Genomic DNA, 72,089 nt, shown 5'->3' with positions numbered 1-72,089 from the left:
GGTGTGGTCAATGCAAAGACACATGGAAGAAGAGTAGGTGTGTTCCATTAACTGAGATTCAGTGCAGTTCTACAGAGGATTATGTGGGTTTATGGTGTCCAACGCAGGTGAACCGTAATCCCTCTCAAAGTCAGGCTAAACCCAGAGATCACTGTAAATGGCATTTATTAGGGTGGTTAGCAGTGGCTTTAAGTCTGGTGGTGCTCGCTGGGTTTAGCTATGTTTTGTTCAAATCAGATACAGACACACATTGTGAAAAGGATAATGTTTGCTTGTTTTAGCGCATCTTATCTTGCCCATTATTCAAAAGGGCAGTGAATAGGCTCATGGAGATCAGCCGTGCTGAAGCAGCACTGCAACTTTTTGCATACTAAAACAGTAGAGAAGCCAAGCATGACGCTAATCTGCGGTGCACGAGCACAGAAGCCCTCTTCCAGCATGTTCAAAAAAGCCAATGCTTTGGGGTAAACATCAAAAACAAGATTCGTGGTTGAGGCAGACTTAAGAGTTCTTAAAGGTTTTATAGTCTGATAGGCTAATCAACCACTAGAACTGTTTGCTGTTCTAGTACTGCGATGGTATTAGTGGTTTGGCTTCTTAATGTTTATTAAACTGTGAGCAAGCAATTCATAATGACCCCATAATATAACCACATCATTGGTGAATAAGCTTATTATGTGTTATAAATATATTTATAAGATGTCTTATTAAGATCTTTTGAAAATTAGATCCAATGTGCTAGCAAATGCAAGTCACATTTCAGTTGCAAGTGATATTAATGTTTGTATGTCCTGTAAATCACTATTCCTAAACCAACTGACCACTAATTTTCCAATGATTTGTAGACCATTGTGTTGGAGAGCATACAAGATGAATAAAGAGTCAAAGTCTATATTGTGGCTGTCAGTTAAAAATGTCATATCTCCAGAAAAGTAACTTCACAGGAGAAGGAAAAACACTTAAGCTTCCTATCCTGTTCTGGTTTTTAGGTTTCAGTGTCTCTAAAAAGCCATTACACTTCATAATCTTTTCATGAAAAAAACAGAGATGACATGAACATGTAAAAATGTGCTTTTAGAAAGTCTCTACACCATTTGGGTGCAAAGATACTGTTCAGAGGCAAATTTGACCCTGTACTTCAAAATGGCAGTCAAGAATTCACCTGATTGGGGAAACACAGAGCAGATAAAGTTTACTACAATTTGAGTTTCTCGCAGGAAAGTATAATCCAGACCTATCTGAGGAGGGGCGATATAGACTGCAGATTAAGTTTGTGGCAATAACGTGTAATATTTTCCACACAGTGAGGGGCAAAACTGATAGAAGGGTCCTGGTAGGACAGAGCCCACATTTCCTTTCTGCATGTTTCATTCTGCTGCCACTATAATGGTTTAAAGGAAGTTCACAGTCTGCGAAATCCATGAATTCGTTGATCAAGAAGATAGCCATGATTTAAAGATGCAGTGTAAAAAAAGAAGAAGAGGCAGTAACAATTTATTTGGATAATCCACTTTAGATGCTTTGTGGATACTTAGTTTACTTTTGACGAAATATCTACTTAATAATTTTCTTTAACTCTAATCCTGGCTCTAATTCTAACCCTAACCTTAACCTCAACCCAAAACCTCAACCCAAACTTCACCCTTGTCCTAACCCTGGTCTAAATCCTAACTCTAACCCCACCAAGTTTAGAGTTTCAACAGATAGTTTCCTAACAAATTTGAACATCTGTAGATAATCTATAGTGGACTATCCAAATAAAGTGAGGCATCTGAAACAGAGGACAATGATGTAATCAGTTCAGAGTGTTAGAAATGATCCTCTGATGAGGAAAGTCATATGCAGCCATATGTTGAAAGGAAAGCATTCATGTTAGAAAAAATGCCCAAATAGCCTCAACCCCCTCTGAAACTTGGGGTAGAATGGATCCTTAAATATATAATCAGGTTTACCCCAGGGCCCAAAAAAGTTGCTCCTACAACCAAAATAGCAATTTAAACCCATAAAATCCTTTCATAATGAAAACAAATCCTATTTGAAGGTAATTATGAGTTCATCTAAAAGTTGTTGATGGGTAAGTAGTTGGTAAGTAGAGTCAAATAAATTATAAAATTAGACTGTTTTGAGCTGATTTAGCCATATAGAGTCAAAAGAGACCCGCAAACGATGTAACCGTACAATGATGTAACCAATTTGCCAACAAAATTGGAGGGTTAACCTTCAGTGTAAGCTAATATAACAGGCCTTTATTTTAAGTCACTTTGATCTATTTACGTTGGTCCGTTTGTCATGAAATGTTGACGTGTAAAGGGCAGCTGGTGTTGTCAAATAAATAAAAAAACAAATAAATAAAAACTTTTTTTTGTTCCGACAACAACAGTATAACTAATTTAGTGGTAGTCTGTGTAGTATAAGCCATATGGTGGTTGGAAGAGGAGCTTATGCGCATTCACAGATTACTTAAGAATAGTGTGCAAATGATCAACACATGCAAAAGATCTTTACCAACGAATTTGCACGACCATAACTAAAGTGGGACTTGCCTTTAGTTAAGTGTCCACAGGTCATGACCCATTACACATTGAAAGTAGCTTCCACAAAGTACTGTAATTTAAGAAAGCATTGTTGTTGTAAATTATATTGGGAAACTGCAATGTGTCCACAATGAAACAAAACCATTTACTGGCACGTTTGGTCATTGTGAATTCAGAGAGTTATTACCTGTTCACATTCCTAAAGACATTTCAAATATGTTTGTGACTGAAACATTTCAGTGAATTAAATTTAACAAATTCTTCAACAGCAACACACACTAACACACCACCACCACATCAGTGTTACTGCAGTGCTGAGAATGATCCACCACCCAAATAGTACTTGCTCTGTGAGGGTCCATGGGGGTCCTGACTACTGAAGAACAGGGTAAAAGGGGGCTAACAAAGTATGCAGAGAAACAGATGGACCACAGTCTGTAACTGTAGAACTACAAAGTGCACCTATATAGTAAGTGGTGCTGATAAAATGGGCAGTGAGTGTAGAAACAATGTTATGGTCATAATGTTATGCCTGATTGGTGTATATGTATGCCACATTTCTAAGCTCATTCACAAATGATAGGTTTCTACTAACTAGGGCATTTTTCATTGATCTGCTAACAGTTAATTAGTCATTAAGAAGCAGATCTTAAAAAAATAGCAAATTAGCTTTACATTGGGAGAAGGGGAACATTTACCACAAAACGTCTAATGTTTCTGAACATTTCACATGGGAAAAGAAATCCGAGTATAAATAGCAGAGATGGGAGTGGCTACTCGAGTTACACCAAATCACCGTCACACCAAAAACGTTTTGCGTGTAATATGCTTGTGGGAAACATGTCCAAACTTTTAATTTAGTCACAGTTTCATAATTTCTTCATTATTCATAATCTACTCAACTGTCTTAAGTGGAATGTGTCATTAACGTTGTCATAAGCTTGGGAATTTACAGCCAACAGTCAACATCGCTGCATAAAATCACACTTTTTTTTTAGTCACTTCATGTTTTCAGGTAGTAACTGTAGTAGAACTGTATAATAGAACTATAATAGATAAGGCAGTGCCCCTCTTGTTACTGGGGTGGGACCCTCAAGGGTACAACTCAGTACCTTTAGTCAGGGGACATAACTGTGTCACCCCAGTCACTGGGGTGGTACCTCTCTTGTCACTGGAGTGGTACCCTCAAGGTTTGTCTTCAGTGCCTTGAGTTAGGGAATATAATTGCATCATAATTCATTGCAATTATATGTTTTAAAATGGAAAAATAACGGTAACAAACTGTGATTACCTGTAACTAAACGTTCATTTTCCAGTTGATACAAAATAGTAAATCAGTTATTGTTATTATTATTATTATTATTATTATTATTATTATGGCTAGATGCAGAATTTATACTTGGCTGCTCAAACTAACAGGTCAAATATATGAAGTCACAAATGTGGAATGCTTATTTCTTCCAGTGAAGTCCATGTTTATGATTATTTTCATGGTTTATTCCATTGTTTATAAAAGTGAAAGCAAGTGAGACTTTGGCTATAAGGGTCATTCTACAGAAATGTCCACTTTTCTGTCTGTCCATAGGAGTCACATAATAAAGGAAACACCAGAGACATTTTTAATGAACAATGCATTTTACAAAATGGCTGCTACAGAGCATCAAACCACATGTTGCCAATCATGGAATATCCACTAAAATATGGAATTTAATCCATTTGTATGCTATTTTTTCACAGTTACCTCAGAATAAAGTCGGTCACACCAGTGACCAGCTAAAAGCTTCATATGAAATCATGAGCTAAATGAGAAAATCTCTGATAACTGAAAGACACAGTGGACTCCGCATGTGCTTTTCTTCATAGATCCTCAGAAAACAGGTAAAAGGAAGTCGAGTGATGTCATCAGTGTGATTTTTATTTCAAAATAAGATTTTTTTTTGTTACACGGTAACACCAGTGACACGACTCCTGGGGACAACAACTTTCATTATATATTTTATAATAAAATAGCAGAAAAACAAGTTTTTTTTCTTCAAAATATGGCATCAGCCTTTACACGACTGTGAGGACGAGCACTTCTGTGGTGTTTGGAATTCTAGATAATTGATTTAAAAAACAATATTGCTAAATTGATGGTTCAAGAAGGTGTAATTCTTAAAATAATATTGTTTTATTTTAAAATATAAATAAATTGTAACCCAAACATGTTTTTAAGTGTAATGTATCTGTTTCTGTAGAAAGATCCATAATGACAATTTTACAGATCCAGTAGGAATTAACATTTATATTGGTCAACTTGTTGATTTTGAAACTGCTTCACAGCTTCATCTGATCACAAGTTCTTCGGGAAGTGTTGTTGCTTTACCCTCTTTGGCACTGTGGAACTTTGGAAATCAGTGCTGTTTTTATTTTCTCACAAAACAGCTTATGTTTTATTACGTCCTTATTACAGGATGCTCAAACCCAATTGGGTTGCATGCGGCAGACATCGGCTGACTGTTTATAATTAGGCTGTAAAGGCAACTCTTCAACTTTATGATGATGTACTGTAAACTGTGGCTGGCAGTTACAGAACATTACGAGGTGTTGCCTTACTCCATGCGGGGGGGGAAAAAATCCCTCCCTAAACATTTTAATGATCTTAATTGCATTAATTGCAGGGAAAGACAAACATTTATTTCAGAAATGGTAGGCTGTAGATGAAAAGAGCATTTGGCGTAAAGTACTCCGTGCGGGTCGTATCCCCAGAGAACCTCTCCCTCTCTTTCCCTCTCTCTCTCTCTCTCTCTGGAGCAGCTGTGGAGGAACAGGTGCAGCCCCAGCGTCGCTGCGTCGGGCCTCAGTGTTCTCAGCGGCCGCGGACCCTGCGGATAATCTCGTTAAAGCTCCCTGTAATTCAGGGAGGATTGGGTTGTTCTTCAGATGAGCGAGTGGAAACCTCCTCGGGTGCGTGGGAGTTAACAGGGACGGACTGCCTGTGCTTGAAAAGCAGACGCGCAGGCCGGCTCCTTTCTTCTTGTTTTCCTTTTTCGTTTCCTAGTTCCTTCGGGTGCTCTTGCCCAGTGTGTTTTACTGTTTCTCCTGCTTCGACACCAAGGCTGCAATGATTAGACAACAATGTTACTTATTAAAGCTTTTAAAAGGTTCTACTGTTATGATATGATGCATGCAGTCACTCTGATACATTGCAGTACTCTACAGCAGGGGTTGCCAACCTTAACGCACTGGACAATGTTCTTGTGGACTGGTTGACCAGCAGTAGTGGGGGGATGGGGGGTTTGGTGGTTTGGAGCATGGATATCAATATACTCAAAGCTGAATATGATCATTAATCTTTAGATACTAGAAAAATAATATTATAAGACATATTTACCTCAGTGGTCAGGTGATGGAAGACAGTAACACCCAAAAAGTGGTGTTCATGTCCATTATATTCAGCAATTTAGTCTTTGTTGTGGCCACTGCAGAAAGGAATAGGTCATCAGAAATGGAGGCAATGTTGTCTGTGGTTTTGTGGCTATCTTGGAATATTCAGCCCTTATTGTGATCCGGAAGGCCGGCAGAGATGTTACCTCGAACATATTATACAGGCCACCATTTTTTGCGAGCTCAAGGAGTTGTTGTACCTGCACTGACAGGGACGATTCTCTAGAGGACATTCACAAATGGGTCACAGATCCATTCATTTGCACTTGGGTCTTATGAGATATGACTAGTCACATTTTGTCACTGTTGTGCATAGTTTTTCTTCTTTTTGTTGTTTTTTTTTTTACTTTTTTACATATTTTGAAAACTTTTTTTTCTTTACATTGTGTAAATATTCCATGATGAATGGACCAATAGAAATAGTCCAAGAAAATCTTGTTACATTACATTACATTACATTGTTACATTAACCACAATACTATGATAAGATGTAAAGAAACTCTGAATAGTCTTGCTTTCTTTTGGCCTGGTATCAAGTTTTCTGTGGCCTGGTACCGGACTGAGGTCCAATGTGTGGGGACCTCTGCACTATAGGAAGCCTCATTGTATCTTAAAAGAAAAAATCACTTGTTGCACAGACGGAGCGTTGATGATGGTGGTACTATGAGGAAACCAAATACAGCCCCATTTCCAAAAAAAGTTGGGATGCTGTGAAAAATGTAAATAAAAATAAAACGCAATTTAAAATGCTTCAAAGACAACATAGCAAATGTTGAAACTGAGAAATTTTATTGGTTTTTGAAAAATATATGCCCATTTTGAGTTTGATGCCAGCAACACGTTTTAAAAAAGGCTGGTAAAATTGTGTAATGCTTAAAAAACACCTGGTGGTTAATTGGCAACAGGTCAACAACATGACTGGGTATAAAATGAGCATCTCAGAGAGGCTGATTCACGTACTGTTGTCTCAGGGGATCGAGCAGGCAACCTTCCGGTCACAGGGTTAGTTCCCTAACCTCCAGCCCTTGACTGCCCCATGCGTTACTTCCATTACGCAAAACCTAACCTTACCAAAACCTAACCCTCACCCTGGCCCTAATCCTAACCCTAACCTTAACCTCAACCCAAAACCTAATCCTAACCCTCACCCTGGCCCTAATCCTAAACCTAATTTTAACCAAAACTTAATTCAGTTAAACCCACTTACAGAATGGTGTCAGCAGTGTGTCTATAACAGCCTGTTGAGGATGTTGAGATGGTCTGTATTAAACCTGTTACATGTTATTGACCTCTCAGGTCAACATCTACAGATATGAATTTGGACACTCCAAATAACGCAGAACTCAGAAGATTATAAACAAATTTTATTTACGCAGTTAATTACAAGTCTTTTGATAATCTACTGACTGTATTCGCTGCTGCTACATCATTGATATGTTTTTCATGTGTTACTTAGAGTCTTTTGGGTGTGTCTTTGATCTAAAAAGGACCACTCAAAATAAAGTGTCACCAAACAAAAAATAAATAAATAAATAAATAAAAAACATAGCAAGAAAAAGTAAGTTTTGAATAAAGAGTTAACCTTAGAAAAGCTGTGTAAAGCTGGATTTTGAGTTTGGACCCCAGTGATCCCACAGCCATCCGTAACTGAGAGCCCGAGAGGACACAACGTGCGATAGTGTGGAAAATTGAGTACAAAAACAAATTCTCTATTATTTGTCTCACTGAAAAATGTGAGTTTGGACTAAACGAAGAAAGTAAATTCCCAAGTGTCCTGAAGTTGAATTACCACTAGGAAAGCTGTGTAATCATTAATAAGTTTAAGCTGACCTGACTTTTCATTTTGGTTTATACAGTCGTTTGTGATGGATTACATTTTTGAGTAACTCAGTGAGGCAGTAATTGTACCATGGTGTTCATTTTATCTCAACTAGACTGTCCTGTAACGCAAGTATCTGCAAAAACTCCCAAGTACTCAACTCTGAGGAGGATTAAGCTGATGTGTTCCTGTTTTTTGACAAGTTTCTGTGTGTATGTGTGTGTGTGCTTGCATGAACCCATCAAGCCAGCCTTTGTGAACGCATAGGGGTGTAGTACGCCTGCCACACTGTGTGTCACAAAGTGACAGTGACTTTCTCCCCAAGCATACGCACACACTGACAGCTCAGCTGGGATTACTGTCACAACAGTGAGTGCTGCACATAACTACTCATACAACAGCCAGAATACAAGCAGTGACAGCGTACACCCTGCAGACGCACACACGAAGGGGAAAAAAGTAATTACGGGGCATAAGAGGAGACGAAACCAGTTGTTTATTATATGACGTGTGCCAAAAAAGGATACAAATTCAGTGTGTGGTGGAGCTGAGAGATTTATTACCCCAATAAAGTGAAGAATTTGTAACACAGAAACAAGAACAAATGAGGAAACCTCTCTCTCTCTCTCTCTCACTCTCTTTTCTCATCGCTCTTTCTCTGCATGCGGGAGGTCCTGTGCCTTTGAAATTAATTAAATGAGCTAAAATTCATCTGGCCTTGGACCGTGCCAATCAGTTTATGCAAAGATCTAAGAGGGAGCCCTAAAAAAACACAAATAAGGATTAAATCAATGTTCAACCCCTTCAGTGTTGTTTCAAATGTAATTTATTTCCTTGCCCCACTTGGTTGCTTGTTGTGATCTCCTAGTCTTGCTCATGTCTGTGGCTAAAGGCCTTAATGAATACCTTTACCCTCTATTCCACGATGTTGCCTCAGGGCAACAAACTCATTTTCCTCACTTTACAATAACATTATGCATATTTAAAGACAATAATAGGGTTAACAGCAAAGGGAAGAGTTTGCGTAAGTCAGTAAAAAGCATGTGCTTGGTCATACTATCACTTAGTGGGTACATTTAAACCTCTTTTTAAACATTGAGAATCATGTTATAAGAATTTGCAGAATTATGTTTGTTGCCTAGAAGCAACATTGTGCGGCAGTAGATGGATTTAGCCAGTCACAAGCCAGGTCTCACCAATTCAAGGAGCATGGCTCTATATAATTTCTTCCCATTGTTGCACAACGTTGCCTCAAGGCAACATAATCCAAAAGGACCCCCGCACACTTTAATGTTTTTGAATTTAATAATCGGGTTAAAAAAAAATAAATCAAGGACCATTTTATGCAAGAAAAGTGAATCAGTTTTTTTTTAATTGCTCTTATAATGTATACAATAGAGGGCTAAGTTTCCTGATTTGTTGGATTCAGCCTTCATAATGTCAGAGCTTATTATGTAAAATCACTTTAAGCTGATCAATTAGGCCTCGCGACTCATAATAGGCTTTTAATTGCTCGTTTTCTGGAAGGGAAAGTGAAATGTGACAGCATCTCCGGTGAACCTGGCTCACGGTTAGCTATTTACCGTCATGTAACAATAAACGTCCCAGTTGCAGCTTGTTGCTTTAATTAGCCTGGCATCTGACCAAACTTGAGAGCGCAGTTTAGCTTAAGACCTGGGAGAGGATGGGAAGCAGATTGAGGCAGATCTGTCAACTATGGAAGCTCATTCCCGCCAAGAAAAAAAAAAATTCTTCTTCTAATCTTTTTGTGGCAGCAGTATGTCAAATGTTTTTTTTCTCAAATAATTCACATGTTTGTCTCAAATAATTCAATGTTTTGAGAAGAAAGTGACATCATTTTAGCTTTTTTAAAACACATTTCTCTAAATTGTTCCCAAAATAGTTAAAATAACAACTTAGACTTCGGAGTTTGCATGTCGAAATACTTGAAATAATATTAAATAACTTTCTCTATTTTTAATGGATATTTTTTAACACACACTTACACACCACCACCACGTCAGTGTCACTGCAGTGCTGAGAATGATCCACCACCCAAATAGTACCTGCTCTGTGAGGGTCCATGGGGGTCCTGAGCACTGAAGAACAGGGTAAAAAGGGGGCTAACAAAGTATGCAGAGAAACAGATGGACTACAGTCTGTAATTGTAGAACTATACAGTGCTCCTATATGGTCAGTGGAGCTGATAAAATGGACAATGAGTGTAGAAACAAGGAGGTGGTTTTAATATTAAGGCTGATATTTGGTGTTTATTCAATTCAAGTGAGTATTTGTAATATTCATTAATGTAATATAACCTTTATTTCATTTTGTACTTACTGGAAGGCCACTGGTTGCTTATTATATCATATAGTTACAGTGTGCAAAAGTTTTGGTCAATTGACGTTTTGTTGGTTTTCTAAGTGAAATTAAGTTAACAATACATTAAGTACACACTTCTGCTTTTAATGCATATTTTCTGTAGAAAAAAAAACAAGCTTAAAATGTGTCCTGTGCAAAGGTTATGGCACAATTTGCCATATTTGCCAATTTCATGTTGTTGTTGTTGTTGTTGTTTTAATTTTTTTTTCACTATGTTAAACTGATCAAATAAAGAGAAATTGTGGACTACAAACACCATGAGGCCATGATAATTTCATTTAGAAAATCAGCTGAACATATCATTTGACCTGAGGTGTTCAAACTTTTTCATATATCTATATATCTCATCGCTAGGCATCCAAAACATCTTGGCATATATGAGTCATTGCAGTATACTTTAATATGACTTATGAATACAAATTAAAAATAAAAAAGAAGTAGATTAATCACCCCTGGATGGAAAGAATGGACACTTATGTTGGCAATGAGCGCATCATTATTAGACTTTTTATATTTGTTATTTGGGTGTCATAGTAACAAACCCTTGATAAATCAACTGTGAATTCACTGCTGATGATCCACCACTCACTCATTCTGAGAGTGTGTGTGTGTGGGCTTTGGGTGTGTGAACTCTTGTGTATTTAGCCCTTCGTAGGGACTGGATGTCCCCAGGAAGACAGAAAAACAAGAACATGTTGACACTGTGGGGGATCTCTGGCTGGTCCCCACAAAAAAAGGGATTTATTAATGTAAAAATGGTCTTTTTGTTATCTGAGGTTAAGGTTCAGGTTGGGTTGAGTTAGCTACAGTCATATAGAAGACGATGTAAATACCCTAGAAAGGCAAGAATACCAACTGTCATGTGTGGAAATGTTCAAAAAGGGTGTCCATAAAGGTATGCACACAAATTAGAATTCCTCAGGGCTCTCTGTACACTCCGCAGGTTACTCAGCCTTAGCAACAGCATCATTGAAATCATTTGTTTTCGTTTCTGTACGGGACTTTGGCAGTGATAGATAACAGAGGCAGCTTTGTGTGGGGCCTGAGTTATGACAGAAATCTGCCATTGTCTCTTATTTGACTTTAATCAGGCATGTCTGCCATTATCCTGCCTTCAAGGCCATCAGTGAACAATTAGTCTTTGTGTTTACTCAGTGACTCACCCTCACAGAGAGGTAACTTGGTAAATGCTGCTCAAATCATTTTTGTTTTGTCTTCCCAAAAAGAATATTTAAAAAAAAATGTTCCAGAAAAAAAATCATTCACTTTAAATGGATGATGATTAAACGTGTTTTTATTTTACTGAAATGTGAAATAAAATATTTATTTCCATTTAATAAGGAGTGCATTATAGAATGAGTAGAAAAATAAGCATGTAGGCAGAATGCATTTTTGTTTTGTATTTATTACTATAAATAATTCAAGAATATAACATTTCCACAGAATTAATGCAGTTTCCAGTTTCTAGTTTCCGTCACTGACATCCAGTGAGAGTATATAAGCCATATATATCATATAGTTGAATGCAACAGCTCCTGGTCAAATTACACTATAGAAGTTTCTACCACTTTTTGGAAAGTTTTTTTTTAAGTGATATACATACAACCCTGTTTTCAAAAAAGTTGGGACACTGTGCAAAATGTGAATATAAACAGAATTCATATACATACATACATCCATCATCTAAACCGCTTATCCTTCTGGGTCGCGGTGGGGTGCTGGAGCCTATCCCAGCTGTCATTGGGCAGAAGGCAGGATACACCCTGGACAGGTCGCCAGCCCATCGCAGGGCAGACAGACAGACATACACAGTCACACACACATTCACACCTAGGGGCAATTTTAGCATGTCCAATCAGCCTGACGGCATGTTTTTGGACTGTGGGAGGAAACCGGAGTACCCGGAGGAAACCCACGCAGACACAGGGAGAACAGGCAAACTCCACACAGAAATGACCCTGGTCACCCGGCCGGGAATCGAACCCAGGCCATTCTTGCTGTGAGGTGACAGCGCTGCCCACTGCACCACCGTGCCGCCCTAAACAGAATTCAGTGATCTGCAAATCATTTAAACCACATGTTTAATTGAGAATAGTCCAAATACAATTTATCAAATGTTTAAACTGAGGAATTTTATTGTTTTTTGAAAAATATATGCCCATTTTGACTTTGATGCCAGCAACACATTCCAAAAAAGTTGTGACATGTGAGTCATGTTTGCCACTGTGTTTCATCACCTCTTCTTTTAACAACACTCTGTAAGTGTTTGGGAACTGAGGAGACACTGCTGTAGTTTAGAAAGTGAAATGTTTTCCCATTCTGGCTTGTTAGAATTTCAGCTGATCAACAGTTTGGGGGCTTATTTGTCATATTTTTCATTTCATAATGTGCCAAATTATTTCAGTGGGTGACAGGTCTGGACTGCAGACAGGTCAGTTTAGCACCCGGATTGTTTTACTACAGAGCCATGCTGCTGTAAAATGTGCAGAATGTGGTTTGACATTGTCTGGCTGAAATAATCAAGGCTTTCCCTGAAAAAGCAGCATATGTTGCTCCAATATCTGTATATATCGTTCAGCCTTAATGGTGCCTTCACAGATGTGCACGTCACCCATACCATGTGCACTAGTGCACCTCCATACCATCACAGATGCTGGCTTTTGAACTGTGAGCTGATAACAAGCCAAGTGGTTCCCCTCCTCTTTAGCCCAGAGCTCCATGATTTCCAATAAATTTCAAATTCTGATTTGTTGGACCACAGGACACTTTTCCACTTCGCCTCAGTCCATCTCAGTCCATGAGCTCGGGCCCAGAGAAGGTGGCAGCATTTCTGGATCCTGTTTATATATGTTTTTTTTCTTTGCATGGTACAGATTTCCATCTTGCATTTGTGGATGCAGCAATGAACTGTGTTTATAGAGTTGTTTTCGGAGGCGTTCCTAAGCCCTTACAGTGATTTCAACTACAGAATCTTACTAAAAAAATTTTAATCTGTTACAATTTGCTAATTGCTTTTCTTGAACTGCAATAACATTACTTTACTGTTTAATTCTTGGAAAAAGTAATCTCACTACTCATTACGTCTAAGTTATTCACACAGTTCTGTGTACAATGACTTTCCCAGTAGTTCTTCCAGTGATTTATTTAGAAAGAGATAACCAATCACAGTAAAATACATAGTTTCCCTTCTTTTTAACAAGATGTTGCCAGTTATGCTATTATGAATGGCTAATGCTGTTTAAAAAGTAAAAAAAAAACTAGCCACTATGAATGGTCAAAAATTGGTGCTAATGTCTTGTAATGAATTGTCAGAATCAGCTGTGTTTTGCTTCACATAGATACTACAGACTAGATGTACTTCAGTGATAAACAAATTCACCATGCTCGAAATAACTTTGGTTTTATCAAGAGATCCATCAATGCCAGAGTCATAATAAGTTACAGCGTACAAACATCAGCTTACACTAATCCAGAGGGCTTGAATTAATCATTTATTACATTAACATATTGCAGTTTTGTCATTGCTTTCGTACATTTTTATCAGTTTAAAATTTGGTGGACTGAAATTTGGTGACACAAGGTTATGCCTTCTTATCACAAAAAAGTGAGAAGTCAAAACTCTCCGATTTCTAGCTCTTCTGCTGACTAAGATTCAGGTAGCCTGAAATCAGACCCTGCGCGAGGTGTTAAAGGTCCAGGGTCAAGCTAAAGAGGGATAATCTGGGTCTTTAACAGCTGTAACTGGGCATGTGGCTAAAGTAACTACACAAACACAGCCTCCACACCTGATTCACTCCACTCTCACCTCCGCAACCCACCATGAAATCTCTAAATCCAGGGGCAGGGGGTGTGAGAGACCTCCGGGTAGGCCGAGCTGCCCATGAGTGGGTGAAGTTTCTGTTTACTTTTCAGAGCTAATTAGGATATTTTTAGTAATTGTTAACTACATGAACTTTTCTGTAAATGTCAAAAACACATGACAAACATGTTTTATAAAATATATGGGGTTTAATAAAGCTTTTTGCTGAACCCCCCGAGTCATAGATTTATTTATCAGTTATTAATCTTAAACCTTACACACTTACAAAAAAAGCACTAAAGCTCTGTACAGCACTAAAACACGTTCTACTATTGTTACAGTGTCAAGCATGTTAACAATAGCAGAGCCCTTTTTGGTGCTATATAGAACTCTTTTCAAAAAGACTCTATCTAGAACCATATACAACACATTCTCCTTTAATCTGAAGGAAAATTTCACCATGCTAAGAACTGTTTAAGCATGCACATGGTTCTATATTTTGTTGTCCTGTCTTGTATTCATTGTCTTGTGTATTTGGTGCTCTGTATGTTTATCACTTAGTGTATTTATTGTATATTCTGCTCTCTTTCCCACTGTCATGAACTGATTGACCACTTGACCACTTTTTGGACAAAATACATCAAGAGCAAAGCTTACCAGAGCCAAAGTCTTATCTTTTTCTCAGTTTTTCTCCCACTGTAATATCACCTTCAGTGTCCCTTCTCATGGAAAATTAAGCCAGTTTAGCCATAATTCCTCTCTGCCTGTGTAGGCGATATTAAATGTAAATGTCCGTGCATGCAGACTTGGTCATAACACGCCGGCTTCTCTTTTCATCGAGGCCTAATCAGGAAGCATCTTGTCTGACAATATTAGGGAAATCAAATCATTACCACCCACTCTGTAGGAAAGATAAATTTGGCCACACGCTAATGTGTTTAGGAGATGCAGTCTGGGGCATTTGTTCCGCACTGCCCTGGATTCAGTGCACATCCACTGAAGATCTCACAGCCAGGGAAACTTGAGTGGTATGTGTGCAGGTATCAAGACTGTGCAGCTTAATGGAACCGTTTGGTGAAAAAAATCAAACTTATGTTTTCAAATTTAAGTTTCCTTTTTCTGCAATGCATGTACTGTTTTTCTCTAGCCCTAAAGAACAGTATGTCATACAGTGTTTGAACCACATTAGCCAGTCTATTCCCAGCAGGTAGAAGAGTTTTGTTGAAAGTATCTTGAAATAATTACTTTTTTTTCTCACTTTACTTACTAAGTCAAAAAATGTCTCATGATACATATATAGATACATAGTGTCATGAAACAATTACTTACTATGTCAAAATTATGACTTGGTATCCCAAATGAATGACATTTTTTCACATTTTCACCAAAATATTGACACTTCATGTCAGCGGTAAAATATTTTCATCAAAATATTGACACGCTAAGTCAAAATAATGACTTAGTAACTCAAAATAATGACATTTTTATCAAAATTTTGTGTTAATGTCTCAAAAACAATGACTTACTATGCTCAAATAAAAACGGAACTCAGATTGATGCCTTATTTAAAATTTTGACTTAGTGTCTAGAAATATGTCTAATACAATGTCTAAATAAAGATTTTATATCTCAAATTAATGACATTAAATAAATAGTTTAGTAGCCTGAAATGATAACTTATTTTCTTGAAATTTTTGACTTACTTATCAAACTAATGACTTATTTTTACAAAAGAATTTCTTTACTTATAACTTGTATTTTTTAAATAATTGCTCATTTTCTTAAAACAATGACATATTAAGTCAAATTACTTATTTTCTAAACTACTGACATTTTAATTTGAAATGATAGAGAAGTAAGTATTATATTTATATTACTTACTTATGGCTCAACATTTTAGATAGTATCTTGAAGTCAGTATTTCAAGGAAAAAAAGTAATGTCAAGATTTAAAGTCCAAATTTTAGCCCACTGCTATCAGAAAAAGGAGAAAATAGGTGATCTTTTCACCGTTACCTGGCAGGAATGGGCTTTGCTAGTAATAATAAAGGATATCCATTTGCTTTCATTCATTTTAGCGATGTGATGATCGACGTCTAGTTTATTTTTCTTGTTGAGATTTATGTTGCATTAAAGCAGAGCTGTCGTGAAGTCTGATCCCATTAATAAATGACCAGTCTCGTTGCATTCAACACTTGATTAATGATTTATTTTCGCAGTGTTCTTCACCCTCATCACTCAAATAGGGAAAAAAAAGCTAAAAAATCAGAGCACAGCACTTCTTTTACACACACACCCCCCCACACAAACATATACAGACCAAAACACACACCTGTGCATCTCTCTCATTCCTCCTCATGCCTTTTGGTTTCATCACAGTTAAGTGCTTATGAAATCACGCTTGCTGTTGGTTGGCAGGAGCGCCCGTCCTCCTGCCTGCGGGTTTTAAAGCACTCACCTTTTCAAGGGCACGGCCACATGAGATCTGTGAATGCGCGGCACGCTGCCAGAGGCCCAGCAGATAAGATCTCGAAGGAAATATTACAGTATTGCATAGTCGATGCAAATTGCTCTGAATGTTTATAGCAACCGGCAGCAACACGAGGCCGTGGGGTAGGGTGGAGGTGGGGGGCTGGTGGCTCTGTTCCTCATGGGACTGTGGTTTCTGATGGTTTTGACAGCCACTCAACTGAATGTGACTCACCTGAGTCAACTGAGCGCTCTGTCTCTGCACATATATGTGCATGTAAGTGCCTATGAGTGACGCATAATGGGCTTTTTGTCTTATGCTAGATGGTGGATGTGACTTCTGCCTGGCTCACGGAGATCCACAGGTACACACGTATTCTCTTTCGGTGTGTTGTGAGAGAGAGTGTATGCGAGCGAGCAAAACATAATGGGCTTTTTGTCTCACCCTCGAGCTCATGTAGATGTAACTTAGCTCATGCATAACCCCAACCATTCATAGCCCACACTGATTCGCTAATCCTTTCTCGGCCTGTCAATTCAGACTCAAAACAATTTTGCTTCCCCTTAATTTTAGAGGGGGAAAAAAGAATAATAAAATAAAAATGTTGGCGAAGGCCTCGCGACTCGTCCCTGCAGAACAGCTGCAGTTTAATAAAGCTCGCAATAACTTTCCAATCGAAGCTAAAGCTTGTAAAACCAAATAGCGTTTTAACGTCCCCCCCTTCCGCAGTTCACCCCAAGCCCCGTCATACTGGAAAGAAACGTCAGGCTGAGTTACTTCTACCTGTAGGCTTATGAACATGATTGTGGCTTTCTATTTTCCAGCCCTGTTGCTGGAGCCCTGGGCGCCCTAAAAATATATGAGGCGGTTAATACTGTTGATCAGGAGGATGGTCGTGTGCAGACTATGACATAGTAAAAAGCAACCTGTGTTTTTCTTTCAAACCATATTTTTATACAGACTTCTGCGGCCACTAATCCAGACGTCGTTTGAGGTTGTGCTGTTTGAGTCCGTTACTTTTAAACGTCCCTGTAAATCTTGGATAAATTGGATGTATGTAAAACTGCAGGCATATGTAACGAGGGAGATTTAATGCATTAACTTGGACTCTTGCGGGGGGGTGTTGTTTTAGGCAGTTTTTGGATTTTCCAAAACAAAGTTCAAAGTAGTGACATGAGAAATAATGATGGTTTTGTGAAAAATGGGTAGGCCAACTCGGTAGATACAGTTTTCAAATGCACTAATGTCCTGCCATGTCATCAGGCATAACATTATGACCTTGTTTCTATGCTCATTGTCCATTTTATCAGCTCCACTTACTATATAGGTGCACTTTGTAGTTCTACAGTTACAGACTGTAGTCCATCTGTTTCTCTGCATACTTTGTTAGCCCCCTTTTACCCTGTTCTTCAGTGGTCAGGACCCCCATGGTCCCTCACAGAGCAGGTACTATTTGGATGGTGGATCATTCTCAGCACTGCAGTAACACTGACGTGGTGGTGGTGTGTTAGTGTGTGTTGTGCTGGTACGAGTGGATCAGACACAGCAGTGCTGCTGTCATTACTAATACAAAGGCTACAACTACTAGATCCATTTAAGAAATAGTACAAAATAGCACATAATTATGCAAGTTTAAATAGCATGATGTTACTAGGAACACCAAGTGTAGATAGTAAAATCATACTATTTGCACTAAGTGTACATAGCAACCTCATTCTGTTTACACTTGGTGCAAACAGTCAGGCTGTATGGTTAAAGCTAATTGTTTACATTGAATGTCAGCACAATTAGCACTTTTACTTTGCTAATTCTACAGTCTATGGTCATTCTGTTTACACATAGTGAAAATAGCATCTGCTATAAAACTATTGCCAAGCAAATGCCAGACAGGGTGAGGCCAAAAAAAAAAAAAATTCCTTGTTCCCAGGGAGCTGCCTCTTGCACTCTCATTGGCTGTTGATGAACACATTTCAAAACACTTGTTGTATCACATTCCAAGATATGTTGCCGATAAAACACTCCAAAAAATGTTGTAGTGCTTTTGCCAACTGAAGAAACAGCATCTAATGTGGTTCTAATGGGCACTAGCAGTGATTAGTTGCTAATCTGCTGGGGTTCAATACACGTTCGATCTTCGTCCAGAAAGCTGGGGTTAAAATCATCTTGGGATATATCTCTATCATCCAGTTTGTGCATCAGAAAATTTCAGGTGATATATTTTCAAATGTAGTATCATTAAGTATTTGTATTTTAATATTTGCAGTATGTTTCTTGCCTAAGAAGTTCTTCTGCTCACTGATCTGTAATAGTCAGCATACTAGGACCCTGTTCTACTGGCTTTAGGCCCTGCCAGTCAACCACAGTAATCCTGCCCACCGGCTATTCTGTGACCCCGCGCCAACCTCTGACATCAGTGTGGTTGGAGCGGAGCGGTTGCCCGCGGAAACGCCTCCAACATCCGTCTCTGTCGGCATATTCAACAGAAGGGAAACGGTAAAAGTTCTAAGAAAAAGAGAAGGTCCTCAACACCTGCCACTCAAACCTGCCTCCTCCCCCTCCAACTTGTGAGAAGATCAGGCAAAGACAAATCGGCTGATGGGAATAGTCAACGATGGAAATGTCAGAGGCGGAAAAATGTAGGTAGAAAAGAAAACCAGGCAGCTTGACATCGACGCTTCTGAATCTTTCCACTCGTTTTGGGCCGAGTGCCCTCAGACTCGGTCCGCTGGCACGAGGGAACGCGTGAGCGGAGGATTAGTGTTGAGAGAACGTTGAAGCTGTTTGCACAAGCAGGACATAATATGGGGAGTTTTCTTAGCATTCTCAACCAACGGGACAGAACAGATCCAATCAGCGGAGATTAAGCTCCGTTGGGAGAGTCAAATATTTTATGAAATCTGCGAGTGCCGAGCATGCCGAGATTAAGTCTATTTACCGCTGACGTGAAGTTTGCTTGAAAAGAAAAAGGGGGAAACTGTTCTGCGGCAAACATCGGAATGTCTTCCAGGCTGGATTTACTCACTTACGGTGGGAGCCCATTGCCTTTGTGAGGCGGTCTCTCTATTGAAACAGCCTGTCAACAAATACGTAATTGCGCAGTCATTTCCAAAGGCACTTGATCCTACTTTACACAGTGTAGCTCTCTTCCTCTCTCACTCTCTCTCTCTGGGGTGCTTTCTTTCTTGGCTCGGGCCGCTGCTTCCCGGCGTGAAATGAAGAAAGCGTGTTTCATTTCGCTTAAATGAAGTGCATTAAGAGTTCTTTAATCGTTAGGGGGGAAACCGCAGGGAAAGAGACACTGGCACGAGAGGCGGCTAATGCTGGGAGGAAGCTAATGGTGCCTTGTGATAGTGAGTATGTGTGTGTACGCAGCCCAGTTGCCCAAGCAAAGAATTTCGGCTTTATGTCTTTGGCCTTGCGTTGGACCTCGGTCTTGTTGAAGAAAGAGAAAGCCCTGAACTAATGCACAGTGTAGCCAGGCTAAGGGCGGCTCCAAAGGCCTGGAGCAAAGTGGGCAGCAGACGCAGAGAAGCTGGATGCAGCTGTGCGTCTCGATGACTTATAGCTCTAGAACTTGCGTGACAGTAACAGCGCTCCTCTCTGCCCATCGGTCTCCATTAGAGGGACCTGATGGATTAGCGGTGCGGCCCAACAAGGAGGTTCAATTTGAGAACTGTGCACTATATTCCAGAGGTGCTTCCAGCGTTTGAGTCAAGTCTTGAGTCACTTGGGTTCGAGTCCAGGTTCAGTCTTGAGGCCTAGCAGAGAATCTTAGTTTAGCCTCGTTCTTAGCTGCAGGCATTGCTTTGTACAGAAGCAACCACCTACTAAACACCTGTCAGGTTCAACAGAGCTTAGGAGCTGTGAGTAGAAGAACTTTCAGTCTGAGGGACAGAACTGAAACACTATATGTAGTAAATTTGTTTAAATAAACACGCAACTTGAAGTGGTTGGTTAGTCTGTACCTTATATAGCATGTAAGTTAGCTGATGCAATAACTAAGCTCAAACTTTATTGAATTTCTGTGAGCTTTACAATGCCAGAGTGGGTAATCAGGAAAGTTGGGAGAATTCACGGTGAGCCATTGGCGTTTTAGGCCAGCTACTGTGAGCAAATATATTAACTCATGCAAATAAGAAAAAAAAAAAAGCTCAGACAAACTAAAAGTGTTACATCCTAATGTGGATCTATAACAATTTAGGGATTAAACAAAAGCCCCACTTCAAGTGGTGTACAGTAAGAGTCTCCTACAATGGAAAATACATATTAGTTATTTATTAGTTATTTTGGGTAAAAAGTCCCAGGTAATTATATAGCATAGCAATTTACCTTACAGATCGGTAATAAATGGGTAATAATATGGTAATTACATGGTAACAAGTTACATGAAAAATTACATGTGATTTTCTGGTTGTTAATAAATTATGAGTTAGTAATTGTAGTAGTAACTAGTTTTAAAAAATAATGGCAACACATTCTAATTGTAAATAAAATGCTAAATTTACAGTTTATACAAAATAAGTAATTAGTAACTATTATAGTAATAGAGAAAAAAGTAAACAGTGTCTAATGTGCTATTACAGTGAAGTTTTGTGTGAATATGTTTGTACCTCTCCACATATTTGAGGTGTTTATGTCGTTTATTAGCATAAAAGCTAGAAGCTGTTAGTAATTTCACTATTGGTACTTATTATTATTTTATTGTATGCTGGTAAAGAAATACACAGCAATGAGGAGACTGTACCAAATATTATTCAGTTAATATCTACAATTTGATGGAAATTTCAGTGTAATTATTTAAACTGTCTCAGAACTTATCATCATGTTACCCAAAATAATTATCTAGTACTTTGGAGTTTCTTTATCAGTCACCTCAAACCCTGGTAGCTGTTATCACTGACTTCCTTGGCAATTCCTTTGAAATCATCTAAACGACAACAGAAAAACTGATTTATGATGCAAGGGAGCCCGCAAGTGTGTGCATGTGTGTAGGAGGCAGCCGCCTGGCAGCATGTTGACCTGTGCCTCAGCGTTAGCGGAGGCGAGTGGGGGCGGCTGGTGGGAGGCTAATTGCTACTTTAAATACATTAGCTCAAGCTCCCAAATAAAAGGCAGCAGCTGCTGAAGCAGAACGGCATTAGGCTGCTATTACCGAGGTGTCGGTGGAAGGAGATCAATTGCCATCCAAGCTACTGATTGGTTAATGATAGGAAGGGATTCAAAGACAATCAAATTGATTGGGCCTCCCCCACAGATGATGTCAAGGAGAATTTATTTCAGAACCACGGCTTCAAAGCCGAGAGGAAATCTGGCCGTTTGGAGAGGGTAGTAATTAGATCTTTAGGAGGGGGAAAAACACTGACACTGATAATGATTTCATTTCATGAAATAACCAGACATGCAGGTTTTACTGCACATCATTCTTGGAAATCTTATGGCAATAATTGTCAATGCATCTTCTTTATTTGTACTTCGAGATTTGCTGTCTGTCTTTTAATATGAGTAGAGAAATATAAACAAAGAATAAAGTGTAAATTAAAATACTCTACCAGAATTATCCCTTTATAAAGATCAGCAAAAAGTGTTGTTTTTAATGATCTTGGTCTTATACTGAAGACAATGAAGTAGTTCTGCTGAAATTATGTGGTATTAGTGCTGTAAAATGCTAATTTACTCATTTCAATGTTTACTTTACATTAAAAATTACTTTCTGTAAATGTGTAACTCTGTTTGTTCCCCTTTTATTTTGCACAGCCACAGTAATTTATTAGCAATAATACATTCATATAAGTAGCTAAAAGTAGTAATAAATCTAAAATCTAAAAACATTTTAAAAATTGATAGCTGTAAACTATGTTTATAACTGTATAATTACATATTTGTAGCTACTTATTATTAGCTACATAATAAGCTACATCTTTGCTTATTTTACTAGGGGTGCCGATAATTCTGTTGAGCACTATGTTTTATTTTGTACAGCAACAAGTTTTCAACTTTGCCTTAATGAACTAATAGTTATAAACTATACTACTACACTTTATTACTATGTAACTACATTATAATAAGTGGTGATGAGATAACTTTTTTCCTGCTTTTCTTTGTCGGGAGTCCCACTAATGCTGTGAGGCATTATGTTTCACGCTGCAAAGAAATAGTTATTTAACTAGTCAACTTAAACAAATAATTATAACAGTTCAGATTATAAATACATAACCAACACATGTTTATGTTGTTATAAGCTATCATAAACACATAATCATTGACACGTTTTCTCCAACACAATGCACTGCTTCAGGTGCAGCCTGGCTGCAGAACACTTGGACTGAGTTTATGTTCATGTTTATGGTAATGATAGGTTTTCATCCTCTGCGGTGGAAGACAAGGGGGTCATTGTTCGTGCGGTTTGGGGGAGGATCCTTTTCTCTGGATGGTGATTTCAGCTTGTGGTATGCAGAAAGCACTTCTCTTGTCATAACAGAGGTAGAGGGAGGATGTTAGGGGTGAGTTTTTCTTTCCTTGCTGATCTGGAACTGCCTGAGTGCGAGTTAAGCTGACAGGTGAAGGTGTGCAACGGATGGAGTGTTCAGAGCTCGGGGTTTGGGGTCAGGGGGGTGGAGAGGGATTGATGTTACAGCGCCTTGCCTGACCCTGGCCTGAACTTAGGGGCCGGGAGAGAAAATTACAGCTTCTCCAATTAGGGCTGCTCTACCTGCAGGCTGTTTCCATAACCCATCCCTTACCACACCACACAACAATTACCCAGAATGCCATGGGCCTGCCATGGCCTGCCATACCAAAACACAATCACAAGGCCTCTGTCTATTTACATGTGCCTCACTCATACCTACACTACTCACTATGTACTGAACAGGAGGTCATCCTTCATTTATTTATTTATTTAAACACAATCACAAGGCCAAGATTTCATCCCGCTCCTGCAGAATACCTGCATTATTTATCCTACTCCCACCCACAGCCTAAATGTTTTGTCCTTCTCCCACCCGCAGTCCTGTATAGCATGGTGACTTTGATGGTGGTTGCTACACACCAGACTTGCCTTTATTCGACTTCATGTCATGTATTCACATTTATTAAAAGCACTTTCCACAGCTGTGGTCATCTGTCTGAAGGCTTGGCCATTTTTGTAGCTTCAAGAAAGTAATTCATGTTATTGATTGCTTCACAATTATTTAAAATGAGTTTATTAGTTTTTGTTATTTTGCAGTGAAATATTATTTGTACAGGGAGATTCACTCAAAAGAGCCCCTGAATATTCTGTTGTACTTCCCGTTATGATGAAGCAATCTGAACCAAAAAATTACACTACATACCTTGACGTATGTGTAATCGATTGTATTACATGCAATGCTATATATGATTTCAGTTTTCTGCCAAACACATGTAGAGGTACGGGGGGTATGCACCCAGAAGTTGCAAACAGAGGTTAAATGTCGCAACGCCTGTCCAACGCCACCTCATCACTCCGACACAGAGGCGTCCCGGCTTGTTCAAAGCTCCATATACTGAGGAGCACATTGCACATTGTTTCGTTCAGATTGCTTCATCCTAGAGAGTTATTACAGAATATTCGGGGCCCTTTTCGAGTGAATCGCGCTGTGTATGCTAATTATTAAGTGACTTATTTAGGCTATTCATTTATTTGCATGATTTCTCTACATATATGTGTTATCCTGCTCCCGCCCGCACTGTGCTGGTTAACTTCGCACTCCAGTGCATGACATTAAAATTTAGCCCTGTGCCACAACATATTGTGGTTGGCCCTTTTGGACAAATACAGACCTCTATTTGCTTTCTGTTTTCCTTAGAAATCTGCAGGGATATTTTTCCACACCTCCAAAGTTCAGTCTTAGAACTTTTTTGTGTTAGTAAGCCCCAACACATTCAGAGATGTTCACATCTGGACTCTGGGTTTGTTCATCCATTGTTCTGAAAATATGAACAGTTTTCTTATTTCATTCAATATTTCTTATTATTATTTCCTAAGACAGCTACACATCCTTACAGGCCCATAGCATTGAGTCGTGTTCTCACAGTGGGAAGATGAACAGATACACCAGTGGATTTTTTCCAATTAGAAAAAACGAGTGGAGCTTCATTTGTTAAACGGTTCATAAACGGAATGCGCTGAAACCATAAAAAACTAATATTTTTCAAATTTTAAAGCAAAAACCAAAATGTGTTAGGTCATGCTTCACTCTCCACAAACTGCCAGGTAATCTAAATAGAGCTGTTGAATGAGGACTGACATCTTCAGAGCTCTGGAAGAAACAAACAAGAACACCATTTGTAGAAAAATGTATCCATTCATGCTACCAGTGATGAAAATATGTTACTAATGGCATTAAACAAAGGTGTACCCTTTGGCTGGACACCCAATTCTAGCTAATTTCTTTAATTTTTGGTTGTGAAGATGTAACTAAAGTCATTCAGAGTGGTTTGATGTTAAATGTTTGATTGTAGAGGAACATACTGACTTGGATGTCTCTACAGTGGTGGTGTTTGGGAACCAGGGACTTCCGGAAGGCCTACAGTGATAGTTTTTCTCATAAAATTGCTCCCACCCATTGGAAATCAAACCAGTTGATTCCTCTGTTAATTCGTAATCATGCTGATAGTTAATCTAAGGTGTTAGGACTTTAGTTAGTTTCTGCATTTCAAATTCTAACCAATAGGAGAGCTTGCTAAGCTATATCTACCTAAATACCATAGAGAAAAACAATTTCTGCCAATTTTCTCTTGGGCATTTCAAGGACTTACCCCTTTTGTTCCCTTTCAAAACTTTACAATGGAAGAGAAAAGTGCAGAGTTTAATGCAAGCCTGGTTCTATTGAATGAATATAAACTAAAAATTACAGACATTCATTTTTTCAGTCTAGAGAAATCTTTAGGGCTTTTTTGAAGGCCTAGAAGGTTTTGAGGATTTCCCACTGTTGTAGGATTACTACAAAATATTAATGACCCTGGGTTATTATATTATTTTTTTTAAAATCATTTTACACCATCGAAATTTCTACATTTTATAAATGTGTATTTTTCGATATCGGCAGATTTGTACATGAAAAATATCGGATATCAGCACTGACCAACGCTGGTGCATTCCTATTCATTGTATCTTGAACTAACACTATTCAATTACCAACCAAGGAATCCTCAGTACACCCGTCTCACCAACAGCAATGCTGTGCTTGAAAGGCCCGAACACAGGCTAATATGAGCAAGCATGGTGAGAATTGTCTTCTCCTCTTTCTGTACCAAATGCATTGAGCTCTAACTTCTCCATGGCCATGAGGATGAAACCATCGCTAAGGACACGGCCCTGCGGTGAAGTCAGCAGTAGTTTATTTGCAGCTCAGTCTCTGAGCCTCAGGCATCGAAACAAGGCCAAAACCAACAAAGGCTGAGCTGCCGATGGCTTGTTAGGGTTGGCAGTTGTCACCACATCGACTTGCTGTCCGTCTCTCTCTGTCTCTCACTCTCTCTGTCTCTCGGCCCATGCCTGCGGATACCGGCTCAGTTTTTATAGCTGTTTGTAATGTCGTGCTGTACTGTACCTCCTTTCACTGTGAAAAGCCAATCACAGTTTTACAGGGTTGTTTTGTATGAGGTTTGTTTTGAAGCATTCTTTGTTGATCTGTGAACAGTTTTGAACAAATGCAGTTCATGGCACATGACTTCACATGTGGGAGGCGTTCCTTGGAATTCCATGCAATTGTCTAAGGAATGGTAGAAATCCATTAGTTCATAACTGGTAGCCTGGAAATGTATAGTTGCCTGCAAAATTTTGAAAAAAAAAAAACTGCTGGTGATTTTCTAAGTGAAAACTAGTTGAAGTGAAATATGACATTTTTCTAGGAATTTTAATTTATAATTTCATTTATTTACTGAGTTTTGGGGAAAGAAAATGTGCCACAATTTTGGCACGTCACATGTTCATGCCCCCTCTCCCACCAATATGATCAGTTCAGCAAATAAACAGTTATGTATTAAAATGTGCAAAAGTGTGTTCTTGGTAAAAGACTTTCATTTAGAGTATCAACAAAACATGTAATATGACTGGGGCACCCAAACCATTGCACACGAAAGTATATGTAATGTATGAATGCTGAAATTTTGTATCTGTATTCAGTCCATGTAACAATTGTAGAAGGTAATATTAAGATATTTGTTATTAAGTGTTACTAAGCTCTGTTAAAGCCTGAGTAGACTGATAAATCAATGTAATGATCAGTTATTAATCTCAGTGTTACTGAGCTCTGCTAAAGCCTGAGTAGACTGATGAATCAATGTGATGATCAGTTATTAATCTCAGTGTTACTGAGCTCTGCTAAAGCCTGAGTAGACTGATAAATCAATGTAATGTGTTATTTATCCCATTAAGGTTTTCCTCATGTGTCAATACATTCTAAATGCAATACTTTTTATGTATGATAATAGAATACATTACTGAATACATACTGTGTATCCAGTATTTAGCCAACGCTACTGCTATACAGTCATATAAATGTTTGAGCAGTCTTGTTCTTGGTCTTCTTTACTTCTACAAGCGAACACGCTGTTAAGATTTCTGTGGATCACCTGTGGACAAAACAGTTCATTTTTCCTGAATGATTTTTGTGACATTTATTTATTACTTCTTTCCCATTTTCCTGTCTTTGTACCTTTAAATGACCTTACTTGCCTTTACTTGCCTCAGGCCTGCTTTTACCCTGCCCTTTTTACCTTTAGCCTCTCCACTCCCACCCCCACTCCCAATGAGAAGCACGTATGCATGCACACGTAGAAACAACACGTAGAACAAGTGCACACATATGTAGATGCATGCACACAGGCACATTTTAAGGCTTTATTTCAATCAGCACAAAGTATCTCGACCCAATGTTCTGTTGTAGCTTATAGAAGTGTAACCATTAATTATAGCTGCCTGAAAGCATGTCCAGTATGTTTGCACAAGGTGTAGTAGTGCACTGTACCTGCCTTACTGTTAGCTTGCAGTGTTTACTTTAGCAATCATCCATGAGTGCCATCAGCCCACACAAATGCACCTTACACACTTCAAACCTGTTAGATGGGCTCACTGCGCAGCTTTCAGGTTTAATACAGGTCAGAGTAGAGGAAGCGTAAGGCAAGATAAAAATGGCTCAACATTGTGTTCTGTTTATTTGTTAATTGAACAGGTTGTGCTGCATTTGTAGCACAAAGTGAATGATTTATAAGTGTCAGTGCACAAAGGATTATTCATAAACTTCAAGTTTCTGCAGGCTTGTCTTGACAAACAAAACCATCCCAGTGCTCAATTATTTTATGAATGAAATGTCTGTTCAGAAAACCTGCACTTGTGCCATTCCAGTCCTGCTCACCTAGGATCTAGACCTGATCATATCACGGAAGAGTGTCATGCAAAACACTTCATTCATGTAATCGTGCAAAATTTCAAAGCTGTGCTCAGGTTAGTTTTTCAGTTGTGAATTTTGTTGTACATTTGTTGTACATACAGTTGTACATTTTTCTAAATTGAATTAAATCAATTGTTTCATGTTGGAAAAAGTGATTTTTTTTTTGTCATTCCACAGCAACTCATTAAAATCTGTCCAGTCATTTCATGGATTTCTGTGAAAAATTCAAGCAAAAACCTTCACTTAATTCATGCAACTGTTATAAATTTCAAAGCTGTTTGAAGTTAGTTTTTTAGATATTCATTTTTTAAGTTTGCCTTATTAGACTCTCAACTGCAGTAAATCAACTGGTTTTGGGTTGGAAAAATCTTTATTTGGGTTAATCCAGTCCAACTCACCTACAACCTGTTTAGACCACCAGGTTCTAAAGTGCATTAAATTAACTATCTCATGTTGGAAAACGTGCATTTTGATCATTCTGCAGGATCTATTAACTCATATTTTGGATTTCTGTGAAAAAAATCAATCAAAACTTCAATTTTATTCATACGACTATGCAAAATGACAAAGATGTGATTTTTTTAGATGAATTCTCAAAATTTACCCCATCAGGTTTTTAGTGGCTGAACTGATTTCAGGAAAAAGTGCATTTGGGTCATTCCATGTGAACTCACCAAGGACTCGTTCCATAACATCAGGATTTCCATGAAAAAATAACAAAAAAATAAAATAAAATAAAATAAAATAAATTCAAAGCTGTGCTCAGCTCAAAGTTTTGCCCATCAGGTTATAAATTGGATTAAATTAATTGGTTCCATTTTGGAAAACATGCCATTCCACAGCAACTCAGCTAGATCTATCCAGTCATGTCATTTCCACACACAAAAAAAATCATTCAACAACCTTAATTTCATTTATACTATCACACAAAATTTTAAAGTTGTGCTCCAATTAGCTTTTTAGTTATGAATTTGTGTAGTTATGAAGTGTACCCCATTAGACTAAATTGCATTAAATCAACTGTTTTTATTAAAATACACTACCTAATAAATTAACTTCTTCTGGGCATCTATTAGCACAAAGCAATTAGATTTAAAGTGAAATATTATTTTTAGTGGTGTATTTATATCAAGCTAATATTTCAGCTCAACTCAATATTTAAGATACTGTTTAGAACCTGATGGGCCAAATTTTAAAAATTCATAACTAAGAAACTTATTGCAGCACCGCTTTGAAATGAGTTGTACCAATTAAACTGAAGTTTTTGCTTGAGTTTTATTAGGAAATCCCTGATGTGACTGGACAGGCCTGCGGTGATTTGGCATGAATTGACCGATTTGGCTTTCTTAGCATGAACCTGCTGACGCCAAGTGAAACACAAGGTCCTCCTCACATATGGACCAAAGAGTTAAGCTAGCGTGAGATTCTCTGACAGTGGAAGTTTTGCCTAAAGCTTCATGTCTCGAACAAGACACCTTCCGTCGTCTCAACACCACATTTGTCTTGTCACCTCAAGCTGAAGAAGTCAAATGAAATTCCATCAGAGGTGACACCTACCTGTGAATGACCCCAACCAACGTAGTTGAATGTCTTCTTTATTAAATGCATTAAATATGCAAAAACACACACTCAAGGTGGAAATGACAAAAACTTTGGTTAGAAGGGAAAAGATTTAGCAAACATAGTCCACTTTTCCAAAACGAAAAAATAATAAAAATACATCCGTCGCTCTCCCAGAAATACTTAGTATGTGCAGCAGGCTTTGTATCAATCAATATTTTATATCAATCAGTTTCCATATATGTATATTTATGTACATTTTTTTCAAACAAATTGTAAGGAAACAAAAAAACAACAGCTTTACAAACAGCTTTTGGCAAAGGCAGAAATGAGTAGAAAGATGGACACTGTGTGGCATGCAGACTGGAAAGAGCTGCAACGGCGTTAGGTTTGTAGACTGTCAGTCAGCGGGTTGGAGGCGTGTGCTGCTCTGCCTCAGGCTCCAGCGTCTCCCATAGATTTTAGTGTTTGTCAGTTTCTTACTTTTGCCTGACATCCACAGTGATTTATACATCTCCTCATGTCTCCAACAGGTTTAAAGGCTTTTTTAAGCAGTTAAAGAAATATCCCAATGCTTAAAAATAGAGTTCAAAAGACATACATTACTGTGCAAAAGCCAGAGACCACCATGCATTTGTTTAATATTCAAAATGAAGTTTTAAACAGTATTAAAATTATAGAGTAAATGAGACTCCCAACAACCACACAAGACCTGGTAGACCCCTAGTTTTGAGCTTTCATCTCTGAGAGGGAAGAGAAAATCAAGCTCTATTATTGTTTCAGATCTGGAAAATTCCCCAGGTATTTCTATCCATCCTTCTACTGTGAGAAGACAACTCAATACTTTGGGCATGAAAGGATAGGAGGAAAGGAAATAGACTAAAAAGAAGCTGCTGGAGTCCTCAGAACAACGGACTGGCCAATCCAGTGCCCAGACCTCTGGCACAACTTGGATCATGAGAAGAAGAAAATGTAACCAACTTCTAAGACCGAACTTTGTAGGTGTGGAAAAATATCCCTGCAGATTTCTTTGGAAAAACTTTGGAATATCCAAAGCTGTTCTACAAGCAAAGCGTGGACACACAAAATACTAAAAAATCTATATTTATCTGTTGACACTTCTGTTAAATAATTGTTTTCTGCTTCTTTTCCTGGTGCTGCAAAATGAATAACTTGTACTCAGGGTGGTCTTTGCACAGTACTGCATTCTAAAGTGCAAAAATGACCTCCAGTAAGCTTCATGCAAAGTTCTATCAGAGAGAGAAGCTGTTTTGAAAGTCTCTAATACATGACTATTGTAGCTACACAATAATCTCCAACAGTTGTGCTGTTATGTTAGACGCAAGACCTCATAAAGAACAGGTAATGGTCTTAGAAGATTTGACTGCTCCACACTGAATCTTGCAGGTAGTGATGCATTTTATGCTTGCAATTATGCAAAACTAGATTGAACTTAAACCTAAATGCAGTTCTATGAACCATTGAAGTCTATGGGATGTCATTTTTGCCTTGTATCTTACAAGTAAATAGAATTGCGACATACCGTTGCTGACAGAACAAAACCTGACATCTCCAAAAACGGGACTTTACAGAACATGATGTTACTTGAGATTGTGGACTATTTCTATTGGCCTATTCATCACGACATTTTTGACAAGACATAAACCGGCTTTTTCAAATCATGTCAAAAATAGTTATACAAGATTTTGTCTCAATAGTGCTGATTTGACTGTAGACCGAAATCAGCCAAGCCACACAACAAAGAAAGGAAAGGATCGAGCTCAACACTTTCATAAGCCTCATGGAATATGAACACTTCAGTTTCATATATTCTGCATGAAGTGATGTCAAGTCTGCACAAGTAATAAATACAGTTCCAAATATTCATATATAAAGACTGGGAAGGTGGTCATGCACACAAAAGTAAGTAAAGCAACTCAATCTTATGAAAACAGAACAAGCATCTTAGTTTGACAATACAGAAAATGTTCTTTGGAAAGTTTAAAAATAGCACTTTTAATAGCAGTTAGTAAGAGTAATAACAAGTCTGTGCCCATCCTTGCCAAGCTTGCTTTAAAAAGCCATATTTCCTCATGTAGAAAAATAAAACACTGTACAAGTGTACACCTGTGTTCAGTACTTGACTCTTTTTTTGGCATTTAATGGGAAAAGCTTTTAAACATGAGACAAAAAGGCACTATTACCTCCGAGGGCATTTCAGCATTTCAGATATACGACCTTTGGCAGGGAACAAGACGCTGCAGTACGCAGACAGACCGTATTCAACACAGGCAATAAAACAGGCAGCAATTATGATGTAAGGGAGGAAATCGCTCGGGAAAATAAAAAATAAAAATAAGCGCTTACTGTTTGTCCATTTGGAACATGGAGTACTAGTGTTAGGATAATGTGCAACCGCCTCTGTGATGCAATTTTGTCGAAGTGCATTTGGCCGAAGCACAGCTGATCATAAAATACTGAACTCAGAAAGTCTCAGAATGGCAGCTGAACCACAGAAGCGATGTTGCAGAGTGACTCACAGCACCTCGGCCCATTCAGCTCAAAGCAGGCCTTGCCCGGTTCAGGTCTTTGGAGCTACGGTGATCAGAGGCACTAAGTGCTTTTGGTACGCTCTCAGTCTTTGCACTGTGGATGCTAACCATGTTTAGCTTGTTGTCATAGTCTCTGACGATAACTGGGTCGCCTTTTCCCGACCTGAGGCCTCCAGAGGCAGGGGGCGGAGGGATTCGCTCGTCACGCTGCTTGTGCTCAGGTCTTGGGGCTGCGCCTGGAAGGCTTCCCCCTGGGCTTGGAGCTGAGCCTGGGCTCGGGCTTGAGCTTCGGACCTCAGTCGTTCCTCCTCTGCCAGCTGAGCTAACCGCCGCTCCTCGGCCTCGATCTCCTCCGTGGTTGGGATGGAGTTTTTCTTGGGTCTGCCTTTGGGCTTGGTGGGGGCTTCATGTCCTCCTTTTAGCACCTGAATCAACACATATATCAGATATATATAAAACAATGTTTTGAGTAGAATTTTCGAATAGTCATAAAATAGCTTACACATAACATAAACTTCTATAGCCTAAAAATACTTTGGCCATTTGCATTGAAGTCCCTGTAGTTTCTGAATGATAAGCCTTAATATGCAATAAGCCGGGTTTTTTAAGGTTTTAATCAGTGTGTTTTTGCAGTGCTTCCCATGTACTATATTTGCACTTTTTGCTATCAGCTGCACTGCACTTGTCGTCCAATATGCAGTAGCCTTTAGACGGCTGCAGTAGTCTACTTCATTCATTGTATCAAGCATTTACTGTAATGTAATATGTAAGCTCTTCACTGTCCTCTGCTGGAGTTAGAACATCTCATAGTCCTTAAATATAAGAACCTGTAACATTGGCAGGAAGCTAATTTTTGGTAACATTTTACTTAAACCCTGCTACATAACCATGCTATAAACATATCATAGCAAATGTCATAAGATGGAATGACTTGTCATGACAGATTTTGTTCAGTAATATAACCTTTCATGTTACCATAACTGGTAATTGTCTTAATAGCTGCTGTAATGTTGGCTGACATAACTTATGACAGCACATGACATCTGCTATGGCATGTTTATGGCATGGTTATGTAGCAGGGTTTAAGTAAAATGTTACCAAAAATTTAGCTTCTCGCTAATGTTACACATTCTTATACTTCTTCTACTACTACACCAGAGGGCAGCAAAGAGCTTACATTTTACGTTAAAGCCACAGTATATCCTTGATACAATGTACGAAGCATAGAAAGACTACTGCAGCCGTCTAAAGGCTACTGCTTATTGGACATGGGTAGCACTGCAAAAACACACTAATTAACCCCTTAAAATCCCAGGCTTATTACATATTAAGGCTTATCATTCAGTAACTACAGGGACTTCAATGCGAATGTCCGAACTATTTCTAGGTTATAGAAGTTTAGATTAAAACTTTGGGCCTGCCAGTGGGCCCTGGCCATTTAAGGGGCTAACATCAAGCTTATTATTTTGATAGTGCAAAGTGAGAAGACAGTATTAGGCAGAATAGTTTGATTACCAAATTATTTGTTATGTAGTTCTGAGAGTGAGGAAAGGAAGTTTGAACCCACCCACAGGCCTATAGAGTTTAAGAGGTTAAATGGGGCCTTGATAAATGTAAGCCTGGGTCAAAGGCCAATGTGGTTATTACAGTGATTAAGGGAAGATGTGTGGCCCAGAGGGGCTGGGCTATTACGGCCATTAATCTCAGAGAAGAACACGTTGCAGAGCTTTTGTTCTTGGCCGAGGAAGTGGCCACACTGACGCAGACCTGCAGTGTCCCCTAAATCATCACTCATGTTACACTTTTAAGCACAGCGCCTCTAGGCTACAGCTAGCTTGACAATATATATGATAAATGGAGAGCATTCTGAGGAGAGCAGGTTAAAAACTGTTTAATGGATTTTTAATGATATGTTCCAGAATCTCTGCTGCCAAATAGCTACTGCAGCTTGGTGGTCCATTTTATTGCCAAGTCAAAGGTACGCAGCGTTAAGAAATGTGAACATAAGCCTCCAACCTGTCGGATCTATTTTGCAGAAAAGAAAAAAATGTAAAAGATTTAGTCAAAAATGAGCTTTTACAACAGTTATACTGCGTATTTTCTGTATATGCATTATTTGACAAAAGCTTGACTTTATTATCTTTTAATTATAATAGGTAATCCATAGATGAGGTGAAGCACAGCAGGTTAGTTTAGCCTTTTAACATCATCGTCACTCTCGCTTTTCTTAGCCTTTCACCAAAACTGATAAATAAAGAAGACCACCAGGTTATCAATCAAATAAAGTAATATTTTCAATCAAATAATTTTATAAAATAAAATAATAAAATGAGTATATCAAGTGATGAAAGTGATTCAGTGAATCAGTGCCTGCAAAGAAAGCAGGTTGTTTGAAGCAGGCTAACTGACATACATTAAGCTAACAGCTTAATATTATTGTTTATTCAACAATGTCCAAAAAATAACAGTAAAACAGTAACTTTACAGGAGAAGACAAGCATTTCCTTAACTTTTAACGTGAGGCAACGTAAAGAGGTGTTTTTCTAAGTAGTTCTGGAGTGTTTCTATTGGTTAATTCATCATAAAATTTTTTACGTAATTTTTAATGTACAAAACAGAGCCACTCTGTTCAAATGATTTATGAAAAATTTATATGGGACAATATCTAGGTTCATAAATACAACAACAGAAGTTTAAATTCTACTAAATTGTCCTCCGCTGCCTCCTAATGGAATGCAGTTCCATGGAATTTTCTCAGTTTTGGCTTTTGAGAGGTGGTAAACTTTAAAATACTCTTCAAAACTAATAGACATTAATATGCTTTATTGATCATACAAAGGGAATGTGTCATTTTGCTGCCTAACTATGGCTAGTCTAGAAGTAGCACAGTGTTGCCAGCAGAGCAGCACTGCTTGGGGCAGTGGGGGGTTGAGTGCTTTGTCCAGGAGCACAGCCAGGAATACCTAATCAGTCCTGGGATTTGAACCTGCGACCTTCCTGCTGCTCAAGAGAGTTCTTTAAGAAGCATAAAATGGCCAAAATAGTCCAAACTTCATCATGCGTAGGGTTTCTGCAGACCGTCATACAATTCTTAGTTCATTGTTAGATTTACCATTTTCTTCCACTTCATGCGTCTGTTCTGGTACCAGGTCTTAACCTGGAGCTGAGTGAGTCCCAGAGACTGAGCCAGGTCCAACCTGAAACATATAAAAACACACACGGAGAACATGTAAATCACCATAAATAATCAGTACAACACTACAGAAAATGACAGCGCTTGCAAGGCCTTGGAACAGTTATCGGAACTGGCTGCAAATGACCAACTGAACTGGCTGCAAATGACCAATTGAACTGGCTGCCAATGACCAAATGAAATTACAATTGTGAATGAATGTAAAATTAATTAGACCCAGACATGTCCTTTGTGCCGTCTGTCAAAATAAAGGTAGCTATGTTCAACTGGCAGCGAAGAGGATCCCAACGGCAATCCCGAAGTCACCTGTTGCACTACACATAAAAGCCAGTGGGTGGCCCTCCATGGTCCAGATGTCCATCTAATCACTGCATAATCAGCGAAGCTGGCGTGACATATCAAAGGGGGTTACATGACTCTGTCTTCCCAGACGGCCTGTAATCGCAGACCTCCCATCGAATCCTATCACCATTTATCTATACAGGAAAAGGTAATCCTATCGCGGCAGCTCCTAGCTCCCCTAGAGGCGGCCGAGGTTCTTCTGGCAACTTCAGCAAGCTTTCCGTGACTAATGCGGCGATTGGTTCGATGGTAACGCGATAGCCATGGCTAGCTGTGTGAATGAGGGCCGCGAATAGAAGGGGGCTGTATCAAACGGCCAGGCAATCAAACGACCGGACAGAGATTCCAGCCACGTCTGCCTTCAAAGTGGCTCCCAACAGCCTGAGAGGATTAGCCAGCCTTTCTCGGTCCATCAGAGAAGTGCTCGGCCATTTGAAGTGAGGCACAAAGATCTTCTGGAAATGAGCAGATTATCGCACTCTATCATGTGCTCTCTTTCTTTCTTTCTTTCTTTCTTTCTCTCTCTCTCTCTCATTTGCAGTTATCTGAGAAATTACATGAATCTCAATTTCTTTATGGTCATACAGTACTGTGCAAAAGTCAGAGACCACTCTTTCATGTGTCCAAAGGGCCATTCAGTACACGTTTTTCATCGGAAAACATAGCAGAAAACTACAGAAAATGACACAGAAGCCTTAACAACTCAATATATATTTTTTTCAGTATCCACCATTTGCCTATTTTACAGCCTTCTTTCTTTCCAAGAGACCTGCTTTCAGATTTTCAAAGAAATCTGCAAGGATATTTTTCCATGTTTCCAAAGTTCAGTCTTAGAAGTTGGTTGCATTGTATGCTTCTTAAGGTGAAGTAAGCTCGATTACAAATTTAGGGTCATCAGTCCATAAAACCGCACTCCACATTACAGATCTGTCTCCTTTTCTCAGTAAGAGCTTCTTGACAGCTACACATCCTTTCAGACCCATAGCGCTGAGTCGTCTTCTCACAGTGGAAGGATGGACAGAACCACCTGTGGATGTTTTCAGATCTGAAGCAGCTTGATTTTCTCCTCTCTCTCAAAGATGAAAGCTTTAAGTGGAAGTAGGGAGCACAAAAGTGAAGAATGGACAAATTAAATACTGATATATTTGATGCCATATTTAAAATAAATATTTATAATGTTTCTTGCTTTTTTCTGACCCTGAAAACTGAACATCTTGTTCTAAACAACTGTTTTGACTGGAACTCGGCTCAGATCCAATCTTTCTGGATGTGGTGGTTCATATTTGTAGGAGACCCATATCTGCCATTAGTGTGAACACCACTCTTCCATGAAAAGACCTGCATGCACACCTTTCAGCATTACAGAGACACTGGATGCTAGCCACAGAAAAAAAAAAAAATCTCAAATAACATGTTTCTGTTCACACAGCACTGAAAAAAATCAGATTTCTGTTAGGAAACAAACAGCACCACTTAATCTATGTAATGTTGAAGTGTCACTACGTGTCATTAAGTGGCTGAAAATGCAACAAAACGAAATCAAAGAAGCTGCTGGTGTTCTCAGAACAATGGACTGACCATCCCAGAGCCCAGAACTGATGACTTGGATCATCAGAAGCAGAAAATACAGCCAACTGTACTGAACTTTGGAGGTGTGGAAAAACATCCCTGCAGATTTCTTTGGAAAACTGAAAGCAAGTTTCCTGAAAACACTAGAAGCTGCAATAAACACAAAGAGTGGACACACTAAATGGTGAAAAAAAAATACATTTAGATGTTGAGGCTTTTGAAATACAAGGCATTCTGGGCGTGAATTTTATTATAATTTCATTCTTACTGCTCTAGAGCCTTTTCATTAGAGAATTACCTACAGCTCTGTTCATCACTCTGGATACAACTACAATTTACTAACTTAAAAAATAGTAACATCCAAGTATCTTTAACAACATCACTTTTATTGAATTATTATTGAAAACAGTGATACCACACTTTTAACGTCTCTCATGTCTGACTGTCAGTTTTCTGAAAGAAAGAGCCACAGATGGCGCTTTCCCCTTTACCTAGACTAATTGTGGAGTTATTTTGAAGTTATTTTGGATTTGGTGTTCATGATAATGACAATGATTATACGGCAATCATCTCTTCCTCGTAAAAACAATTATGACCAAATTATATAAATCATTGTGGTCTATATTGTGGCATGTTTTTCATTACTTTTATGGGGTTTTGATTGTCTGGCTGCTTGTGCAAACTCAGCTGTGGCCAAAAACAGCAGGAGAGAGAGGGAGGAAGGGAGAGAGAGAGAGGGAGAGAGAGAGAGATCAGATAGACCTGCGGCTACAGTGATCCCCTCATTCCTTGGCCCTATCTGTGGAGGGGGAATTCCCCCAGGTTGTGGTTTTCATTCCGCTGGGATTTTAATTCGTTCATTACTAAGACTAAGAGTAGCAGATATGAATATGTATCTGGTGTATGTGTTTGTTTAGCTCTTTGTGGGGACCAGATGTCCCCAAGATGATGGAAAATATGAAACTGATTAGCATAAATGCTTTTTTACAAAATAATTCAGGTTTTGGACAAAGTAAAAGAGCCATTTGGCTCATGAGCATAAGGTTAGGGTTGGATTAGGAGTAGCACAGCAACAGCTATAGCGGTAATACTTTATTTGAAACCTACCTACATAAGGACTTCATAACACATGCATAAGCATTGAATAATGTATTTAAAAAGCAATACTTTAGTATTTATGCCAGTAATTGCAAGATAATGTGTTTTACAAAGTAAATGACTTTGTATTGACATAAGGAGCCTTAAACTAAATTGATGGACCCTAGTTCTACTCATAACACTGTTGTGAAGCATCATTCCCATGTCATGGAACTTATAAGCAGTGGCCTAATTAAGAACACCAACTTATAGGCCTAGTTAAGAATATTACTCGGGTAAAAGTTCCCTGTCTATATTTGTACTCAAGTGCAAAAGTTTAATGTTCTCAAGAATCAAAAGTAAAAAAAAAGCACAGGTCTCCTTAATAGATGACTTTTAGGTTCCAGTACTTGGACATCATGCTTCATAACAGTGTTATAAATGCCCATCACTTTAGTTTAAGACGTCTTATGTCAATTACAATGTAATTTACTTCATGAAACATTTTATGTCATTTTGTGATTAAACTGTTTAAATAAATACTCCCACACTATTGCTTTATAAATGCATTATTTAATGCATACACATGTGTTATGAAGTCCCTATGAAGGTAGCCTTACCACTACAGTAATGTAGAAAGCACCGGAAACACCCCACCAGGACAGAAATCTGTACATATGTGCTGCAATCCAGGTTGGAGAGCAATGTTGGAGCCGCTAGTTTGCAGGTGAAGCTTTGTGGTGGGTGGCCCATCTGCAGCATGGAAGATTTACTCCTCAACGTGGATGATCAGTGACAGCTCCAGTGCTTTTTTCAGGCAAGAGCAATCTGACCCTAGGCTGAACAAGACTGAAAGTACAGCCAATTGTTTTCCATATCTGACACATTTCAAATCCTTGTAGGTGGCTTCTACAGCTCCAAATACAGTCTTGCTTTGGACCATAATGACAGTATGACCAGTACAGCCAACCCCCCGAAACATGAAGCCTTAAATCAAATGGAAAATGTGTCAAGGCCGAGAAAGAATGACCCACGAGAGGCGACCTAAGACACTTCGATTACCTCATCTCATTGTACAAAGCTCTAAAGCAGTTTTATATACACCTGCATGTGTATTAAATGATTGGCATGAAATCAGTGTAATACATTTCTGTTTGCTGTTGTTGGCGCATGTCCCTCTCCTCTTGAATGGGGGTAGTGTTTCTTTTAGAGGCTTTTTCTGCTATTCAAAAAGCGCGAGGTTAAAATGTTACTCTTGTCCTGACTAGAACATTGCGGTACGTCATTCGTTGGCTTGCGCCGATTAACTGGGCTTGAGACGTTCCCAAAAACATAAATCAAAATGTCACAATGATAATCAGTGCCATTCATTCACCAAACCCGCTTCTAAGGCTAAAAATCTAGTTCATGCTTACATTTACATGTCATTGAGGATTCTTGTTTTGCAAAAGATTCTCCGCATTACAGTATAATTCCATGTGACTGATAAATAAGGACAGATGGTGGATGAATACGGAGAATGTCAGGATACTTTGCCAACTTTTTGCACTAACGAAAGCAGGCAATTTGAACAGTGTGCGCTGCCAGTACAGTAGTGGTTTTCATAGTTATTTCTGTGTTGTTTTCTAAGCTCTAACCCCCCTGGGAACACAGTACGAAGTGTCTGCTAGTGCGACCACACCCTCAATTGGAGGCCAATTCAGTTTTGTCACATCCGTCTAAAATGTCTGTCATCGTTTGTAATTAGCTTCATCTCTGCCAAACCTTGCAGGAACCCTAACCTGTTGAAGTTGTAATCTTGCCATAACGTCAGGCTGAACTTCTTACCTGCCATGTTCTCATATCTAACATGTGTCTGACGCAATCAGTAGCCAAGCAGATCTTTGTAGACGTGTGCATGGGCGTGAAATTAAACCTGACTCACCCCTACAACTTTGAGGCCTGACCTGAACAGGCCCAACTGGTTTGAATCCTAAACCCGATCCGAATTCATAACTTTAGAACCCAACCTGAATGGGGCCGAAAAGTACTGCTAAACTTGAAACCTAAACTCTTGACTTTTTAGACCTGACCCGACCCAAGGAGGCCCAAATAACATACTACGTTTAAAAACCAAACCCGAGCCGAACCCAAGACTGTGAGACCCGACCCAAATAGGCCATGATTTGTTATGCTGTAAATTTTAAACCTGAACCTGAACCCGAACCTGCTTGCACGCACTAACAGAGACAGTCCTGTCCTTTGTTACGAAGTACATGATCGATGGAAAATGAACTATATTAAAAAAAAACTAAACATATTTATCTGAAAGTGATACAGAGTGATTCAGTGCTCAGACTGAACTGGAGTGAGAAAGTACTCTGACACTGACTTTTCTGGCTAGCTGCTGTGGAATGGCAGCATCAATGATACATTTGTTACTGAAGAGGTGATGTGCCAGTCCTTCTGCAATCATAGCTCAAAATACTACTGTCTGATGTAAGAACCGGACATAATGTTTCCACAATGAAGACATCCCTGACTCATTTGGAATTTTAAACAGTTCTCTTTTTAGCATGCTTTTTTTTATTTCCTGCATGGAGAATAGTTATTAAGACTGGCTTTATCAGCTCATAGTACACTATACTAGAAACAGAGAGACTGCAGTAGACAAAAGGCACATATTCCTTCAAATAAAAACAAGTTACTGCATAAAAACAGTGTGATGTTCTATGTGAAAAAAGAAAAAGGCCAAACAAATTTGACCCGAAATCTCCATTGGGATCAAATTGACCTATAGATCTTTGACAAATGTTTAACTATTAGTCACTGGCTCACTAGTCAAGTGCTTCTGTTTAATCATCGTTGTAAACTTGTGCTACTTGTATTATACTTACACCATGTAATTAAAAAGTCATAGATTTGGGCCAGTTGTCAAATGTAGCAGTACTAGTTGTGCCTGTTCGGGTTGGGCCTCAAAGTCTCATGTTTGGGTCAAGTTTGAGTTTAAACTTTAGTAGTACCAGTCAGGCCTGTTAGGGTCAGGTCTCAAAGCCATAGGTTCTGGTCAGGTGTCGAATTTAGTTTTACCAGTTGTGCCTTTTTGAGTTGGGCCTCAAAGTCTTGTGTTCGTGTTTCAAATTTAGCAGTACCAGTCGTGCCTTTTCAGGTCAGGTCTCAAAGTCACAGGTTTGGGTTGGGTGTCAAATTTAGCAGTACTAGTTGTACCTTTTTGGGCCAGGTCTCAAAATCTTGTGTTCAAGTCAGGTTTGGGTTGCAAGTTTAGCAGTACCAGTCGTGCCTTTTCAGCTTGGGTCTCAAAGTCACAGGTTCGGGTCGAGTGTTGAATTTAGCAAGATCAGTTGTACCTTTTTGGGCCAGGTCTCAAAATCTTGTGTCCAGGTCAGGTTTGGGTTTCAAGTTTTGCAGTACCAGTTGTGCCTTTTCAGGTCAGGTCTCAAAGTCACAGGTTTGGGTCAAGTGTCAAATTTAGCAAGATCAGTTGTACCTTTTTGGGCCAGGTCTCAAAATCTTGTGTCCAGGTCAGGTTTGGGTTTCAAGTTTTGCAGTACCAGTCGTGCCTTTTCAGGTCAGGTCTCAAAGTCACAGGTTTGGGTCAAGTGTCGAATTTAGCAGTACTAGTTATACCTTTTTGGGCCAGGTCTCAAAATCTTGTGCCCAGGTCAGGTTTGGGTTTCAAGTTTAGCAGTACTAGTCGTGCCTTTTCAGGTCGGGTCTCAAAGTCACAGGTTTGGGTCAAGTGTCAAATTTAGTAGTGACTGTATGGCAGGATTACAACTTCAGTAAACAGGTCTTGGTTCTCCAGTCCTGAAGCGCATTGCAAAATGGATGCAGTTGAATCACCACCTACAGATGATGGTATCATGATAAACAGATATGTTTTTACAACGCTATTGCATTATACTTGCATTATAATTAATTTTCATGCTTAAATATAAACCTCTTCCCAACATAATACTTATTTAAAGTTAGTTAAAGCAGTTACTGACCTGTCAGGGGTGGACAGATACTTCTGCTTCTGGAACTTCTTCTCCAGACCCATGAGCTGCAGCTCGGTGAAGATAGTGCGGCTGCGGCGAGGCTTCTTCAGCCGGGGGGCACTGTGCTCTGTGTCTGACTCGCTGCTGATGCTGACTGGTGTCTCGCTGGGCGGCAGCTCGCCGGGCCCTGCGTGTAGTGGCAGATGGGCACCCCGGCTGGGGGGTGATGGCTGGGACAGGTGGGGCAGCACGCTGGGGGGCTGCCGGGTGATGACAGAGAGCAGGGGGTATGCCCTGAGTGATGAAGGACCTAGGACAACATGTCATAAATAAGAAAACTGTTAGTGTTCTTTAAATCATGGCAGCATGCACAGAAGATCACATCAAAGAGTATCATATTGACCTCTGGTTGAGTGAATCTGGAAGTCAGAGTTGCTGTCCTTACATGTTGTGGATTCTAAAGAGGTAGTTTGGGAAAGTGGGTGATTCTGCAGCAGACTGGGGTTTGATTCTCCACCTTGGCAATCACACCATGCTACACCAATAGGAGTCCTTGGGCATGACCCCCAATGCTCCTAACATGATTAAACTGTAAGTCACTCCGAATAAGAGTGTCTGTTGTATAGCTTTTTTGGAAGCTATAAGGCTAATGTTACTAATAAGTAATGGATGCTTATACTGAATTTAACTTAGAAATGGAAAGCTAGATTTTATTTATGTCATTTTTGAGTTCTGTTTGAGCTACACAGTGGGAGAAAAGACCTCCGAAGACTGTTAACAACATGCTAGGCAGCTAAAGTCAGTGATACAGGGTGATTCAAAAAGATTCATCTGATTTCAAAATGATTTATTTCACTTGTAAATCATTACAGAACAATGCGGTAAACTGTAAATGGTTTAAATGAGCAGAAAGTTTATTATGTAATTTTACAAGTGCTCAATATGAACCTCCTCCAGCTGTACAGACAACATCAACACCATAGTTAAATTCATCCCATACTGGATTGAGCATGTCGGGTGTCGCTGCACTCACAGCTCTTTCAGTGCGATTTCAGAGATCATCCAGTGTTGTGGATCCAACGCCAAACACTCTGAGCTGTTCGAGGTTCACTATTAATGGAAATCATGTTGCACAGTTATGACGGATTCACTCTTATTGAAGTGGAGAATGCAAAAACGCTTTCTGCTCAGGGGTTGCATCTCCTCGCAGGCTGAAGGGAGCCATCTTCCAGTGACAGTCAGAAACTCTATGACCCCCTCTTTCAATTGGAGTGTGATTGGTTCCTAGGCACCTCACAGTTGGAAAAATATATGGCGCTTTGAAATCAGATTAATCTTTTTAAATCACCTGTATAAGTGATAATGCTCATGAAGCATTTACTAGGGATGCACTGATAATATCCAATATTTTTTTATGTACAATGCCAATTCTGATACATAAACATTTAAGTATTTGAATTAGCGTTGAAGAGAAATGTAAAATTGATTTGTAGAGGGTTACAAATGCAATAAAATTGAAAAGATATTTGGAATCATAGCCCAGCACTGCCTAAATATTCTGCTCTTCCAGAGTATAATATATACATAATCAAATGTTGGCTTGAAATATTAGTCAAATCTGACGTCAACACATTCTGAAATTATCATGCATCCCTAGCATTTACTTACTCAAACACAAGTTTATGATTTGTATTGTAGATTTAACCAACCTCTGTGTCTGTACGCTGAGATCAACAGCAATTAAAGCATTAAAGAGTAGAAACGTTACTTTATTTCTAGGTATTTGTTCCTATTGACGATGTAAACAGCCATCTTGATTAGCTGAACTCAGAGTTGAGAACACCTTCCCAACCTTCCAAGTAGGAGTTCCCAGTTGGGAGAGTGTTTTTGTTGAAGGTCAGAAATTGAGTTATGAGTTTTATTTGAATGCATCATTATACTCCACCACCATGCCCAAGTCATTCAGTGTCAGTTCCTAAATTTCATCCATGCTTTTATGAATGAAACCATAGAAGCAGAATATTAGAAAACTTTTTAATTAAGTATTTATTCATTTAGTTAAGCATTTAGTTTTTGTTGTTTTGCCAACCTTTTCTTTTAAAAGCTGTTTTGTGCACATGGTCCTCATTAAAGAGTAAAAATGGCCTTTGGTGACTCCAAAGTGCCACGACACAGCGATCCAGCAATGTGTTTAATCTACGGTCAGAAAAGTGACCCCAAATTGCGCTCCGAGACCCATTCGGCTACTTTCATCGTTCTGCTTGGTTTCTGGTTTTAGGAACCATTATGTCCAACCGTGCTAAATCCTCCTTAACAGCCTGTCCCCTTTCGCCTTAACGATAGAAGGGAAAGCTAACAGGCCTGACCTTCTTGATGTAGGTGACTGAACTGTGGGACTGCTATGGTGACGTAACCGGTGTTTTACACCGCCACCTTTGAACTGCTGGAAGATAATGATTCTCCCGTGATGCTCGCGTTCACACTCACAGTGCACTCTGGGTAATAAATTGGAGGGGGGACACGGTGTTTTCGGCCCTAAGAGTGGTCCTAAAACTTAAATCTCTCTCTCACTTTCCTTCTTTCTCTCTCAGACAGCATTAAGACGCCAGAGTCCATAAAATGCAGACTAGGACTCAACTGAGCTTAGTGGGACATAAAAATACAATTTTGATTCACTGAATCTTTGGGATTTATTAGCATTTAGAGAAGAGGAGAAAGAAAGACAGCAAGAAAACCAGAGATGCTATCACATTCACATGACTCACCGGTTAACTCGCTGTTTTTCTCATACTTTTATCATGTAGAGATTAGAGAAAAATATCAGTTTGATTTTTGGTCGGTTCAAGTTTTGCCCTTTTTTTAGGAGATATTTCTGAGGAGACTGGATATAAGATCCACTTCTATATAAGACATGAGGTACTCCACTTGTGTAAGGGAAGTCAAAGGACAATAAGTGAAAAAAAACATTTCCAAAACTGGGGTTCAAAAAATGATTAAAAGTTACAGAGAAAATGGGACTCATAACAACCCCCTGCAAGACCTCGTAGACCACCAAAACTGCCCCCCAAAACTGCCCCATCAGATAAATAGTATTTCAAGCTTTCATCTTTGAGAGAGTGGAGAAAATCAAGCTGCTTCAGATCTGAAAACATCCACAGGTGTTTCTGTCCATCCTTCCACCGTGAGAAGATGACTCAGCACTGTGGGTCTGAAAGGATGTGTAGCTGCCAAGAAGCCCAGAGTCCAGAGTCCAGACTTCAACATCATTTAATGTGTTTCAGATTACTTGGATTGCAAAAAGCAGAAAATGCAACCAAGGCTGAACTTCTAAGACTGAACTTTGGAGGTGTGGAAAACTATTCCTGCTATAAGAACGAATACAATTTGGGGAAATTTGGTAAATGAAGGGTGGTGTCTGGCTTTTGCAAATATACCAATACACGCTAACATTCAGACGTTTAGAATCACTATTTTCACTCATATAAAACCAATTTTGTTGCTGATGCATGCTCTAATACACGTATCAGGCTCGAGTCTTGGTGGGCCAAAACACTGCTGTGTTCATCTCACTGCATCATTAAACACACCTGATTCAGCTCATCAGCTAATCTGCAAGGCCTTCATGAACTGAATTCAGAGCGTTAGATGAAAGTAAACACTAATTTCTGCAGCACTTTGGCCCGGGAGGTCCCCTGTTTGACATGCCTGCTCTAATATGATGCCAGTCCCCTAGAACTTCAATTAATTAGAAGGAAGCTATAAAAACTGAAGACAATACAAGGGCGTTTTCACATTAGTGCATTATTCCGGACTCAGGACCGCTTGCTTTGTGAGTTCTGTAGGTTTGGTCAAGTGTAAAAGGCTGTTTTTGAGCCTGGGAGCCATCCTGAGAGACGACCTCTGGTCCACCTAATATAAGGGGTCTGTTTTCGCTTCCAGCAAACTCTGGTGCGGTCCACTCTGCATGTGGAAGGTATCCATACCAGGTGCCGCAAGTAGGCTTGCATGATTGGTTTATTTTGTAATGACTGTGTGTGACTGCTTGGACTTATTTTGTTACTTCACTTTTCAAAGTTTGTGATGGTGGGAAAAGGCTTGCTGTGGACAAAACACGCTGTTTTTTGTGCTTGCATGTTTGTAACCAAGGAAAATATTAAAAAGCAGCACATGGATGGAGGTAGTGTCTCCCATTTTGCAAACCAGCATGCAGAAAAGTGATGTATTGAATTGTGCAATCGATCCACAATTCAGACGTAATTCTCGTGTACGAAAGCAAACCAGCCATAATGAGCCCCTCCCCCAAACAAGCCCAGAATCTGTCCTGGGTGCAGACTTGAGCCTTCGGAACAAGTGTGAAAACACCCTTAGATGTGTCCAGAACGAATAGAGCTGCAGAGAATAAAATGACTGTTATAAAGCTTTGAGAAAAAAGTTATCACAAGATAAACATTCAGAATGCCTAATAAGTTAAAATGGTAGATAATTTGGGCAAAAGTATATAGACTGATCATCAGGGCACCGTCTAAAATTGGTTGAAATGTAACAAGAACTTTTTATGTAGTTAAACAGACTCAGGTAGAGCATGCCTTTAGGTCATAGGTATATTATGCTCACAAACAGATACACATGAGAACGATTACATCTTCGAAGAAATGAGCTCATTGCTAATGTTCCACGTCTTCTGCTGCCTGTTCAGGCATGAAACTCTCCCTTGCTGCTTCTTCTTTTTCTCCTATACAAACTCACAAAAGCGAGCTATTTGGTATGAATATTTTGCTACATATGCCCTATAATACCTACACTACCCCACCAACACACATGTGGTTTAGCGTCCAACCTTCTTACTCAGCTGTCTGTTACAGTTACTGTAAATCTGCACACATTGACTAGGGGTGCGGGAAAAAATCGTTTCTTAGATGCATCGTGATGCGGACGTGAACGATTCTGAATCGATTTACAAATGTCAAAAATCGATTTTCTAAATATTTCATTTATAACGTGATGTTGATGGAATGCAAAAGGCGGAACTTGGAAGTGCGGAAGTGCAGCGCCCGGACAGTCTGTTGGCGGCACATAACAAAAACACAAGTGGAAGAGCGAGAAATCCGACCGGCTCCCTCTGCATTAAAGGCAAGGTTAGATCAGGAGTCACAACACAAATGATAACATTTTGTTCTTTCAACAAAAATCAAACCATCTTGGGAGCCACAACAATTTAATGTCCAGTATGTTTCAGTATGTGTTGATGTCCTAGTATAGGCTAAACAATATAAACGAAAACACAGATTTACACTGCTCTGCTATAAGATTCAGCTATAGCCGCTTTCCTCCCATCTCCGCCAGAAAACTTTTCCTCAGAAGTAGATCAGTTTCTTGTAAAATGTCTCTCAACGACTGTTTTACGAGGCTGAAGTCGCTTCGCATTCCTTAGCTTCTTGTTTGAATGTACCCGTTCCACCACCAATTCGCTGCCACTTTTTAGTGTGTGACAGCGAATTGATGCAAATAACGCATCGCTGCTATGTGACCTGCAGTCTGCGCGGCAGTTCTCAGTCGTTGTGAAACAGGGCTTTCGCGCTATGTTGCACACGACCCGTCTCAAAGATACTTTACTGACACAGCGATCCCCCCCGTCTCTACAACGAGACCAAAACCAAGTTATAAAATCACTAAAGAAAACGGGTAGAATAGCTGTAACGCGCTGCGTGGACATCCATTACCACTGGATCTTATTTCACCGTAACTGCGCATTTTATCACAGATGAGTAGCAGCAGCTTCTCGTGCTCCAAACAAGAGCAGTGCAGAAAGCCTTCTAGTTCACTTACCACATCACTTCCATTTGACTTATTAAAAAAGATATTGGAAGTAAATTCATTATGGATCATTACAAATACTTTGCTTTAAAACTACCAAGTCACTTCAAATAACAACATTGAGTCACTTAGTCTCTTTAAAATGTATATTGTCTCTATATTCTGTATATATTTTGTGTATATTTAATATATTTCGGTTGGTTTTTCTTGTATTTTTATTTTTACTTATTTACTTTCTGTAGAGTGATTAGCTGAGCCTCACCACAAGCATTTCAATGCATAAATATCCTGACATGTTGTGCAAATGACAAATAAACTTGAAACTTGAACTCGAAACTTGAGCTCACACAGTGAGAAAATAGAAATGCTATATAGAAAAAAAAAGATGCATCGAGATGCATCGATAATCGTTTCGTGAGGTGCCTAGAGATTCCCACCCGTAAGATTTGACCATCGCTCTAAAAATGTGAGCTTTCAATATATCATATTTATCAACATATCATATCATATATCATATTCTTACTGAACACACATCTGCTAGTCTGAAAGTCTGCGGGTTCCACATATATGAGCATCAGCCTCTTTCTGGCTGCCTCACCTGCTTTTCTTGAAATCTAATCTACACAATTCTCCACTTAACCCAGATGACATCAGGCCAAACAGGTTTGGAGTCCAAATTCTGCTTCTTTAGCCTGGAACTGGAGCTACAAGGCTAATGTCACAAACGAACACTAAAACTCAAAAGTCACCCAAATAGTCCAAACCGTTTCTGTATGTAAGGTCACACAGATTGTCGATGTGGTTTAGGACACAGTATGACGAGCTATACAAATGTAACTGTGGGTAGCCACTTTAAACAACTGCATCTGTATTTACAACCTCCTTAGGAGGTATGCAGTCATGAGAATATTAAGGTCATGAGAATTGGGTGAATAATAATAATAATAATAATAATAATAATAATAATGATCATAATAATAATAATAATAATAATAATAATAATAATAATTCTAATATATGTGAAATGTGCAGTGTACAACTTTTAAAATCCAGATTTAGAAAAAGAAAAGCGTCACACACGAAACATCCCTCTTTAATAGAATTCCCAGTTATTTTGTCCTGAGTTTGTGATCACTAGACTATAAGGCAAAAAGAGGGTACAACACACAAAACCAGTTTTGGCTATGAAAACCACTCAAATTCACAGAGCTCCCTCGTTATCGTGTGACATAATCAAAGCTAAACTGGACCACGCCTGTTTGTGCTTTTATGCCTAAGAATTATAGCAAAAATGCAAACTGGAGATGAATATGAGGTTGAAACGCAGATTCCAGAGTCAGAACTGGAGGAATATTTCACTATGAACCGGCTGTTGACTTGAAACTATAAAGAGAGCGATTATGTGTCAGATCTCAACAAGCAGCTCCACTCTTCTAGCTCTCTCATTGGCTGTTGCTTGAATCACTCGTTGAGTTTCGTCACTGGTCATCTCACACTACAAAATTCGTTTTGAGTTGTAAAAATCAAACATGTTTGAAAATGGGCCTCTGATCACCTCAGAGCGCGATCGGAAGGCTAAATCCTGACTTATTTCTCCTTCACACGACCAGATCGTCAGTGCCGTAAATCGCTTCTGATCGATTCTGATCTGGAAAATGCCGATTGAGAAGAAAGGGGTTAAAATTTGGCAAAAAATTGCGTTATTTCGCCTGGCTAAGAGGAGAGGCCCAGTCATGTATTTGTGCAGGCCTGCATACTGTGTATGACATGCCATGAAAATCCCTGACAACTGGCAAACTGTATGATTTATTTTCTTCCTCTTTAAAGACAAAAGTCTACTTTGATGGTGCTTCACTCCATCCATGTTTATAGACCGTGCCACACAGTCCTAAAACAAACACTGATGAAATGTAAAATTAGCCACGGGGAAATTTTCATGGCAGTTCCTCATTGCGACATGCCCTGTGTCCGGAATTGTTTTTCTATTCACAATTCAACACCGCCTCTCAGTTATTCGTTGTGTGATATGTTTACATGATCTTTCACATGAAAGGCAAATAAAAAAAAAAAATCCCCAAATGTAATCAATCAGCCAAGACATATTTGGTTGCAGAATTTTTGTACGTTGGAGTTACGAGGCTAATGTCGCTAACATGTAATGCAGGATACCAGTGAACTCATGCATGTCTTATGAGTTTTTATATGTAATGTTGAAATTGGTAAAATGGTAAGAGAACGTTTTGCACATGGAGTGAAAAATATGACAAAGGAGACGTTGAACTTTCGAGCAGCTGAAATCTTGTATCAAACAAGAACGGGAAAACATTTCACGTTCAAAACTACAGCAGTGTCTCTTCAGTTCCCAAACACTTACAGAGTGTTGTTAAAAGAAGAGGTGATGAAACACAGTGGTAAACAGGCCCCCGTCCCAACTTTTTTGGAACGTGTTGTTGGCATTAAATTCAAAACGGGCATATATTTTTCAAAAAAACAATCAAATTTCTCAGTTTCAACATCTGATATGTTGTCTTTGTAGTACTTTCCTTTAAAAATATGGTTTTCATGATTTGCATATCATTGCATTCTATTTTTATTTACATTCTACACAGCATCCCAACTTTTTTGGGAATGGGGTTGTACATCTCTACCCCTGAACATATTTTAAAAAGTATGTTTTAGGCTAAAATCTTATCTCAAAACTAATACAGAGCAATATCTTAGGCATCAGATGGCATATTCATACCCATATCATATAATAACTTTCTCTGAGGGAGATTGTAGAGGCTTCAGACGTCTGGTTCCTATCACCACCACTGTGAACAATTCTGACTTGGTAGGTTTTTCTAGAATGGAGCGTTTCACACCAAACTGCTCTGAATGACTTTGTCTATATCTTAATAGTTAAATTATACATGCATTTTAAAAAGCACATCAATTAGCATCATGGGTGACACTGTATGACATCCTGTTATCTATAAAAAAGGAATTCTAGCCAATTTTTGTCCATTTTTTTATGCATCACCATGCCATACAGTTTCAGAAGCCACATAAGCAAGTCTGTTTGAAATTACTTAACAAGTCCACACAGTTTTAGGCAAGTGCGTAAGGATTTAGGCATGCAGTTTGTACAATGCTGTGCAAACTCACAGCTACCGTGCAAACCAAAGAAGTGAACTTCAGACACCGAACATGTCTTGGCTGATCGACTACATTTGGGCTAAGGGAAAACTGAGTAGAATTTTTCGTAGAACTATCGCTTTAAGCCCTTGATTGCTCTCACTCTTATACCTGTCAGATGTTGCTACGCCTCCTCAAATGATTGGATTCCACAAAGATGATAGCACTTGGCACTGAGCTTGAACTCTCAGTAACACCGTATGCAATGTTTTGGTTCGACGGGGCGCTGACAGCTTGATGGTTGGACCTTTTTCACTCAACAGCTATCAAACAGACCTGGTCTCAGTTCCATAAAGGCTAACGCTCGGTGGGTGAAAGGAGCACGTTTGTGTTCAGCACATCCGTTGGTGGCCAGCCAAACGTTCAGCAGTTTCATCCATGCACGGTGCATTTCTGATAACGTGGCGTATCTGATGAGTCTATTTTAGTCTTGCTATCTCGCCTTTAATAGCGTCCCTCCTGACTGAAAGAAAAGCACCGAGATGCAACGAGATCTGGAAAACATTTAGTGGAATGCTTGTCGGTATCGTGTTACTTGTAAGTGTTGTATAAGTGTTTAGACTTGAAACACAAGCCTGTGAATTTTCTTCAGCACTCATAAATGCCTGTGGGCACAAGGCTCAGCTCATCAGACGGATCTCTAGCAAGAGCCCAAATGCAGCATCAGAGAAAAAGTGGGAACTTCTACTGATTTTTCAAGAATTTAGCAAAATTAGATCATTAAGGTGTAAAGAAAGCCATTCGGAGTTAAATATCATTCTAGAGAAACATACCAAGTCCAAGAATTGTTCACAGTGGTGGAGATGGGAACTAGACGTCGGCCTCTAAAAGCCACCTCACAGAAAACTACTACATGGAATAGTTACAAATATGCTGCCCGATGTCTGATATATTCTTTTACAATAGTTTTCAGATTAACTTTCAGCCTAAAACTATATTTTTCTAAATATCCACAGTGGAGAGATACATGCAGGGTGTTGTAAGGCCAAATAATTCCCAAAGAAAACTTATTTTCACCACTATGCGACCATTATCAACATTACATAGAGAGCTACATGCCTGATGTCTAAAATATCTCTGTATATTGTGACTGTTGAGGTGTAAACAAAGTCATTTAGAGTGGTTTAATGTGAATTTTTTTTAGTATACAAAGCAGCCACTAAGCCTTTTAGAGTTTTCTTTGGGGACTATTTTGCCTTGCAGCACCCTGGATGTCCTGTTTCCAAACTATTGTAAAACAACATCTGAGACTTAAGGCAAAGTACTCATAGTCGTTTCTTGTAATAGTTCTCTGTGAGGTTGTTTGTAGATACATTAAACGCTTTGGACGTCTGGTTCCTATCACCACCATTGTTTCAAGGTTTCTCCAGAACGACGCATTTGACATCAAACCACTCTGAATTGTTTCAGAAATTCTGAAATTTTGAGCATTTTTCTTTTACATTTCTGCATAACTAAAATTCATTCAGTGTCATTCAGGATGGTTTTGTATGAAATGCTCCATTCAAGAGAAACTTACAGTCAAAATTGTTCACAGTGGTGCTGATAGGAACCAGACATCTGCAGCATTTAATGTATCTAAAAGCTACCTTTACAAATTCAACGCCTGATGTTTAAGACATTGTTTTACAATAGTTTTGAGTTAAATTGCTGGCTTACAACATGTGTTTTTTAAATCTATGCATGGCGGAGAGGTACATGCAATGCATTGCAAGTCAAAATAATACTTAGAACATTGTATATAAAAACTCAGAAGACGTGTAGGACATTTTGGACAGTAAATGAAGCAGCTTTATATGCAATATAGGCATCTGATCGCTAGTTCACCAACAGTGTAAGGAAATCCAAGTGGGTACGTTTCTGTAGTGCACTGTTTCACATCAAGCCACTCTGAGTGACTCTGTTTACATCTCAACGAATGAATTATGAAGAAAATCTGAAAAAATTGCTAAAAACTCCCCTCTGCCTTCCTTCACTACTTCACGTTTCTACTTGCCTAGAGGAAAGCATTAGCAGTAGAAGAAGCCCCTTGCTGTACCTCTTTAAGCCCATAGCAGGTCCTCCTACCTCTTTCTCCTGAGGAAGCCCTGATATTTGGCCATTTTTCACCACCCTGTCATAGGAGATTAAGCCACTGCTGATTTCTATCTCTCACCTCCGTCCAAAAAAAAAATAGTTTTGCCCTCCGTTTTTGCTGAGAGATGAGCCCTAAATGAAATATTATAACCTGCCATTACACCAGCCCCATCTCCAAATGGGCCCTTCTCACTTTTTTGTTTTAACTCTCATTTGAGTTCAAGGCCCTGCAGTTTGCCTGTGGACATTCCACCCAACCTTTCTCAGAAACAAGATCTGAACTGGGTTAAATAAACTAGTCCTACCTGTGTGACAGTGAGGATGACTTCACTGCCACAGTTAATAGCATGAAAGTGATACGAGTGATGATTAAGTGATGGTTACACGGATGTGCTTATCTCCAAAGTATTATATAATGGCATTATCAGCCTGTTCAACGGTAAAGGTGCTTGAATCAGCATTGTCATGGAACATTTGACAACACTTAAGCCAGGGGTAGTCATGAAGACACATCGTGAATCACAGAACAGGTTCTTAAATGAGAACAACAGTCATATATGAACCAGACAAGGCTCATAGATTCACATAGCCCTGGGGCTGCGCTGCCCACCCTATTTAGATACATTTAATGTGTTAAATAAACTTTTGATAGATTTTTTCTTCTGTAGCTACTTTCAAATGATTACAGATTAACTCAGGTATATTTGTGAGGAATCTCTTCTATAAATTAGTGACTCTGTTGGTCCAGCTTGACTGTTTGGTGTTGCCCCTTATTTTGGAGCTTTATTGTTTTATTTAAGGCCAAATGGTTTCCAAAAAATGAAGAATGGACCCTAATAAACTTCTTCTTAAGCTGAACTCTGGTTCTATACAAAATCTACAATTCTTTTTATTTTTATTTTTTTTTTTTTGTATTTGTGCTGGCTTTGTCTTGGTCTTGGCCACCAGTTTCACCAAATTTAGACCAACAACTGTTAAAAATTATATTATTTTTCCTTCTGACTGTCACCAAAGCACATTGCCTCATCCTCAAAGAAGTCAAAAAAACAAATACTTGCGTTTCATTGTACTGAAAGCAGTTAAAACTTTGTCTTGAAATCGGGCCTTACTTTTATTTGAACTCCTGACTTGGTCTTGGCCCCCTTTAAACTGAATCTCAACCAGCCAGAGTCTTGGACATGACTTGGACTCGACAAAGATGGTCTTGATTTCAACCCTAGTCAGTATTTCCTTAAGGCAATGACGCTTTGCTTCTGTGTTCTTATTGCAGGACAAGCACAGGGATTCTGTTGCTCAGTGCTTTTCACTGGGTTTGCCGTATGTTACAGCGGCCCCTCCTGGTAAAAAGTGGTACCAGCAGGGGCCGTCAGTTCGAGGATGCCACGGCTCCAGTCCCAGTGGGAGAGTCCAGAAGCCGGTGTCCTCTCAGTGAGTGCCAGCCACCGTGCCAGCCAGATTCTATATTCAGCATTACAAGCCATTGAAGTACTGGCATATAGAGTATCTCACACCAGGCCTGCTTAAAAAGAGACGGTGGGTGCGGGGTTCTGATATTTGGACTGGATACTCAATCCCTCCGCCCCAAGCTGCCAAACGCCCCCCTCCACACACAGTACCCTCTCGTCCATTTCACATCAGAGAAGAGGAAGTGTGTGTGTGTGTGTCTGTGTGAATAACCCCTTGCCTGACAGGAGAGAGCTGCTGGGGCTATTTTTATTATTTCATCTCCTCCACCTATTCAAATGTACCGGCTCCCATTTCACCATTTACACAGCAGGTATAAAGAGCAGTGCCGGGCTCTCAGTAGGGCATGTCAGGATTGGCAAAACCGCCATCCATTCGAAACGGCTGGTGTCACACACAAGGTTTTCCAGCGTTAGCATTAATGCACTTTATTTATTTCAAAAATGATGTTAAGCCCTTTATAATAACTAAGCTTATTATACAGTAACTACAATGAATTAATCATTTACAATTACTATAACAAACTATGCAGTAGACAAGTATGGAACTGACATGCAAATTATGTGTTTATAAGAGTGCAAAGTGTTCTTTTGGTCCCCTAAAGAACCATGTTTGAAGAAAAACAATGTGAGTATGAAGAACCTTTTAAATGTTTCAAAAATTGTAATATAATGTAAATTATGTATACCAATTTATGGGGTTCATCCTAGAACCTTTAAATTATGCGGCCTTTCTTATAAATTTAAATAGGTTCTTCACATCCAGACATTTCGATTTATATATATATATTTTTTTTTTGAGAATGGAGGAGATTAAAGTCCACTAATAGGTCCTTCAGAGTTTAAACAGTCAAATGTGTTAGGACTGCTTGTAATTTTGAAAATTCCATAATCATGTCTCACATTTTACATGGCTAGGGTAAAATCAATTCAACATTTTTAGCATATTTTAATCATGTGTAATATTGGAAGCAGACTAATTGCAGTTGTTATAACTTAATTCCACTCATTAAAGTGTATAATTAAATAATTAAGATGGAAACAAAGTCATTTAGAGTGGTTCGATGTGAAATGCGTCATTCTACAGAAACGTAACGTGTCACAACAGTGGCGACAGTAACCAGACATGTGAATCATTTAATGATTAATGTTATTACATGAAATGGTCATTTCAAATATGCTGCCTGATGTATCAAATATTGTTTTACAATAGCTTTGAGAGGAGTTCTTGCCTTTTTTAGAAATACCTTCATAGTGGAAAGGTACAGGCAGGGCATTCAGGCAAACCCCCAAAGAAAACATATTTACATATCGATGCAGTCCAAAAGTATCTCCGAAATGTAAACTTTACAGGAAAAGGCAAAAATGTACTTCAATTTTAATGCAAGTTAATGTAAAGAGATTTTATTCCAAGCGATTTTGGAGCATTTCTATTAGTCCATTCACCAGGAAATTTTAGCACAAAGTATCAAATGATCTGGAAAAATAAAACTCAAGAAAATGGAGTTTTGGACAGAGAAAATATATTACCACTGTTTAAACATTATTAACATTACAAAAAAAACTCATGTACGTTCACAGGTAGATGCTGTAGATGTCATGACCCCTGGTTCCTATCACCACCACTGTAAAGAGTCAGAAATGTTCTCTACAATGAACCATTTCTCATCAGAACACTACGAACAATCCGACGATCTGGAAAGTGGGCCAAACTAACTGTGCTTAAAAGAACATGTATAGAGGAATTTTTGGCTGGCAAGTACACCACATTGCAAACGACAGTGCAATCTGTACTAACACCGTGGCCTTGATTCACTCTTCGGGAACATGCACGCGTGAAGCCTCCCAGTTAAGTCCACGCTAAAACCTGCGGATGAAGCACAGCTGGTGAAGAATTTAGAAACGTGTTTAATGAATCCCTCATAAACTAATTACATAGTTTTCCGATGCTGCATCGCAAAAGTGATGCAACTTCCTCTGCCTGCCTGGGAACTGTGCTTGTTGCATGACCAGGCCTATGAATATGCTTACAAATGCATGTTTGTGGGTGATTTATTCACTTGCAATCAGTCTTTCAGACAAAACATGGGCTTCGGCTGCCTAACCACTTCCTGTGGGTCCCACACACCTATTCCAGGTATGGTGCCACGAAAACAAGCATTCTCTCTGAATGCTAAAGCCTCGGGACATGCGCTAGCAGGCCTTATTTCAAAATACAAATGTAAATCATTACAGGCTGATTTGCGGCAATGAGTCAAATGGCAGTTCAGGTGAGAAAAACATGTTGAGAAGCGCAGCGTACGACAATCAGAAGTGGATACAAGAGCCTACAGCTATCTTCAGGTGAAGGTATTGTTCTTCAACGAAGTGATGACTTACGCACAAGTAAAAGTGCTACCTAAAATAACTGACAACTCAAGGAGGAGTAAGGAGTCTGCCTTAGCACAGCCAGCATTTGTCAGCATTGGAACTTTTCTATTTATCTTTCTATTCTTCTCATTTTGGGACCTATTTGGTCTAAAATAGAAAGATAAAGCTCAGAAGTGAGAGCTGCAAAAGCAAAGCTGAGTAGGTTCTGAACCAAGTAAACTACAATAATCCCAAAAGAAACTAAAGGTAAATGACTAAAATGGACCTGAGGAATATTCCTAACATAATTTTGAGTAGAAATATCTTTAACTAAAAGCACAAATCCACCAAAAATTGTCCTTGAATTGTCCCCGTGAATGAAACAGTATGTGACGTCACACTGACATGTTCAAGGTTTACGAACTGAACGCATAAGCCTGAATAAGCGGCTTGTGTACCCCCCAATTCTGGATTCACATCAAAATCCATAGAGAATTAATATCTGCTTTCATTGTCCGACGTAAACAAACTAAGCAACTTAAAAATTGTAATATCAAGCTTGCTCATCAGATTAGTAAATTATATATATATATATATATATATATATATATATATATATATATATATATGGCTGGTGCATGGATTGTAGGTTACTGTAGAAAATGTTAGCATTTTAATACTAGCTTTAAACAACAAACTGGATAACAAGAACATATTTGAAAGCAAATGATCAAGATATGGTAAAAAAATATATATATTATTTTATCAGTTAAACGTGATCTTGGGGTGAGAATGAATTCAGGGAAACTGCACAATTTTCATGCAATACATGCAACACCAAAAACAAACTACATTTAATGTACTTTTGAGTATATGCTCAAAAAACAAAGACTGGACGAAATGATATGTAATTGTCATTGTGGTTGCTTGGTGGGATTTTACTGGCTGTCCTCACCATTATCCTCACTCAAGTATTGCAGGTGATAGCTTATCTGTTCAAGCACCAGTGAAGCTCATTCAGGCAACACCTTCCAAGTGGAGCACCAGAATTAAAATAGTCTACAACTTTTTTTTTTTTCTCATGCATTTCTTTTTCATGCAATTATCAGTGCCAATTTTCCTGAAATAGCTATTTTATAACTCATCTCCAATGCCAGGCCTAAGCTATTTCTATTATGCTTAAACGTGGTAAAAGAATATTGCTCACAATAATGAAATATGTAATGATTTTAGGACGGTGCTTCAACATCCAAGCCAATAAAACCACCAGAGTATCACAGAGTTATGTATTTAAACCATTTGTATTTGTGATTTGTATTCTGATTATTTTAAATACTCGTCATTTAGTATCTTTGTATATTTGTGAGGGGATTTATCTACCCGTCCTCAGGTCCATATTTAGTCCCCAACTCGTTTTTAGGGTTTCATTTCGTTCCATTTTGTTCGTTCAGCCCTCCGAAATATACCAGTTTAGACCAAAAAGAGCCAAAATTTAGTTTTAAAATCCGGCTGAGTCGCTCTTCAGTAAAAAAAATTGTTCTATTTAGAACCACGAGAACCACTTAATGCTTAGATGGCTCTGCATGGTGAAACTGTTCTTCAGATTGATAGTGAAATGTGTTGTGTAGGGTTCTATACAGATTCTTGTTGAAAATGGTTCCATAAAGCACCAAATAAGTTCCCATCTACTGTTACAAGCTTCATATCATAACCAAAGTAGAACCCTTTTTAGTGCTATAAAGAACCATTTTCAAAAAAAAGGTTCTACACAAAAATGATATATCTCGTCTATTTAGAACTCATGGTTCAAAACAGAGCCGTTTCTTTTACTAAAGAGCCCTTGAAGAACCATCTTCCAACTTGAGGCGTTATGAAATTTTTTATACCTGAGAAAGCTGCTTCTATGCTAGGCTAGTTTTACTGTTTTACTGTGTTTTGTTTTGTTTTTTTTTTGTATCAAAATAAATTTCCAGAAGTTTCCTCTTCACAGAAGGTTGCAACTAAATTTCTGCAGTGGTATAAAACCAGACTCGATTTAAGCTGTTATTAAATATTCCTGCGTATCCAATGTGCCTAATTTCTTATAATACTGGCTGAAATGTTGCGAGCTAAACCGGAACAAACTGTTCAGTGAGTGTTCAGATACAGTTTTATTAGAGACGCCGACGTTTCAGCTCTGCGGTAAACATGAAGGCTGGTCTGATAAATGGAGGTTTGGCTGTGAAAAGTGGAGAAAGAAGACGTGCCGCTTACCGGAGTATGAGTGAAGGGCTTTGGGTCTCACCACCAGGGCAGGACACACCGAGTACAGGGAGAGCCTCTCGAAGTAATCGCACGTCTCCTTGGACAGGATTTCGTCGATCATGAAGGTCTTGTAGCGCCGTCTCCCCGCGGCCAGCTGCCCGGGGTTGGAGCCTCGTAGCTCGGCTTGGCACTGCATGGCGCCTCGCTGGGCCGGTGGTCCTCTGTTCGGAGTTCCTTTCTGCTCCTCCTCGCTTCTCTCGACTACTAACGCGCCTCTCCTGCGGCTTGTGTGGCCACGGGCTTGCTGAGTAGGAGGTGGAGCTGCTGCTACAGAGGCATGGTGATTGGCGTTGGTCTCCAGCTTTGTAGCGCAGCGGGTCGAGGGGTGCGCAAGTTTCAGAGCTTTTAAGTGTCCCTGCTGGAGCTTCTTCGCTTCTTTTCACTGTCTGACCGTCCGCAGCGCTTTGACCTTCACTGCTGGAGCTCCCTCAGACCTCCTCACTGGACTAGAGCTCTTCTCTCTGGCCCTAAATGAAGCTCCAACTCTCTCTAACTCGCTCGTTCAGTCTCTCTTATCTGCTCGAGCGCGCGCTGCGTGCCTCTATATAAACCGCCCGCACCTCCCCATTCACCACACACTGCATGCCAATCAACACATACATACTGTATCTCTCTCTCTCTCTCTCTCTCTCTCTCTCTCTCTCTCTCTCTCTCACACCCCTACGAGCCGTATGATAACTCACTTACATACTGCGTTAAAGAATGGCCAGATGCTGTTACGCAGGCCCGTCTAACGTAAGAATCACAACCAAAGTTAATACATTAATAAAACGCTCCTCAGTTCTTCTTTCGTATTAGTAGATCTAGATCGTAGTTAGAGGCAGTAATAGTGATAATAACAGTAGTAAACGTCAACAGTCGTAGTCATCGCAGTAATGATAGTAATAGTAATGGAGAACATGCCATTTAAATCAACAGCGCACGAGGTTAAAATATCACGTTTATTTTCCACAGTTTGTTGACAAATAATATTCAGAGTTATCCAACAGTGTGAATATAAAAGCAAATAACTCTTATACGTTGATAAGAATATTATAGTAATATAATAATTATATTACTTGTAAATCATAATACATTAATTATTTAATTATAATTAATAATAACAATAACAACAACAACAACAACAATAATAATAATAATAATAGCATACAAATAAATACGTGAAACGGAACGAACTGTTTTGTAGTTTAGTCTTTGCTGCGATAATTTATTTTGACAAGCTGTCATCATTTATTTATTGCAGCAAATTTTGATGACTGTGATTATTATGATGATGATATTAATATTAATCTTTGTTGCTATGGCTACTTTTATTTAGCATACTTTTATACACATTATCTAGCATTATGTAGCAACAATGAGAGAAGTGTATAATTAGAAGAAGCTGTAGAAAAATAAGGATAATTGTCTAGTGTTATTATTGGTTTGGTTAGCATGTCCAGCATTAAGTTAAACGCGTTTCTGCTGCTCGTGCCCAAAATAAATGAATAAATAAAAATAAAAGCCACCAAACAGCGCATTTATTCGGGATATTTCAGCTAATGAGAGCTTAGCTGCAGTCAAGAGCTGCTCAATGCAGTGATATCTGTCCGATAACGATACAAGACCATTTACTCTCCGTTTAAAGACAGGCTCCTGATCTCGTAAAGCAACTTTAACTGAATAGGCTTTTAAGCTTATTCTATGGCAAACATAACATAAACCTCTTAATCTCCCCTTTTTAAGTAGGATGTGTTTCACAAAAAAGGGAACAGAAACGAAAGGAAAAAAGGAGAAATAGAAAAGAAAGAAGTCACATCGGTTTTGAATATTTACAGGTTTTTGTAGAGTTACTGAAAAACTAAAATCCCATGTTCGTTTTAATCTTAGTTAAATTGGATTTTGCTTCTGTAAAACATGATATGAAATTATATTCCATTTGTATTCATTTATTATTATTATTATTATTATTATTATTATTATTATTATCATTATTATTATTATTATTATTATTATTATTATTATTATTATTGATTTTCTTGAGGCTGGTGGTGCCGTTTCTAGACACCAAATGCAATTTCTAAATTAAATTTTTGTCATGCTCAGAAGTTGCGTGTATGTTTCCATGAGATTTTCGCTTCACAGAGACCCAAATAAAATATTCGCCCAGAGGGACCAAAAGAAAACTATTTTGATTTAATGTAACGTGACATTTAAGGAGACCCGAACGTGTGTGGGAGTTTAGTCCGCTGCTATCGTCCACGCCTAGAATTAAACCTACATCTGAAAATATACGAAGACAATGTTGGGAAAACCCGACAGTCCATCTGGTTTTGCCATCTCTAAATGAACTTGGGTTTGGAAACTGATCGCTCTCATGTTCTGCCTCTGATCAACACCAGACTCCGTTTCGATAGAAGCGGCCTTAGACGATGCACCAGGTGTTTTATGTGTTTTTCCGATTAGTTTGGAAAGCCTGGACAAAAAGTGAGACTATTTCCACCCCTCGCTTAAAGCGTGTGGAGTCCGGTTTCCCACCTGTATTCCGACAAGCCCCGCCCTCCTGCGCTGGGATTGGCTAGTTGCGTGCAGCCTCCCGCGCCTGGATTGGCTTCTCATGAGCAGTACTCGAATCCCAGCGCCAGAGGCGCAGCCAATCGTAGGGCAGGAGGCGGGGCTTGACGGAAAACGGGTGGGAAAAGAAAACACAAGACTGTCCTGTTAATCTAAACTTTGGGATTCAGCCACTGACTGTGATGCTTTTCTCAGATGGGCCCACACTTTGATGTCGCAGCTACAGAGGACGCCCTGTGATTGTGGGGGGGTTCAGGGGTCAGGTTCTCACTGCCCGCTGAAATGATTATCATTTTCCCATGCAGAGTAAATAGAAGTGCCAGGAGAGCTGAGATTATGAGGGCCGTGTTCAAAGTGCAAAGGATTAGGATGCAGGAAATGTGAAGATCTGTACTGGAGAAGCTCAGGCTGCTTTCAGGGGATTGAGTGCTTGATCAAAGCCGGGAGATGGGAACAACTGTGGTGGGCTGCTGCTGGATTAGGAGCAGGGAGACATATGAGCGAGTGTTAGAGGCGTATGGGTGGGTAGGGAGGGGTCAAGAGAGGCGATGTGGCACCAGTGAACCCTAAAAGCTAAGGGTGTGGGGACAAGCTGGATGATGGGAGCTGTGTATAACCACAGCTATCTATTGTGCATGCATATACAGTATAATTAAATTACACAGAAGTACCAGCTATTAAATACAACCCCATTTCCAAAACATTAAAACTCTATTTAGTTTGATAGTACAAAGACAACACATCAAATGTTGAAACTGGGAAATTTTATTGTTCTTTGAAAAATATATGCCCATATTTATACCCACATTGGGAGTTGGGACGGGGCAACAAAAGGCTGGCAAAGTTGTGAAATGCTATAAAAAACATTTGGTGGTTGATTGACAACAGGTCAGTAACATGATTGGGTATAAAAAAAAAGAGGCTGAGTCTTTCAAAAGTAATGATGAGGAGGGGTTCACCACACTGTGAAAGACTGCACGATCAAATAGCGCAACAATTCAAGAATAATGTTTCTCAAAATAAAATAGCAAAGAACTTTTGCTTTTCATCATCCGCAGTACATAATAACATTAACAGATTTAAAGAATCTGGAAGAAATCTCTGTATACAAAGGACAAGACCAAAAACCAGTATTTGCTGGCCACGACCTTTGGGCCCTCAGACAGCACTACATGAAAAACAGACACGATTCTCTAGTGGAAATCATTGCTTGGGCTCAGAAACACTTCTGAAAACCACTGTCTGTGAAAACAGTTTGTTGCTGCATCGACAAATACAAGTTAAAACTCTAAAATGTGAAGAAGAAACTGTACATAAACAGGATCCAGAAACACCACCGCCTTCTCTGGGCCCCAGCTCATTTAAAAAGTGTTCTGTGGTCTGACGAATCAATATTTGAAATTCTTTTTGGAAATCATGACACTGTGTCCTCCGAGCTTAAAACCACTCAGCTAGTGATCAGTGTACAGTTCAAAAGCCAGTATTCATGATGGTATGGGGTGCATTAGTGCACATGGCATGGGTGACATGCACATCTGTGAAGGCACCATTAATGCTGAGTTTTATATATATATATATATATCCAGACGACGTCTTTTCAGGGAAGGCCTTGATTATTTCAGCAAGACAATGCCCAACCACATTCTGCATGTGTTACAACAGCATTGCTCTGTATTAAGAGTCAAGAAGCTAAACTGCCCTGCCTGCAGACGAGACCTGTCACCCACTGATAACATTTGGTGCATTATGAAATGAAAAATAAGACAAATTCAAAATGGGCACCTATTTTTTCAAAAAACAATAACATTTTTCAGTTTCAATATATATGTTGTTTTTGTACTATTTTTTAAATTAAATATAGAGTTTACATGATTTGCAGATCATCGCATTTTGTTTTTTATTTATATTCTGCACGGCATCCAAACCATTTTGGAAATGGAGTTGTATCATTTTTTCCTGTATTTTGTTCATACTTTGCCTTTATTATAGATATTATAAATATTATATTATATATTATATTATATTATAATTATTATAAAACTTGCTTTCAGCTTTTTAAAGAAATCTGCAGGGACACCTTCAAAGTTCTGTCTTCGAAGTTGGTTGCATTTTATGCTTCTCATGATTCAAGCAATCCCAATGACAAATTTAGACTTATCAGTCCACAAGACCTGTTCTAGATCAAATTTTCTAGATAAAGTTTTCTTTTTTTTTGTCTTTCCTGATCTCAGGACCAGCTTCTTGACAGCTACATATCCTTTCAGACCCTTAACATTGTCTTCTCACAGTGGAAGGATGGATAGAATCACCTGTGGATTTTCTCAGATCTGAAGAAAGAGTGGAGCTTGGTTTTCTCCTTTTTTTTAAAGATCAAAGCTTTGCGTTGTTTATCTGATGGAGACACTTTTTGGTGGTCTTCCAGGTGTTTTTCTTTGACTTTCCCCTTTCTTATGCAAATGGTTGTCCTAGCCAGTCCCCTCAGAAATGGCCAAAATACCATCTTTGTGCATCAGTCATATACATGAAGACACTGACTTGATCATGTGGCAGCAAGAACCCTGCAAGCTGAGGCTGGAGACGATCTGGTTAATAGAAGCTGGGGGTACACCAAGATGCATGTGGGTAGATCTGGGTTGGAACTAAACTCTACAGTAAGGTAGAACTCTAAGAGGAGGCTTTTGATCACCACTTTAAAGTCTGCACATTAACACACACTTGTTGGCGGTGGGAGTTGCTATAGGGGTACGCTGTCCACCCTCCCCACACCCGTCGACGCCAAGCAGCTCAATCAATTAAAACAGTAGACTGTGTCCAGAGTTAGCGCTCTCCAACAAAGCTCTTCCTAGTACAGCCCGGGACCAGGGGATCGGCTGTTCTTTACCGAGCAGCGCTTCCAGGCATCAGGGCGCAATCTGATCCTTGTCAGATTAGTGGCAAGACAAAGAGCTCAGTACGCAGGGTGCAAATGCACCTCCACTTTTAGAGCGTGAAAGCTTTGCTGGGATGAACGAATTGGTGCGCAACGGGAGCCACTGTTCGTGGCCTAAGCACTTTCGGAAGGGTAGATTATGACCCTTAGCTTGGACATTATAGGATTCCGGCTGTCATGTTTCGTAAGCAGGGCCACAGCAGGCAACAGGCGTATCAATCAGTGCAGCTAAGTGTAACATGAGAACTGGGGGTGTTCTTGATTCAGAATTTGGCCCTACGGAGCCAGGTGCCTTTGAAGTCTTAGGGAAAATTAGCTTACTGGGTGCTAAGGTCCATGCACCAGTTTTAAATCGTCAGAATAAAAACAACCTGCCCTTCTGATTTCCACAAAGCGTAAAAAATAGGTCCAGGCAAAGCTGTATGCATTACCGTGCTTTACTGGGCTATACTGCAGAGCCTACACAGCTGTCCCACCCGTAATTACAGGTATTAAACTTCATTTCCACTGCCGTTCCATTGTGCTCACTTCTTTAGAAACACTTACATGATATCATGCGATTAACTTGTCAGCGCTCAAATCCTATTTCTTCTTTACGTGGTCAGATTTGTGGGTTTAGCTAAGAGTATGTGAACATTTGCTGAAATATCTGGTATGTGCAGGATGTCAAAATCACAATTGAGAGCATTTTTGACTAATCCTCTTGGACATGCATACAAAAATGGATTATTTGTAAAATATCACATTCAGCTGTCTAAACTGTCAACCTATAGACGGATGACAAAGGGAAAAACCAACATTAAGTGTCTTAGTAAGGTCAAACCGCCAGAACAGCTTCAGTGTACTTTGGCATAGATTGTATGTCTCTAGAACTGTACTTCAGGGATGGAACACCATTCCCTCAGTTGGTGTTTTCGATGCTGGTCCAAATCTCCATGGATGTTCAACTGCTTTGAGATCTGGTGACTCCAAAGGCCACAGCATATACACTGTTTAGGCATAACATTATGACCACCTCCTTGTTTCTACGCTCATTGTCCATTTTATCAGCTCCACTTACTATATAGGTGCACTGTGTAGTTCTACAGTTACAGACTGTAGTCCATCTGTTTCTCTGCATACTTTGTTAGCCCCCTTTTACCCTGTTCTTCAGTGGTCAGGACCCCCATGGACCCTCACAGAGCAGGTACCATTTGGGTGCTGGATCATTCTCAGCACTGCAGTAACACTGACAGGGTGGTGGTGTGTTGGTGTGTGTTGCGCTGGTCTGAGTGGATCAGACACAGCAGTGCTGCTGGAGTTTTTAAACACCTCAGTGTCACTGCTGGACTGAGAATAGTCCACCAACCACAAATATCCAGCCAACAGCGTCCTGTGGGCAGCGTCCTGTGACCACTGATGAAGGACTAGAGGATGACCAACACAAACAGTGCAGCAGCAGATGAGCTATCATCTCTGACTTTACATCTACAAGGTGGACTGATAAGGTAGGAGTGTCTAATAGAGTGGACAGAGAGTGGACACAGTGTTTAAAAACACCAGCAGCACTGCTGTGTCTGATCCACTCGTACCAGCACAACACACACTAACACACATTTCTGCAGTGCTGAGAATGATCCACCACCCAAATAGTACCTGCTCTGTGAGGGTCCATGGGGGTCCTGACCACTGAAGAGCAGGGTAAAAGCAGGCTAACAAAGTATTGCAGAGAAACAGATGGACTACAGTCTGTAACTGTAGAACTACAAAGTGCACCTATATAGTAAGTGGAGCTGATAAAATGGACAATGAGCGTAGAAACAAAGAAGGTGGTCATAATGTTATGCCTGATCGGTGTATATTTACAATATATTCATACTCATCAATTTAGTGCCCCTCTTGACTTGAATGAATGCGCTGCCATCATGAAGGAGTCCATCCATAAAGGTGATCAGTCAAAATAACTTTGTACTGACTTGCAGTGACCCTTTCCTCTACAATTTCCAAACCCATTTACTGATGTCTTTCCCACAGACATGCAAATGCAGACATCACTTTAGTCGCTGTTTCTGCTGAAACACTAGCCAGTTGTGATTGAAGGTTCTGCCATCTGTGCTCCAATAATGAACCCATAGATCTTTTCCTCTTGGCATCTTGATTCAAAAACAATGTAAAAAAATTTAAACATGCTGCAGGGCATGGTTGGGTGTTTATTGCTGAATTTATCATGAGGTGCATGTTTATGAAAGCATCTGTACTTACGCTTCTCTACTCATTTATTCAGGTTTTCCATTGTCTGTACAGCCTACAGGCTCTTTTGCTTATCCCAACATGAGTTTGAATTGCCCTGCAATATGTTTACAGCAGAACATTAAATCTGTGGGCCAAAAATGATAATTAAAACACAAAATCATGAGTGAGAGAACACCAGGTTTACAATCTTTTATATAAAAAAAAGCTGTATTTACAGTTGAGAGCTGTTTTTGCAGCATTTCTCTGAACAGAGAAAGCACAATGTTTAAAGACCTCTAACAGAAACTTCGTTACTGAAAAGTACAAAGCATGAAAGAAAATCTCTTTCCATTCTAACAAAATTCCTGAGAAATCACAGAAAGAAATGGATCTTTTTCTTTGACATCCAATTTAACAAAATGTTTCATTTCCCAGGATTATTTCATACAGCCACTGTAAAAAAACCACCCCTGCTGGTATATAAAGTATATAAAGGCCCCAAATTACTAAAATATTCACCACTCAAAAAGATCATTAAAGACAGTGACCAGTTTAGAAATTTGTCATTCAGTGCCATGATAACTTCGTGTGGTACTGAATTAGCGTGTGGTAAATCCTTAGATACATCTGGCCCCTCAAAACATAATTATGATGTCTGGATCGTCAACAAGAAGACCACACAAGCCACATATCATATAAATATTATCTGTTGAAAAAAACAAAAAAATACCTATAGACATCGGACATATTGGGCGTTGACCCCTGAGATTCAAATAAGTCTTCAAAATGTAGCTCATAAAAAACAAATGTTGGTAAAATGCCCTACTGTGTGTTATTGTTTATGATTATTTTTTACCTCATATTTTAAATGCATCTTTTTGTTCCTTATGGTTAAAATTCTTAGATGTTCTGAAATTTGACACAATTGCTTTACACAACCTTCGAAGGAGCAAGTGACACTCCAAAAATCACCAGTTTAAAAAGTTCTCTTTTAGAAAACAACATAAAATAGTTTCTTTAACAGTTTGTTTTTTTATAAAAAGAAAAGTCTTCAGTATCGTTTCCAGCGTCCGTCCCTGGACCCGTCTCTAGAGTCTCTGCGTCTTTCGGGGGGGTAATCTCTGCTTCGGCCTCCGCTGCGATCGTCATGCTGGTAGGACTCTCCTCGCTGGCTGTCGCGCCGATGGCGGTCGTAGCCGCTGTTACGGTGATCCCGGCCGTGATGCCCACCGCCGTCTTGCTCCTGGGAGTGGCGGTGGCTCCGGTGAGCTGGGCTCTCCTGCTGCCAGGGGCTACTGCTCCCACCCCCATATTGCTGCATGCCAAGCTGGAAAGCTCCATTCAGCTGCTGCAACTGCTGCATTTGGATCTGCCACATGTTGTTCATCTATGGAAAAGAAATAGAGATTTGAATATTGTGCAGACATTTGCCTGGCTTAGGTCATGGTTACTTCATAATATCCAAGACCTTTTTTTTGTGGATGGCTTCTGGATCGAATTTAATCCTCGAAATACCCAATGACTGAACGTCTGGCATCGTATTAGAAGAATCTGGGATCAGATTCTTACCGTTTCAAATCAGCAGCGAACTGTTTTTGCCAACTATTAACTCTGGCGGGCTATTCAAGCAGTCACATGCGCTTAACAACCTAGCTGTGAACAAGCATTTAACGGCAAAGATGGGAGCGCTCACCAGGGCTTGCCTCTGCAGACTGTCGGGTGATGAGAAAGACCTCTGGAACTGCTGAGGAGGGGAGTATGATGGAGAGCCCATCTGTTCTGGGGTCTTATCAGATCTGCAAATTTAACAAAAGGCAGTAAAACACCAGACCTAACATTAAAAAGTCAAGGCAGAATTTCTGCTCCTTTATCTTCACACAAAACTTGTGAAGGATACCTGCCACCACGATGATTGGGTGTGTTTGCTGGACTGGGGTTCTGTGAGTTTGCAGGGCTCTTGCCCTCTTGATTAATATGACTGCTACCTGTCACCCAGAGGATTCACACAATTCGTTAGGGTGTCTGTTTAATCACATAGCACCAAAATTCTTGAGTATCCAGAACCACGAGAAGAGTTTACCTGCTCTGTACTGTAAGTTGAGCTGCCTTCCAAAAAGTCGGATGCCATTGAGCAGGCTCATGCTGTACGGGACGGAGACTTCATGTTTGAAGTTCACAAAGGCAAACTGTTTTGACCTTCCATCATTGTCCTTTGGGATTTTGACTTTGATCAAAGGCCCAGCCTTCAACAAAAAATGAAAGAAAGAAAGAACTGTTTCAAAAACACAACAAAGACCAACACAAACACCCTAAGACAAACCTCTTACTTACAGCTACATGTAAGCCTGCATATGAGCAATGTATGCATCCCACTACAACTGAATAAGACTCATTATCTTAGGTTTCAAAAGCCGTCTTTGTTGTATTGAATAAATACACCGATCAGGCATAACATTATGACCACCTCCTTGTTTCTACGCTCATTGTCCATTTTATCAGCTCCACTTACTATATAGGTGCACTCTGTAGTTCTACATTTACAGACTGTAGTCCATCTGTTTCTCTGCAATACTTTGTTAGCTCCCTTTTACCCTGTTTAATATAATGCATCAATCAACAACTGTGGGAGGAACATCTAAAGGCATAGGTAGATATGTATATGCCTGTGTTTTTGTAAACTTAAATATATTTGTAAACCAACACAACAAAGCAAGAACATAACTGGGGGGGGACTGGGCTTCACACCGGTACCATGGAGTGGAAAAGTGGCTTAACTTGCCACAGAAGGCATGCAAAAGTCCAGTACAATACCAAGGCTGCGTTTATCATTCAAGAACATGTCCTGGATACGTCCTACTCAATTCAGTGATCCCTCAAAAGAGTTTACTAACGGCTCAATTTAATAACTGGCTCATAACAGTGATTTATCAGTGTACTCAGGCTTTAGGAGAAACTTCAGTGTTTGTAAAGAAGCATTTTTGAGTTTAAATAAAATAGTTCCTTAAAATAATTACTTAACAAGCGCTGATGGTGGGTATGTATTCTAAAAACATGCATCTTAAAATGTGAAAAATAGCAACTATTTTCTGAATATTGAATACAACATGTGACTTGGACTGACTACAGTTACTTAATTTCTGTATTCTGAATACTTTTTTTTCCAACATTTCTATTCCATTACATTCTAACCCTGCATGAGTTCATAACCTCTTCTTTTTAGTACTTTTCTGTAAGAGCTTTTAAAGCTTTTAAGGGCATAACATGACTGCTCCGGATGTCTGGTTCCCATCACCACCGCTGTAAACAGTTCTGTCTCGGTAAGGTTCTTCAGAACAGCACATTTCACTCAAAACCACTCTGAATGACTCTGTGTACATCTTGACCACTTTTCTTTTTTACAAAGGCATTTTGAAAAGTCGGTGGAATTCTCCTTTAAACCCATTAAGTTTCTCCTCCTTATGGGCTCAAACTCCCGAGTGGTCGTGCGTCTCGAAACGCGGGGAAATTTCAATATTTTAGCGTTACTGAAACACGCAAAACCGCATGGGAATCCCTAAATAATTTGACTTCACTACAACTGTGTATATTTATGGCTTAATGGAACCAAAGAGGACAGCTGACTAGACTAAACCACTGGTTGTGTATGAGGCTGAAGCTTCTTCCTGCGCCAGCTTCTTGTCCGAATTTTCCCATTCCACCTTAAAATAGTGCAGCAGTTTTACATTCTGGCGCCTCGCGAGAACGTAACTGCAGCACCATTTAAGGTGGACCGGGAAAATTTGAACAAGAAGCTGGCGATGAATTCAGTAGCTGACCAGCTTCTTTGGTTGCACAAGCCTTCAGGATAGCTTAAAGCGTTAGCTTGGCTTAGCTAACAGGCTAAATACGTGAACACAGCCGATAAGAATTAGTGGACGGCGGTCCTAACGAGCTAAAACCCAAACTTCCCACAGACAAAACAGGTTTGTCTTGTACAGATTTAATTTAGTCGTGTTTATTTACATGCAACGGTAACGCTGTACCGACCTACGGATGCTAGCTAGCTAGCTAACTAGCTTCAGTCTAGTCTGGCCTGTCAATTAGCTACGAGGCTAATCAGCATTGTCCGGTAACTTGCCTGTAAAAACAGCTCGAACAAAAGCTCTTCTGTTACTTGAGGGTCCAAGTTGCCGACAAACAGAGTCCGGTCCGCTTCGTCGGCTATTCCCATTTTGGTGAGGTTCACAGGCCGAAAAATACCAGCTAACGTTTGCTATCCACGTCCCAGTGTTAGCAATGTTTGTGGGCGCGTCCCAATATGCGTACTTGTGTCCTAGAAGAACGCCTAGCTAGTGCGTAGTGTGCGTACTTGTGTAGTAGCCAGAAAGCACAGTTGGTGCGTAGAATCCCGACTGAGCATTTCATTTTTATGAAATAAGAGTATATAAATAAAAATAACATTAAAATAATACTTACAAAAAATATATTAAACCATAACCAGTACTTCAAAGTGGTTAAACATCAAACGTATGCATAATTATGACCAATATAAACGACTAAAAACATATTATTTACAATTAAGCCTTTATAATAACAATAGTTGTGAAACATTAATAACAAAAATGAATTGATAAATCACACGCAACATCAAAAATAAACAAAAGCAATGCTATTTCAAAAGAATCCATGATCTAGTCAAGGATGATGGGTGTTTTAGAGTATTAACATCTGTTAAAAATAATAGCCCCCATGTTTAGTCAGAATATCATTAGTTACAACACAATTCTACAGATACAATCCATGTTATAGTGCGCTCAAGTCTAATTCTAATTAAAAACCGGTCACACTAGGTAGATCCCGAGTGCGCATATTGGGACGCGGCCTATATCTGAAGACTGCTGCCGTAAAAGAAGTCAAACCGTACGTCGACGGTCACAGTTGTGCTGAACTGGCTTTGTGTCATTTTTTTCCCCTGCAATTCTCAATTTGGCCTCACAGCGGCGCCGTTTCTCGCTGTTTTATGATAGCGCGCCTAATCTGTCCTTTCACAGGCAGATTGGAACCAAGGAGTGAATATTTTCTGCAGTCATTTCTTTCATTTATTCATCTACCACAGTT

The 72,089-nt window shown here is 39.3% G+C and overlaps 2 protein-coding genes across 2 annotated transcripts; both read right to left on the bottom strand.

The window, feature by feature from the left end:
• Positions 1–29,422: 29,422 nt before the first annotated feature.
• On the bottom strand, positions 29,423–59,862 carry barx2 (BARX homeobox 2). Its single transcript, XM_036585593.1, has 4 exons — positions 59,249–59,862; positions 42,126–42,426; positions 35,068–35,152; positions 29,423–32,380 (listed from the first exon to the last, which is right to left on the bottom strand). The coding sequence occupies exons 1-4, from the start codon at positions 59,433–59,435 to the stop codon at positions 32,069–32,071; spliced, it is 885 nt and encodes a 294-aa protein (XP_036441486.1). The 5' UTR covers positions 59,436–59,862; the 3' UTR covers positions 29,423–32,068.
• A 7,315-nt stretch (positions 59,863–67,177) lies between these two features.
• Positions 67,178–71,288, bottom strand: rbm7 (RNA binding motif protein 7). Its single transcript, XM_036585620.1, has 5 exons — positions 71,110–71,288; positions 69,073–69,235; positions 68,890–68,977; positions 68,686–68,788; positions 67,178–68,379 (listed from the first exon to the last, which is right to left on the bottom strand). The coding sequence occupies exons 1-5, from the start codon at positions 71,200–71,202 to the stop codon at positions 68,044–68,046; spliced, it is 783 nt and encodes a 260-aa protein (XP_036441513.1). The 5' UTR covers positions 71,203–71,288; the 3' UTR covers positions 67,178–68,043.
• Between the last annotated feature and the right edge of the window lie 801 nt (positions 71,289–72,089).

The sequence above is a fragment of the Colossoma macropomum genome, unplaced genomic scaffold, assembly GCF_904425465.1.
Source record: "Colossoma macropomum unplaced genomic scaffold, Colossoma_macropomum, whole genome shotgun sequence".
NCBI classification, from domain to species: domain Eukaryota; kingdom Metazoa; phylum Chordata; class Actinopteri; order Characiformes; family Serrasalmidae; genus Colossoma; species Colossoma macropomum.
The sequence above is the reverse complement of the archived record's forward strand: the minus strand, read 5'-3'. Positions and strand labels throughout refer to the sequence as shown.

Coding starts and splice junctions, on each gene's coding strand:
- barx2 (XM_036585593.1), bottom strand. CDS start 59,435: ATGCAGTGCCAAGCCGAGCTACGAGGCTCCAACCCCGGGCAGCTGGCC. Junction 35,153..42,125: donor TATCTGTCCACCCCTGACAG/GTCAGTAACTGC, acceptor TATATGTTTCAG/GTTGGACCTGGCTCAGTCTC. Junction 32,381..35,067: donor GCATGAAGTGGAAGAAAATG/GTAAATCTAACA, acceptor GTGTTGATTCAG/GTGCTAAAAGGAGGACATGA.
- rbm7 (XM_036585620.1), bottom strand. CDS start 71,202: ATGGGAATAGCCGACGAAGCGGACCGGACTCTGTTTGTCGGCAACTTG. Junction 69,236..71,109: donor TGTTCGAGCTGTTTTTACAG/GCAAGTTACCGG, acceptor TTTTTGTTGAAG/GCTGGGCCTTTGATCAAAGT. Junction 68,978..69,072: donor CAACTTACAGTACAGAGCAG/GTAAACTCTTCT, acceptor TCTGGGTGACAG/GTAGCAGTCATATTAATCAA.